This window comes from Mizuhopecten yessoensis, unplaced genomic scaffold, assembly GCF_002113885.1.
Source record: "Mizuhopecten yessoensis strain PY_sf001 unplaced genomic scaffold, ASM211388v2 scaffold7461, whole genome shotgun sequence".
In the NCBI taxonomy this organism is placed as follows: Eukaryota; Metazoa; Mollusca; class Bivalvia; order Pectinida; family Pectinidae; genus Mizuhopecten; species Mizuhopecten yessoensis.
In genome coordinates this window covers 308,109-370,305 of record NW_018407059.1, presented here as the reverse complement: position 1 = coordinate 370,305, position 62,197 = coordinate 308,109, and the positions used below count along the sequence as shown (strand labels likewise).

At 35.6% G+C, this 62,197-nt stretch overlaps 1 protein-coding gene across 1 annotated transcript; it reads right to left on the bottom strand.

The window, feature by feature from the left end:
* Positions 1–11,137: 11,137 nt before the first annotated feature.
* LOC110453568 lies at positions 11,138–20,825 on the bottom strand. Its single transcript, XM_021502545.1, has 15 exons — positions 20,790–20,825; positions 20,488–20,561; positions 19,986–20,120; positions 19,387–19,566; positions 18,757–18,953; positions 18,236–18,598; positions 17,899–18,031; positions 17,539–17,741; positions 17,074–17,137; positions 15,378–16,129; positions 14,722–14,812; positions 13,873–14,054; positions 13,029–13,226; positions 12,000–12,190; positions 11,138–11,519 (listed from the first exon to the last, which is right to left on the bottom strand). The coding sequence occupies exons 1-15, from the start codon at positions 20,823–20,825 to the stop codon at positions 11,241–11,243; spliced, it is 3,078 nt and encodes a 1,025-aa protein (XP_021358220.1). The 3' UTR covers positions 11,138–11,240.
* Positions 20,826–62,197: the final 41,372 nt, after the last annotated feature.

The following is a 62,197-nucleotide window of genomic DNA, read 5'->3' as shown; positions in this document are numbered from 1 at the left end:
GAAAGCTAATAATATCATGTGTTAGATCTATATCTAATTGTAAATAAACGAAAGATGTGTATTGTTGGTACAGGAAAAATCACGGAATTAATTTATGTCCAGTGTTTAATAATGCTACATTAGATAGGAATAAATTACAATATTAATTATTAATTACGAGCTGAGCGTGGTGAAATTTCTTTTTCTGAAGGTATAATACTAAACTGTTCCAAGCACTGCCGAGTGTAAAAAGCAAGAATTTATCGGACATTATTTCCTTTGTCAAACAGATTGAGTAAAGCGTAGAATAGTTTACTGAGTTTGCGGTATTATTCCAGGTTATATTTTATAACGTAGAGTATCTGTATTTTGTGATGGCCGAGCGGAGCGAGTTTTAGCAAATTCTGTAAACAATGGTCAAAATGTAGTATTTATAATGAAAATGTTGATGCCTTTGTCATGTGCATGTAGTTTAGACGAGCATTTTAGCACTCAATATTGATTTATTTTGTCGTAAATGTGACGTATGATTTAACTGTTTGTCTTATATTTTGAATTTGTATGCATACATATGTACAAGGGCAACACCTAATGAAAAGGATATACATGCTAGGCTTTTATGCTAACATTGATTATAATTCACCTGATAAAGTGATCCTAAGGAGGGTGCTTCATTGTCTATGACATTTTTGAAATGTATGTGTTTGAATTGGTATATAAAATCACTCCTTGTGATCATGTGCACATGAAACCAAAGGTGAAAATACAGATTTATCTATCATGAAATGGACTCTTCTTTTGAAACTACACTTGAACTATACAAGGTGTTTCGCTTACTTTGTCAGTTCGTGATACATGAAGCACAAGAAAATCTAACAATTTTACAGAGAAAAACGGGATGCAATGTTATAATTTTAATTTTGAAATTACAAGTATCATAGATCTTTACATTTCAATGAATAATGTGATATCCGCTATAGCCATTCAAGTCAAGTTTCTTATTTTAATCGGAGTGGCTATTGACACTCGGGCTAGATAAGCAAACAAAAACCGGTATGCTGGGTGGCGGATTCCGGAAAGTTTTCATATGGCGATAGTACATGTAATTGTGCGTAGAAGGTTGTGCATATCCGGATAGGACTAGGAACGATAGATGTAAGCTTTGGTCCTCAATAAAACTAAGTGAATGGATTATTGACTTATTTTAGGAATGTGTATCAGTATAACGTACGAGAACTTGTTTTGTTGCTTATTATGACAAATTATAATTCGTTGTTGCTAAGGTGTTCCGAATGGCCGAACGAGAGGATGCATGGTTGTTAGGATACCGGAATGTTTGAAAACGGAATTTCTATTGTATTGTCGGGTTGTCATTAAATCATATAAATTTAAGCTAAGAAACCATTTGATATATTTCAGTATTTGTTTTGAAATTCGCAGTATCGTAAAGTAAACATCACACGGAAATCTACGTTGGAGTAACTTAATGTTGTTGTCATGGTCGACTTTTCCGAGATATCGTTGTGCATTTGATTGGTTTTATAAGAAGCAATGTTGCAGCAAAATGTTGAAAGTTACAGCTGCATGAAGGTAACCGATGTGTGTGTTTTTTTAAGTGTACACTTTCAAATCTTATGTATGGCAGGTGGTTATTTAATTTCTTGTGTATATGAACAAGCATTTGGTTGCCTTACTGATCCTGGCATGAGTGACATATATATAAATATACATAATATCAGGACTTAGATCCGTGCTGATATACTACAACTAGGGAGTTAGCGGACCCAGTTGTATGAGCCAGTGTTAACATGTAGGGGTTTATTATTAAAAGTCCTCTGTTTAGGGCGCTAAAAGTAACAGGGCCAATATTGGAGGGGTTTCGGGTAGGGGTTAAAAGTAGGGGTAAACAGATAGAGGCGAACAGGTAAATGTGTAGGAAGTCAATCGTTATGATCAAATGTTAAGGTGTAGGGAATTAAAGGTTGAAAGGCCTATGGGTAGGTAGATGAGGAGTATTTATCTGTTTAGGGTTTACTGACCTTGCAACATCCAAGGTCCAAATATGACTGGTGCCTAGGGAGACACCGCCACAAAGAGATAGTAGGGTGCAGGGTGCCTTACATAAGTCCCCGTTTACAATAATATTCAGTGGGATATTGCAAGTACACCTGTACAATTTAAAATATTCTTGGTTTCTTAAATTCACCCTAAACATGTACATAGGACAAGGAAGAAACCATTCCAACTCTGCAGGATAGGAGGCCAGGGTAGGGAGGGCACATAACTCGCCTCTTACCATCATGCAGTGGTATACAGTAGGACTTTTCGTCCTCTGAACATGCACAGTTTGGGTTAAGAACACAATTAGGTGGCTAACTAGTTGAGGGGGTGTGGGGCGTGTCGGGGGGNGGATTAACAACTTATCAGTAAAAACATTTATGAGTAATTAAAGGGACGACATCTATCGAAGTAGGATTAATAATGGGTACAAAGGTTCATATATTAGGTGGCGGCTAATGGGAATGTGGCTATTAGTTAGAGGATTCATGTTTAGGAGACAATATGATACAAATAAATGGATAGGGCCTATATTTAAGGGGCGAACAGGGTAGCTGATGGGAATGGCGGTAATTGGTAGGAGAACAACTAAAGTGGAAGGGCCTAATGGGTAGGCGCGAGGAATGGGTGAATGGGTCTTAATGTCTGTTTTCCTTCTGATGAACCTAAAACCCTTGATCTTGCCATGAAGAGAACTCTGTTTCAATCTTGTCAGATGTCAGCTGATTGAGTGCACCCTCTTCTCCGGGAGAAATAGTAATTAATTGCATCATACATAAGATCTGTAGCGGACTGGGAATACAAAATATGTTTCAAATCGTATCTTATTTACGTGAACTTTGCAAACGTATTCGTTATGGTTTGAAATGTTTCTTCCTTGAAATGGGTTTACAAAATAAAGTTTTCGACGTTTTTGACGAATCCGGGTTCTCAATAAATATATTTGCGGTCTGATATTTAGGGTCGGACAGGGGTGCTTCACTTTACCATAATGGTGAAATAATGGGTTTTAGTTTTTATTCTATTTGACCTTTTTAAACCAAATCTCAGTTTGATGTCCTGAATATGAAAATCACAAAAAATATGTCTGAGGTAGAGATTTTAGGGTGGGGAAGGGGTGCTTCAATTTACCATTATGGTGAAATGAAGGGTTTAAGCATTTTTCTTTAATTTTACTGTTCAAATATGTTTTAGATTACATCAGTTTGATGTCCTGAAAATGAAAATCACAAAATTATGTATAATTTATTCATCCATTTCATACATTGAAAACATGAACATATATATGTGTCGTATTGTTTTTTCTCCAAAAAAATGCAGAGAAAAAGCAAGGTATTATTCAATTGGTAAATAATTGAAAAGATAATACAAAAAAGGTTGTAATCCCCTTGACATACAAATACACAGATACTGATACACGTACCTGTACAAGGATTTTTCTACAAGGGGCTATAACGCTGTTAAAACAGGGGCCCAATGGGCCTGCATCGCTCACCTGGTATTAATCTCACAATTGTAATCTTAAAAGTGGACTAAAATAAAGCTACAGGCAAAATATCAGTGTCTTGACTTCAGAAGAACATGTTAAACGCTTAAAACACATTGGACCCCTGTGACATTGAAAGTCAAACATGGACATTTAAAGTTGAACAAACATCATAGCCCTTCCTACCAGAATGTAACTTGCCGAATATCACCACCTTATAGCTATTTTTTTTTTATCGAGAAGATGACTTTTAAATATTTATGCACTATGGACAAGATTTGACCATGCAGTGTGTCAAGGTCGATTCAGAAGAAGTCGTTTGAAGATTTCAACATATCTGACCCCTGTTACCTTGAATATGGGCAAAAGTCATTAATTTGAACAAACTTTTTAGCCCTTTATACCAACATTCTACTGGCCAAATATCATCATCCTGGACCTTTTGGAAGTCGAAAGAAGTCGATAAAAGGTTTTTAAGACAATAGACCCTTGACCTTGTATATGAATGAACGTAATTTATTTGAACATACTTGGTAGCCCTTTATACAAGCATTCTACTGGCCAAATATCAACACCCTAGACATTTTGGTTATTACGAAGAAATCGTTTAAAAGTTTCAACATATTTGACTCCTGTGACCTTGCATATAGGTGAAGGTCATTCATTTGAACAAACTTGGTAGTCCTTCATCCCAGCATGATATTGGCCAAATATCGTTATCCTGTGCCTTCTGGTCATTCAGGAGAAGTTATTAAAGATTTCAACATATTTGACCCCTGTGACCTTGAATATAGGGGATGGTCATTCATTTGAACAAACTTAGCAGTGCTTTATCCCAGCATGATATTGGCCAAATATCATCATCCTGGGCCTTCTGTTTATTCAGAAGAAGTTATTAAATATTTGTACATATTTGACCCCTGTGACCTTGAATATAGGCGAAGGTCATTCATTTGAACAAACTTAGCAGTGCTTTATCCCAGCATGCTACTGGCCAAATATCATCATTCTGGGCCTTCTGGTTATTCAGAAGAAGTTATTTAAGATTTCAACATTTTTGACCCCTGTGACCTTGAATATAGGCGAAGGTCATTCATTTGAACAAACTTGGTAGTGCTTCATCCCAGCATGATATTGGCCAAATATCGTTATCCTGGGCCTTCTGGTCATTCAGAAGAAGTTGTTTAAATATTTCAACATTTTTGACTCCTGTGACCTTGAATATAGGCGAAGGTCATTCATTTGAACAAACTTGGTAGTGCTTAATCCCAGCATGATATTGGCCAAATAGCATTAGCCTGGGCCTCTTGGTTATTCAGTAGAAGTTGTTTAAGTACAAAGTTGACGACGGACGGACGATGGACGACAAACGACGGACGACGGACGGACGACGGACGGACGACGGACGCCACACCATGACATAAAAGGTTGGAATGTAAAAATTCTACTTCCTAGATGCACAATGTCAGGGGTAGTTAACATATCTGTGAACTTTTGTTGTAATCGACCCAGTAGCTTAGGAGAAGCTGTATGGACAAGGCGTTTTCGACAAAGGGCCTTAACGCCATAAAGGGTCAAAACAAAAAGAAAATATCTGGGTGCACATCATCAGTCGGTAGTTATCATATCTGGACTTTTTCATTTGTATTGGCCCAGAGGTTTGGGAAGAGTTGCCAGGACAAGGGTTTTTCAACAAAGGGCAACAACTCCATAAAAAGCGTGCTGAATGTCTAAAAACAATTATCATGTTCCATTTGGACATACACTGAATTACCCAGTGTGACAATGCAGACAAAATCTGGTCAGTTAACAGGTATAGAATATATGGCATGATGAGCATAGAGTGTTTAACCTTTAGGAAGGTTCCAAACACATTCACAATTCGGCAAGGATCAGTCGTTCTCTTACAAAATCTATATATATGTTAACATGGCATTGTATCATCACCAACGGATTTCTCCTTGCCAAAACTGCAGCTGCATTCTGAAATAATTCAAGAGTATCATATTATAGACCATATCACTTTACTATAATGTATACCTGTCAGTCCTATATCACACTATACTATACCTGTCAGTCCAGTATTACGCTATTTCTCATCACTATACTGTACCTGTCAGTCCTGTATCACACAATATATATCTCATCATTATTTTATTAATGGCAGTCCTGTATCGCACTAGACCTCATATGCATCATTATACTTTATTGTTAGTCATGTAGCAAGAATACTAGACCTCATCACTATATTATTCCTGTCAGTCCTGTATCACACTATAGATCGTCATCATTATATTATTAATGTCAGTCATGTATCGCACTAGACCTCATATGCATCATCATACTTTAATTGTCAGTCCTGTAGCATATACATGTATACTATACCTCATCACTATATTATACCTGTCAGTCCTGTAGCATATAAACTAGACCTCATCATTATAGTATACCGGTCAGTCCAGTTATATGATATATATACGGTAAAGGGTTAATTTCACCATTAATGTAACTAAAAATAAGACGTGATAATTACCAATGTATATTATTTTTCAAGATATCGCAGCATGACTGTCCTGACCATCTTTATGATTGTATTTTACCATATTTTAATAATGATATTAATCCTCGCCTTAGACATCATAGACACTTTATTGTTCCCTTGTGCAGAACCAACTTGTATAAAAATAGTTTTTTTTCCTAGAATGATGTCTCTATGGAACAGGCCAGACTGTATTTTTCCAAAACTCACTTCATTGAGCCAGTTAAAACTGGAATTACTTAAGGAAAGCACCCATCTAACTGTACATATATTTTTAAATACTGTGGCTCCAGGAAGTTGAATATAACTTTATGTCAACTACGGAATAAAGTCAGCCAATTAAAATCAGATGTATATAATGATCATCTAACAGATAACCCTAAGTGTGACTGTGGTTATATTATTGAAGATGCAAATCACTTTTTCCTCAATTGCCCCAAATATATAGATGAAAGACAAGTTTTATTCAATGCGTTATCTAGTTATAACGAAATTGATAACATCATCTTAAATACTGTTACTTTCACTAAGGGTGATATGAACCTTAGCAGTGAATCAAATAAATGTATTCTATCATGTGTTCTGGAGTTTATTGAAAAATCTGGAAGATTTTAACTTAAACTACAGTGTATACTAAAAATTATCTTACAATGTGTTTGTATTTGCTATCTTATAACAATAACTCTGGTGTTATTGGGAAGGATGGCACTGCGTATAGTGACAGTGTCTTTGAAATGCCTCCAACCAAACACTAGGCTATTAATAATTGAAGTTAATAGACTATAGTAATTGAAATGTTAAAATCTATGATATTCTATATGCATGCATGAAATGTGTGTATTTTCTCTGGAAAGGACTTTTATGGGCAATGCCTGTGCCTAATCCAATTGTGTTTTTTTAATACAATAAAATTGATTTGAAATGAAATTACTTAGTTAAGGAAAAAGATCACATGCCTAAATGTGAAAAAAGTGAATCTGAACGTGGATTCGAGGTTGCACTGTTCACTCCTTCTGGTCAAAAGTAAACTGTGTTACACATTCGCCTACACTTAATATGGAAATACAATCTGTTGCAACTCAAGAAACATTTTTGAGAAACTTGATCAACCATATTTTTCATTATTTTGAGCACTTTCCCAAGCAGCCAAATGAGGACCACTTTCCCGTCATACGATTTATTTTTGCATATTACATCACGGAATAAAACAAATGTATTCAAAAGTTTGTCCTCGAATAGGAAAGTGATGAAATATTATTCTAAGTCTAGGAAACCCCATCACTTTCATAGATATAGTGAATATGGCTATATTTACAGTATTATATTAACAATACCTAATATATCAGCAGTGAAAAAAATCATAAACAGTTGTTTTGTTATTTACTCTATGAATTTTCGCTACTAGAAATTATTTACTCGTTGAATTCTTTTCCCGTATTCATAAATGCCGACTTTGGGGAAATATGAGCAGTTCTCCGCCATAGCTCTTAATTAAGTACGTATTTTAGTTTTCATTGTTTTTGGTGGCTTGCAAATGAAATGTAACGTATACAAGTATTGATGTATATGACTGTAAATTCTTACTTTTTATTTATTGTTATATCTGTATTCTATATCATATATGTCTGATTAACAGACAATTCAGTGCGTGTTTATCATCTTATTTTTTCAGTTTCATACCCATCAAAATTTATTAAAACTTAAAGATTATATATCCAAAAAAATACCTTACATTATATCTCATACACAGAAAAGCGAAATTAGCAACCTGAAATGTGATAAACAGACAATTATGTGTTTATTTATTATCTTATTTTGTCAGTTTCATACACCCAAACGTTTATCAAAACTTACAAAATATATATCCAAAAAATACCTTACATACAGAAAAGCTTCAAGTGAGACAGGTAACTTTCACACATGTAAGTTACCTGTGGGGTAAGTATGAAACAGACTATAAATGGTTTGCCATTGCCTTCATATATCAACACTTTTCTTTGTTCTCTAAAATGTGTGGGAAATGAGAACACCCCATTGGAAGTAAATGTACACAAGTAAACTGTTATATATTAATCATATGATCGCTATACTCCTCTGTTCCTTTCATTGGAAAGTAGATAAACGTTATCGTGAATAAAGTAAGCCATCCGTCATCTTTTTTGTCAGATATAGATATTCGCGGAAATCGGTCAAGTATCCTCGACAGATATCATCCCTTCCTCGACGTTCACATTCGAACAACCACAATCAGCAGCATGATAATGATATGTTAAGGATACGTAACCCGATACATGTATTTAAAGTGAAGACGACTATTACAACGTCTGTTGACAATACACGTTCCATTAGGATTAGAAAAGCATTGTGATATACATGTACCGCGTTTAATATCAGTTCAGAAATAATCAGCATATATGCGTGAATCATGGTAGGATATATAACAAGGATGAGAAAATATTAGAAAAAAATAATTGACTCAGGCCGCTGTGACACAATTTGTTAGTACATATAGAGTAGACGTTAAACACAACCTCTTTGTACGTTATCAAGTGTTGAAATACGGATACGAAAGTAAATACGTGAACCCTCACTCGGCAAAGAAACCCTTTCATATGATTCTTTCAGGTTAGTTATGTTTTTCCTAACGTTTTCTAATCCTCCTTATACATTCCATCATAATACACCCATAAACGTTGATCATTTCTTAAATAATGCTTGCATGATGGTTACATTTGTATTAGCCAATGAAAAGTGTCGTTACATCGAAGACGTAGAAAATAGTAAATTGTGTATATAACTCATAAAACATATGTAAGAAGTTTAACCGTTTGACCTTTTGGAAGGTTTAATTCATTCATGATTCTAGAGTATTCAATGTAAATGTATAGATCCTTTTCTTTATTTAGAGCCATGGCGTAATTTTCTGCGCATTAACATTTTTCTACGTATGTACGTAATTTTCATATACGTTGATCATTTCTTAACTAATGCATGCATGCTCATGGTCGATCGTCCAATGATACATAGTTACATTTGTATTAGCCAATGAAAAGAGTCGTTACATCGAAGACGTACAAAATAATAAATTGTGTACATAATTCACCTTAAGGATTTTAACTGTTTGATCTTGTGGAAAGTTTGATTCATTCATGATTCTTGAGTATCCAATGCAAATGTATAGATCCCTTTCATTATTTAGAGCCATGACGTAATATTCGGCGCATTAAGATTATTTTTACGTATGTACGTAATTTTCAACAGATATTTGTGATAAATACGTGCACTTTTTGGGTATTATAAAATTATGTCATTTTATTGGAACAAACTGTTGTAGCTTTGTTTTATACATTTTCGTCCTAAATATAAGTTTCGTTTAAGATGCCAATAAAGTGATATACATCTATGTGAATCGTAAGTGTTATTATAGTAGTAAATATAAAAGATGCGCCGAATTTTACTTCGTTAAGCCTCCTAGTCTTAAAATTCACTGAAGTCCTTGAAGGAAATTATGAAAGATTTAAAGCCGGTTCAGAGATAACAACAATGATCGTTAACTCAGTTCTATTATTATAAAATGTGTTGATGAAGTATATAAATATATACTAGAATGTCAAATATGGTGATGAATGTTATAGTATCTTAGATTTGGAGTTTACAAGTAAGTACAGTAAATTCAGTGCATTCTTATGAATATACATTTACATATAACTAGTTCTAGAAGGATACACCTTAGATGAGAATGCATCAACGTTTTCTTCTATACACAACCAATGTACTTTGAAACGTGATGCAAAGTTTTAAGACTGACTGCTCAAGCTATGGTATAGCATGAGTGAGCGATTTCTATTGTTTACCTGTATAACGATGTGGCGAAATTATTAACTGTACTTGTCGCTCCACCACGGGATATTTTGCCTATCCATAGAGAGTGTATGAGGATGTAGTCCACTCTCTCATTAGGTCTGTCCCCACCTCCATCCACACCCCAATCCGTCGTCTCTGTTCATGTTTTGAGTTTTCCTTATTTTTATTGATTGCTAGTTTTATTTGCTTAGTTGTTGTATGTTATTGACATCTTTATCTCGATGAAATGCATCATTCTTTGATTTTGTGACGATTCGAAAGGTTTTAATTGGAAATTCGTCCCTGTGCCCTCGAAAGGAGCCCCTTACATTACGTTGGAATACAAACAAAATGTTACACTTTCCAAGGAATATGAAAAACAAGGTGCTGATCAATTCAGATAATAAATAAAACTTAACAAATGAAGAAATGAAAGACACATAACAAAAACAGTAAGTGACGTGGTAGGTACATGTACAATTTTGTACTTGATGCCTCTGAAATGAATCATCCAGAGCCGTTTCCTATACGTCACTGATTCCACAATTCACAGGTATATTTTATCCTTTGTGTGTATAAATAGTTTTCACAATAACCAGGCAGAATAATGACAAGACTCATCCTGAATGCTTTTTAGATGTTTTATTGCCAATATTAGAGTGTACAAAACGTTCGTGCTTGTCAGTATGAATGATATATTAGCAATGTCACATTTGAGTTAAACCAACGCTTTGGCTTGGCGAATTGCGCGTAAAGACGAACTTGACGAGGGCTTTAACCATCCATGCAAGAAGGGAATACCGAATTTATTAATCTATCATTATTTTTGGTGTGGGAGGGAGGAGGGTCAGTTCTTTTACAATGTTATCTGCAGTCGAACTATTATGCCTACTAAAAGGACGTCACGCAAGAACTTGTACCAAATGAAATGGCAATAATGCAGTCAGCACACCACGTGACAACTCATGTCTTACGAAGATCAATGAAGACTTGCAATAAAATCATATCGTTATACATAGTCTACTCAACATTTCAATCAAAGTTTTTACATGAAGTCCAAATTGTCATTCCCTCCCTCGTTTCTTTTCGTTTCTGCCACTGATACATCGCTTTTTTATAAATTTATTAAGTGCACAAACAAGAAGGAAGCAAGTAACGGATTATTTTAAAAACATGATACACATTGTACACTACAGCTGTACAGAGAGAAAAGAAACACAACTGGACACTTTTAAACAGTACGAGGGGGATAGCACAACACTGATAGTTATGGTTATATGCAATTCTTATTCAGAATAAAAGGTATATGTTGAGTAACGTTTTATCAACGTTCTATTACAGGCTAATATTCGAAGCCCATTCCAGTTCCCAGTTCCGCATTTGTGCTTTCCGTTTGTTTCGATGCTTACTGAGTTCTATACTGCGGCGTGTTCGAACTTCCGGTATTGGAGATATGGTGTAAGGGGCGATGACTTGTCGACTGAGAGAGGGACAGACGGAATTACTCCATTTTTCAATTTTCTTTTGCATTCTAAGTCTGGTGAAGTCACGCAATGACTCGTTTATTATCTCAACGGAGAGTTCTGTCACATTCTTGTTGTACACCATTAAAATCTGAAAGAACACATTTACATATATATGTTTTTGTTGGTTTATGAACTGATTACATCAGCATGTACAATTTGGAAACGTATGTCCATACTATATCAAATTTAATCAACATGGATGAAAAATTGCATGTATTAATATTAAGCGAAGATTTAAAACAATCTATTTTTTATGAACTTATCGATGGTACATGTAGTTTCCCCTGACCAAATTCAAAGACGTAATATATACTATTTGTTTCTTTTCTGAAATCCAAGGCCGCTAATTTGTTATAGCTATTTACTGCAAAACTTTTATTTTATCGTGCTGTGATTGTTGTATCTAAATATATACATACTGTGTTTCGACAGAATCCAGATAGGATTTAACGCAAATAAGAACCAATACAATCATCTGCATTTAGTGAGCTGCGATGTCGGGTAGATATTATGACGAACGGGACTAACTTGTCATTAAACATTATAATATGATGTTTATCTTGATTACCTTTAAAACCTGATCCAAAGCAGACAGGTCGTCTTTGGTTTCTATATAAACCCGGACATGACCTCTGACCCGGTACGCCATTTCTTGTTCTAACATATCGAGTAGAGGTGATGGGTTATCTCCTGGTCCAAACAGCATCTCTTCGATTGTTTTATCCTCAAATGGTCGGTATTTCTTGTTCACCGTTGTAACTAAAAGAATGCATTTCCATTCAATGACATATACACGACCACTTAATTATGAGAACAAGATACATGTATGCACATTGCTTCTAGTTTATGTACAATAATGTGCATATCGCGTATGCTGGCTGTGCGCTATTCAGGCTTGCACGCAGTTTTTCCAATCTTATTCGTACATAAATAGAATATTTGGATTGCAAAATATACAAATCAAGTGGAAAAATGGTCTAAGTAAACAGTTAAATGTGCAATACCGCAGGATGTAGACATGTCCCATCATACTACCTTTAACTGGGACGTAATTAATTTTGATAAAGTTTCTTCACACCTGTCCTTGCGTAACTAAATACTGTGAAAAATAAGCTCGTTATCATGTAAAGACGGATATATTTATTACTCGTTATTTAATATTGTGTATACACGTGGGTATCGTTGATGCATAGAAACATATCGATGCTTACTTGTCCTCACGAGGTACTACGTTACATATCCAATTACAATGCAACTCAATAGTCGCAGGAAACATAAACAAAACTATGTTATCGCATCACATAATACACACAAAGACATTTAAAAGGCCGATAATCTGTATCTCAATTCGTGTGTTACGTGACCTTTGAAAATACTGCACATGCAAGTACAACCTGTTTGAACAACCAAGAGGTTTAACGCACTGAGTAGTAATGCATTCTTAAATCTAAGATAAGAGATAGTTCTCTCGTACAGACAAGTACATTTTGAACCAATTAATGTTTGAGATAAGCGAGACGTTAACAAAAAACTGCACAATACAGTTTTAAAAGATCGACTAACAGGCTAATTGAATAGAAAAGAAACAACTACGCACTGAAGTGTGAGAAGAGTGGAAGATTTTCAATGCAAACGCTGTCGTCATGGCATGCCAATGATTGAATCTTCGAGTCGTGATTTTCCGTATTGAAGAATGCCGAGGTATCTGTCATATCAGGGAAGGGAGAGGCCGTGGCATCAGTAATCATCTTCAGGAGACCAAAGCAGGCGTGGAGCTTTCTGTTCCAGACATCACCTAGCATGAATAGCAAAAACAACAAGTGCAATATATTGCAAAAACAGCTAAATAATGCTACATTTCTATAAGTTTCGTTATATTTCAGTAACAACGGAAAACATTTTGCGATCTTTATGGATACAATTATAAAGCTTTGTCTGTTCCTTTAATTTACCTGCCTTTATTTGTTTCATGTTCCATTACATAAGTGTGCATCAGCTTAGGAATTTAAGAGAAAACTACTGCCTAACTGGCAAGCTAGCTTTTCAAGCGATGCGGTATAGCATGGGGACCCGATCACAAGTTCAGCAACGTCGAGCGTGGTCAGTACTGGATCAATATTGGTGACCGCCCGCACGTTACATTTGGTGGCAGTATAGTGACTCTGTGTGATCATTTAAGGCCAGCTCCGGGAGGTAGGGAAAGATGCATTGGTACAAAGGGAGGATCCATGGAATTCCACAGGCCAAATCTACGGGCGAGACTTCTCAAAGGGGGTAAGTGATGCGGTATAATCCTGGGATCCGCCCGCACGTTACAATGGTTTTAACAAGAAGCAAATATGACAAAGAAATTATTATTCATGACACACAAAAGAAATTAATAGAAAAAACAAATAGTTAAAAGGTACGTGTTACGAACTACTAAGTATTCATAGCTGTACCTTTGCCGATACATCCCCCACAGTTGTTGACCAAGCAGGCGTTGGTTTGTCCGGCTAGTTTAGGTTTGGAGAGTGCTTGCGCACCCGACCAGAGATGTGACACGAGGCTGGCGGACAAGTCCTCTCTATGCTTTTTAGTGTCATCACAAAAGTTGGCATAATAACCACCTGGGGTACAGTCACTGGCACCAAACATATCAGAATGATTTACGTAACATAATGTATGTATTTAATTCAAAAACGCATTTTACTTTCACTTGTTTTAAAGAATCATGATTACAGCAATGTTTAATTCTCAAAGAGGTTTAAAGTTACTTAATTTGTCTGAAAGGGAACAACATTACATATGTCTGTTACATCACACTTTTTAACAAATCAGAAACTTAGATAATTCTGTATGTTGCTTTAAATATGGGTCTACTTTAACGCGATCGTAAACACAAATAAAACTGTTAAATGTCTTGATGAACCACAACACCGTTGTAACACAGTTTGATCATTTGTTTAAAGTGAGTTCTTGTTCAAAGTGCGTTGTAACGCGAGGCTAAGGATATACCCTTCCTGTCGTGCATATCATGTTCTAGGAGACGACTAAAGTGCGAGATATGTACTTTTCACGCATGCACCTACCCTTAAAATATAAATAAAAGATTATACATATGTTACACATCTCCAAACAAACACCTACTAATTTACACCCTACTTAATATACCCTTACCTACACTTACCTATTATATCCTACAGATATCCATATTTATATTGATACATATTTTAATATATCGTAGAACGTTTATTCTTGGACCATATTGTGTTAATGAACATTTAAACTTAACGTGTATAACACCATACCTGTCCCCGTATTTGATGTAGAACGCTTCAGTTCCTAATGGTTGGCGACTGCACTTTGTGCCAGTATTTTTACTTTGGACTAGAACTCCACCTGTAAAAAATCAGTATATCCACATTTTCTATGAGCAGTCCTTAGGTTATTCTTCCAATGTTGTTAAAATCCAACAACACCAATAATCTGTTCACATGATTATCAAACTGTACGGGTAATGGAGGGGAAACCAAAGATAGATGTTAAATTTATAATACGAAGGGAATTACCTTGCAAAACTGAGTTACAAAAGAAAGTGCGATTTTGTTCCTGCAAATTGGCAATTCCGACAGTTTAAAAAGCATTTGAATTCAAATGATTTTGAAACGAATTAGATAACAAAGTTTGATAAAATAAGATTGTCCTTGTTGTGTTGAAGGATTGAAAAGCAGGTTTTTTTTTAACTTTTATAATTGTTTGCAACAGAGTACCATTCAAACATTGTTTTTCAAGATGCGTGGTGTGAACAGAACGTTGTTGCATACCATCATTATAATTATATGCAATATACGTATTCATTTCATTTCTTAAACAAATCAACATTAAAAAACACTTTATAAACATATATGATTTAAAGTCGTGTTATGTTTAATTGAAGGTTCACATATCATAATGCTCATCTTACCTTTCTGATGAACCTCTACCAAACGTTTCACGCTGTTATGTAAAGGGTCATTGCCCGCGTTCCAGAAGTTGACGGAGATATCGCCTTCCTTCTCCCTCACATCGACATACAGAAACGTAGCATGGCAGCCGATACTCAATGTCATCTGCTTAAGAGTTAGTGCAGGGACACATGTCTTGATCAGCGAGGAGGCAATGGTAGTTAGGTCATGGCTAGTTTTGTCACCGATGCTATAACCCTTTATCTGTACAGCTTGGCCTCGGGTGTAAAATATTTTCTCCTCGTCATGTCTTCCCTCGATGTTTTCGTCGTTCATTGAACGAGTTTTGTAGCTCGTTAAAATCTGTAGTCTACTGCCTAAATCACTAGTGACCTCTTCCAGGCATTCCAATAGTCGCAGGTCCACACGAAAATAACGTTTATCAAATGGCTTAAAATCGGAAACGATGTAATTGTCAGATATGTGTAACTTGTCATTGATGCCATCAACTATACCGGAAATAGTTTCGGCAGACTCTGATTTCACGAATATAGGTTTGTAATCCTCGACATCGGATGAAGGAGGATTGACATGTAACATGCTGAGTCGAGGGTAGACCTCCAGGGTGGCCCAGTAACCCGCCTGATCTCGTACAAACACGTCCACAGTTAAAGTTCCGGAAAGGGCAATGAAGTCAAACCCCGCAGAAATAGCTAGGTTGGCAAGGGATTTCTGAGTTAGGGTTGCTGTCGCAGTCTTTAGTCGCAACGCTCTGTAAATAGTAAATATGTTTGTGAAGTGGGATACAGTCATCCTTAACATTTTGCGGTTAAGATATTATACAGGAAATTGCGATTTTATATCATCCACACACTGGAATCAATGGAAGTTTATTTTCAAAACGAGATTCAGGAACAATGCCACTTTGTTTCGATGATCTTGGTTAAGAATATCAGGGTTTCAATAGTATATATAGTCACCATATCTCTCACTGGTGATTTGCCTGGTAAAGGTGACAAGCAAGAGTGTAGTAACATCGTAAACATCATCAAACTGTACCAGAATAAGATTTACTGGTTGTGCTCAATGATACTATTTATCATACACATAATTACAGTTACATTTGTCAAGTACTTCATCTATATTTGAAGCTAAACAAAATCAACAATATCGTTAAACCCTTCATGTTTTATGATAGAAACACTCAAAGTAACAACTGACTTTCAATATGAGAACATATCAATATGTCATCGACTTCTGAGGTTTCCGTATCATTTCTAATTTCATAATAAGTTACTTTTCTCTGTAGTAACATACCACCATTCTTCACTTAGTGTGTTTCAATGTTACACAATTTGCTTATAAATAGTTTAATCTGAACCTTAAAAGGCTTATATGTGCCCTTGTCAACACTTATCTACTAAACCAGGCGTTTCTTTCTGAGATAATTGATCTACGCTGTGTGTAATTTAAAGGTCATCCTTTCTCTTTAACCTGTACTCGGCTGTAATGTCTTATCCTACAGGAAGATTGTGAAAACATTTCACTCATCTCGGTTTTATCTAATTTGTATGTGTTTGCAATGAGATCGGTATTTACCAGGCGACTGGATGGGATACGATCACGACTGCATACGTTTATATCCCTAAGTATAAACACTGTTTTTATTTGACTAAAAAATTACCTTGGAAACAAATTATAGAGATTGTTCCTTACCTGCCGACGTTCCCATATTTCATGACATCGGCATCGTCTTGTTCCTGTGGTACTACCACAGCCACTGATCATACAAAAATAAAACAAACCAGAAGCACTATATAAAATAGCTCTGGTTGATATAACAACTGCATACAATTACATCTTAAAAAACATCAAAATGTTAACAGAAAAACTGTTTGTTTTACCTGTTTAAAGGTATTTCTAATATATTCCACGGTACACATTATATATTCATGATATTTCTTTCGCGGACGACGTTATGAGGAAACACCACAGAGGAAAAGGGATAAGACATCCATCACATGCTTGTTAATTTTGAGGACAGCAAATACAGATTAAGAGGAACGTTTCAATCACGCTTTTTTGCTATGAGCAAGACAAGTGTTCGATATAATGAAATATCATCTATGACAGTTATATTGTCTTTAAGTTGAAACATGTGGCAAATAAGGTGTAACATACGTTGACCTGTACTGAGAATAGAAAGTCGTCGAAGCCTTAAAGCCATTCTAGGGGTCATTGTCCGGGTCAGGCACCAATCCCAGGGATCGTCCCTTACATCGTACGTCTTGCAGTCCCTACATCGTCTAGTGGTCGTGCCACAGGCCGAGTTCGCTGGACCCTCGGGGGGAAAGCTAACGTTAGCCAGTGGATACTGCATCATTCTAACACATTTAAAAATAAACTATATTTCATTCTGGATTATAATCGAAGTCAATTATTGAATTAGGTGTCAATCATTTTGAATATAAGTGATTTATCTAAACTATCCATCGCACCTTATTAAAAAAGAAAAGAAAATGATGGTCAAAAACTTTGTACCTTTTCATTTGTGCGTTATTATCCACAGCGAATTTCTCATCAACAGGACCAAGTATATCAATGACAGCTTTATCCTTGGGGTACATGGAATAGGTATTAAAGTGAGATGAAGGCGTTTGCTTGGATCTCAAAACTGCAACACAAGGGTACTCACATGTAAATCAGAGTGTAAATATTTGTTTGCTAGAAGGAACTATCATAATTTGAATAATTTCAATAGAGGCATGCTTGCCCAATAATTAGGTACAGTTTCCAAAAAATTCAAGAAAGGTATTCATATTTTTATATTCGGTTTACATTGTGATGTGTACTTGTGTGGTGTGATGGACCGTCGTACCTAAATTGCTTAATTTGTCCAAAAAACGTTGCTTTTCGGTATCTTCTAGTTCCTCTCTAGATGCCTCTCTCCGCCGTCTCCTTTCTGGTGTCACAGGTTTCTTCAAACACGTATCAATGCTGTTCTTATCTGTTTCTGACGTAACCGCGTAAAATGCGAATCCGGCACACGAAGTTAGTTCAAGTAGACGGTTAACAATATCTGGGTGATCCTCAAGCGAGGTGCTTCCATCAGATGAATTTGCTGGAACACTCACTCCTACTTTTGCAGCACGACCTTCATAGTGTAATGAGCTATCACCGTATTTACCATTCGGATACTGAGACGTCGGTTCGCTCCAGCCTTCTAGTAGCACTAGGCTACCTAAAATATTAATGTTATGAATTAAGTATTTGTCAGTATAGCAACATCTCAGATCGACTATGGGCATGAGAAACGCCTTCGTGCAATTAAAATGATTAGTAAATGAGGTGATCAACTCGACATGTTATAATCGCTATCTGATTTGAGATTTAACTCACGATCGGCCCATTCTGATTTGACGAACTTAGCCAATCTAGTGACAGTTGCTGCCATTTGTGCCGTTAGAAGTCGATTTGCGCATGTCGAGTTTCCTTCGTCATCACATCGTGAACATGGCGTTCCGGGCTGACCACACCATTCGGAGTCAGAGTCCTTGTCAGGAAATGTAATTAGGCTTCCAAATAGTTCTTTTAGTCTGCAATAAGACAAATGCATCATGCAACTACATCAGAATTATAACAATCAGCACCTTATTTGTGGTGACGTCATCAAAATGCTAGTAATGACGTAAATATCCAACCTCAGATAATAGTTCATTATTTATTAACAAATCGAAACCACTTCGTTTGCAACAAAAATCGGCACATACACATTTCGTAATAACTTGGTGGGCCACAGTTACTCGAATGTTCCTAAATTTAACATAACAATATTTTTTTTCTTTTTGAATAAATTAACATTAACAAAAAGCTTTTTGTTTTAAATCAAGTAATGCTTTTTATGAATTTCGGAAATTTTTCGTGAACTTGAGCCCTAGATGCAATCGATGAAACGATGACTAAACACGATGTTCATACTTTATTAATGATCGCATAAGAAAGAAATTGAATATTTGTCTGTTTCCTCACCTGCTAAAATCACTGCTGTGCCTGTCAATAGGCGTTTCCAGCTCACCGCATACAGTCTCCATAGCCGATCCACTGTGGTCGCTTACAACAGGATCTGCACAGTTTGCTCTACATTTCTGTACTATCTCCTCTTTGCATATCGACGTATTAGCTTTCTGATCACTTTCCAAAAGGACATCCCTTCAAACAAATGATCATTTTTAACAAATGTTTACTGGAACAATAAAATCACGATTGCAATAAATTTAAAATATACATATAAGTTTGTATTCCAATTATGAAACAAGTTATATAACTTTTATAAATCAGTATTGTTATTCCGGATGTTAGTGTGCAGGTGGTCTTAGTGTGGGAGGAAAGTGGAGTATCTGGTCTGTTTCATCCAACAGTTAGACCTCCTATGGGATTTTTTTTGGTACTTGTTTCATAATTGTTGTTAAATGAAAAAGTTTATATTTAAAATAATTTTAATTAACATGTTCCCAAAAAAAATATTGGTTCATTTTCATCAATAGGGTGATTTTTTATTTACTCTTTTTTCAAACGTTAAAGAAAGATTAATAAAAGGTAGACATAGTTCGAACTTGGATTCGCTGTACCAAATATGTATGTCGAACGCGTCCACGTCAAGCCTGTTTTCGGTGTGGCGCCATGAGCCTGTCATCTCAGACACACTAGTTGTACAGTAGGTTGTGTCTTCCACACTGGCGTCAGTCTTGATGTGTTGATTCAACCTGAAAGGAAATAAAACTTATCATACTCAAACACACTGTCTAAATATTTCAAATGCAAATCGATACATTACTGTCTTATCTTCCACTTATGTCGGGATGATACTTTGGTGAAATAACATTTTTATCTAAGGGTGAAATTTGGGTATTTATTCTATTTAAAAACTCAAAAAGTGTATGAATTGTACCAGATATACAATGAATATTTAGAATGGTCATTCCGTACTGCATTTTATTTCAATATATTCACTGTCAGATTTTCCAATAATGTCCGGAATAATTCATCTAGGAATACAATTTGGGTGATTATTTTATTTAAAAAACACATAACCTAGATATACAATAAATATTGAAAATGACCCTTCCTTACTGTATTTCATACGGGGCACCAAATTCCATTGTAATATCACGGAGAGACCATCCGATAAACGGTGTCAGGTGAATCTTCAAAAACACAAAACATTTTAACAATTGTTTATATCATTTAAACTCTAATGACAAAATATGTTACACGTATACGTAAATATGCGTACAAATCAAGAAGGCCACAATATCTAGAAAAAGCTTTGCTGTGGTAAACCAACCGTGAAATTTTAATTGCAGATTTAGGAAAGGATGAAATATTACTTCTGAAAAACGGAATGTTAAAAAATGAAATTTCCAAAAAATTACATATACGGTTGCTGTCTTATGTGGTTCTTGTTGCATTTGTAATATATTGAGTTTAGTGATTAAATTACTGTAGTTATCAAGCTGTAAACGAAGAAAAGGAAAAACGAAAAGAATTCCGCTAATTCTAGGGGAGAGGTGAAATACGGTAGTTCTCGAAATTCCTGCTATTGAAAAACAAAACAACATCAGTATATATTTAAGGTGAAATAAATGCCCATGAAAATAATCCCATCATTATTTTCACATGTACACGTATACACTTCTAAGTGGAAAATATGGTATATCTAGTTATCTCTACATACAATTCATAAAAGATAAAAAATATAAACGGACTGGAATCGGTGTACAATCATTCCATTTTAAAGTAGTATCGAGAAATCAACATATTTGAAATATGGTTTTGAGTAATACTGCTAATGCACTAGAATGGAAAAAGCTATCCCAATGAAACAAAGAAAATTTTGTTCCTTGCATGTTGCATATAGATCATTCATTTTTTCTTCTCAAAATGTCTAACCTTGTGTGTAACTGTCGCGCGAAAGCTGAACCTCTCTTTAGTTTCCAGTAGTGAAGTTGATCCTAGTGTGGTCCAGTCTGGAAATGACATGGCGCCCGTGGATTGGCCATCTTGTTGAATTTCATCCGCTAGATTATATTGTAAAGTACAAATGTAACATTACGAAAACAAAATCCTTCTTATTTTCAATACATAAAATCTCTGTTCATTTTTAACAAATTATTTGTCAGAAAACAAAAATCAATACAAATTCAATTAACTTACAGTATAGAAACGTTCCTTTAGTTGTAATATTGTGGTCGATCCGGAACGGTTTTAATGTCGTCACATTCACATCAAGGAAAGCCTCGGTATGGGCCTTAACGATCAATTCGACTGCCGGGAGTCGTACAAATGTGGCTATGGGAACCATCAAGTAGATTGTTGGTTCCGTCTCCCAGAGTTTACCGTCAAAGCTTAATGTCATATTAGTTTCACCGGACGCATGTAAGCCGTACTGGCCGCTAAAGTCTCCCTCAACCTAACAGTCCATTCGGATACAAACATAACCAATGTGATTAAACTATACAAGGAAAAATAATAGATGATGATGATGATGATGATGATGATGATGATGATAATGATGATGCTACGTTACATGTAGATTTTTCTGATATCCTATCAACTCGGCATTCATAGTATATATTGAAGTTTATGTTACATACGTAAGTATTAGTATTTCCAAAAAGACATCTATATACTTATTATGAAATAAGAAATATATATACTTATTACCAAATAAGAAATATATATCCTTATCAAATAAGAAATCCATGAACTTATGAGTAGCTATAAGGTAGCCACTAGTATTCCCATTTGCGATGACATGTTAATTTCACATGTGACATGTCATAAGGGAACATAAATCAATTTCAGTATATATTAGGTGATTTCAAAACAATTCGGCGACTGTTACCTCGGTTTTGAACACTTTGATGACAGGTTTGTTATTCACTTTTTCAATTTTAACTCGCCTGTAATAAGAAAAACAAAATGTTTAACGTAGTATCATTTTGTGTTTAATACAATATTATTTGAAAACTACATGTATGTCATTAGCAAAACAAGCTTTTCATTTAAGTTTGACATATGATATTTCATATATTTATGTTTTAACATTGTACATAGGATATATCAGATTCAATGAAAAATAACAATATCTATCATTATTTAGCATACCCGTCTTGAGCTACCCAAACGTGTTGCAAAATCATACCGTTATGATTTGGAAAAAGAAAAAAATATATACAAACGCTGTCACGAGGATAAAATATAATTTGATTACGAAACTTCGAATATATGACTACATCACCAACACATTTGATTTTCCTAATAATTGTTATATTTACCATCAATATTGTATACGCAGCGTCATAACTATCTGTTAATTCACAACCAAGAAGAACATCAACACAGTCTATTAAAACAAACGTACAATGTATACTTAAGTTTTGTCGTGCCTCCGCAGTTAACGCATGTGAATTTGAAATCACTGTCGCTTGATGTGCGTAAATCCTCACTACCACTTCCAAATGCGTCGAGAATGGGTTGAGCTATATTGGAGGACTTGCTCAGATGTATTGTGTTGTTGTGTTTATTGAATGGAATCTCTGTAGTCACCGTGCTGTTCCAGTCATTGTCGGTGAGTAAAGTTTTCAGGACATTTGACATATGCCGTTTCTCACGTGATTTCCCGACTGCTGGCGAGGCTTCAGTGTTCACAAATATATGTATTTCAGCCTCCTCAATCAGTTCAATCGCCCTTAAAATTTGTTATATTAACAATGATATGAATTGACATTTCATACGTATTTGTTAAGAATCAAAATTAGTTGATATCACCAATAAGTAATGTAAAAATACCTATTATGAAACATGTCTTTAGCGATGGAATGAACCGTATGATCCAATATGAGCGTGTGTTGGAAATTTCACAGGTAAAATATTGCGGAATTGGAAAATAAATGTTGCTGCGTAAGTTTTCAATCCATTACATTAACGTAAATGTACTACTTTCACCTACATATGAATATTTATTTCAAAGAACAATAAAAAAGTGAATATTAAACTTTTTTCTTTTTTCTTTTTATATGTTGAACAATAATCAAGACTAGTTTTTATAAAGGTTTCATATGACAGTCAATTATGAACATGATTCAATGTTACTTTTCAAAGTACAAAATGCTATCTTACTCTGCTCGTATTACTTGAAGCTCCAGAAGTCGTTGGAAACGTTGTATATATTCTACCTTAGCAAAAATACCATTGACATCATAATTTGGCAGGACACTTCCGGTCGAACACGACGGCGTGAAACTTCCAATGACAAGGTCTCCAGCCATCCAGGATATACTGATATTTTCAGACTCAGCCAAAGCAACCGAAATTCTATGGTCTGAGCATTTTATCCTCTAAATGATTAAAAAAGACAGTGATAAACATACCAAAGATATGGAAAACAAACTTTTATTGAGAAATTATATCACCAAACCGTTACATTTAACAGACAGTTGATTGCTTTGAAAAAAGCAGCGTCATATAGGTACATATTACCAGTTAACAAACTCGAATCACCTGTGTACGACAACCTTAGACAGAACGCAAATAATTGTATGGCATATCCATAAACATAAAGAGACACGAAATACAAATCAAACTAATGCGTAATATAACACAATTAAACAAATGGGTATATTACATAATCAAACAAATGGCTATATTACATAATCAAACTAGTACATAAATCACAATATTGGTTAATTTGAAAATAGCAGTACCATAAATCTTATCAGTAACACTAAATGACGAAAGAAAAAGAGTTTTATGTCAAAGTTAGAATAAGAGATTAATTACCAGAAATATCAGGTAATGGCTCATGAATCAACACAACCTTTGTGATTGATAGTACACCATCTTGTTACTTGCAATAGTTTCAAGAAACCCGAAGTAAGCGTTCAAATTACTTGCGTTATGTTTGCCTTCCTGGAGTCATTATCATATTATTTGTTTTCAAAATCTTACAATGTAGTAGTCGGTTTATCATCTTACTAGTTACCGTAAAGACACAATATCAAGATGGTTAACGATTTCACGTGTGTTATGAAATCGAAATGACTTGGTAAATTCCCTAAGAGCATGTGCAGTCTTATTTGTAAAAAAAGTGCAGATTATGACATATCTACATGTAAAACATGCCCATATAGCTTGCCAACCAAGTTTTTCGAAGATCTATACAGGTTTGGTTTGGGATAATAAAGTGCTTAATGCTATGGAGTGCAATATATCGTAGGGCATCTTTGTTTTCTTTATTATTTCCAATGTGTAATCAAACGTAGGGAAGAACAACCTATCTTTTGGGAGAAAGAACATCTTCCGCTTCAAAACATTTATATGGTATGCAGATGTAGGAATGGGATATTGATATTCTACCTTCAGGTGCAGAATTTGGTGTCAGAACCTTGTCAAAGTCTCGGTTCTCACTCACATTTTACAGCCTCGTATACCATAGTTATATATCATACACCTACAAACGACAGCCTCTGTTAGGATCTTAAAAGTTTTGCTATTTTTACTCTTGTTAAAACACAGAAAGAAAACAAAAAACGTTTACATGGTCGAGAATACATTATTCAAAATAAAGAAGTCTCATTCGAATAATAAAGATTGAACTACATTAACATCTACATAGATCCAGCAATTACAATAGATTTACCTTAACAGTTTGCCGGTCATCCAGGTCAATAAAAGTCCGTATTCTGCCTGCTGAATCAATGGAGACGACGTCCTCTGAGTCAGTCAGATACGTAAACTGTTCCCGAAAGTGTTCACTATGTACAGGCAGTATCAAACAACTACCCGCCAGCGCAATCAAAAAGTGCATGAGACCCATTTCATAAGAAATATTTTCCCATGTGTTGATCATGCACGTTATCAGTATACATATGTGCCCCAGCGAATGAATTCGCAATATAACTACGTTTTTAAATGAATTCCTGTAGCAAATAAACAATCTGTTATGATCTACCTCCTTTTGATTGACGGCCGGTGTTTAACGTTCGTCAATTTGATTGTGTACAAAGCCTACGCCGAGTGTTTCATATAGCACAGTGTAGTGTGCACATCATCACGGAAGTATATGGTTACGTTTTTCAGGGTATACTCAAACAGTTTGCAATTCGCCGAGAAAGGACACGCCCATAGTGATGTTTCGTTTATCAATAAAGATAATGCACGACAACCTTTTGGGAGACTCCGCCCAAAATAGACTGTACATATGCCACGACACTGTTATAAACTGTGGAGGTTTAGGCGAGTCATCATAGTCTACCTGTGAAGCAGGTGGAATACTCCTTACAATGTTACGGCTAACGGGTTCTCTACGCCCAGGGAGCCTAGCCCTGGTGGTGTGCTGTCTCATCCAGTCGGGCATGTCATATTACTTTGAGAAAGGTTTCGATCATTTCTATACATACTCATCAAGGTCTGACCTTTTTGGCATGCACAACTTTACGACAATAATGAAGGTAAGACTATCTTTTTCATTGTGTTACAAGTAATTTGGGATATTATTAACCAAACATCCGTGACCATATTTTTAAATATTGATTCCTTTTAATTTCTTACAAGATTTAAATCAACATAAAATAAACGAATCAGATGCAAGAATTTGATATTTCTTTTGCAATTAAATAAATCTAGTCATCTGATAATTTGACTGAAAACACATGTACGATAACTTATCTGTGAATTCCGGTGTTTTTTTTTTACCTTTTCTAGCTTTTCGCAATAAATTTAATTCAAAACATGTATTCATAGTTGCTATTACGCCTGATTATGCACACACGGGAACTATCAATTGACATTATTCTATAGTTGTGTTGCTCTATCTTCTAGTTAATCGGGTATTTAATGTTCAGAAATTTCAAGCTTACCGATGCTTATAGATGTAAAAACCGTATTTTGAATATGATTGTATTTAAATTGGATGTCCATTTGTATGCATATTGGTCGATTATGCAAACATGTATCGTTTGATGTCGCTTATGTAACTGCATGAAGTTTTCGTTCTGTTAAATCATTATTTTGAATATGTTTGACAAAAAAGGGAATCTTTTGTTATGTATGTATATCTGATCACATTATATAATATTGCCCCACAACGTGCTCTAATAATACCTGTTTTTGAATACTTTTTGAAAGATAACTTAATTGATTTTAATCAGTTCCGCATTCGACCCGTGAACCATTCGACTGAAAACGTACACTCTTTGATGCTGGATAGTTTTGTTCAGCACTCAGAAGACGGTTATAGTAAGTTAAATTTTATAATATTCACACTCTTTCAATTGAAAAAGATAGTTTGTATCATCTTTTTGTATTTGTTTTATGGGCAAAGTCTGAACAAATTGTTCTCATTGTGTATACTGCATGTTTAGTAAATTCAAGTTAGCTATAATTATGCACACTGCACAAACAAAAAACCCAAATGAAATCTCCTCACCTTTGGATAATTATGGATATAGAAAAGTTGACATCGCAGGCTATTGAGCTGAATTTACTAATGCACATAATATGATTGTTAACCTAAACAAGTCCTTCAACTTAACATTCGGATTTATCGACGGTGGTTTGTCTTTGAGAAATAATAAATGTATTGATCAAATCGATCGTACATGCATAACCTTTATGAGCTAGTAATCATGGACACAACAGGCTCTTTTTCTCTAGCTGATTTCTTGACTATCTTGACTTACGACAAGACCATCATAAAATGCTTACTACTAAGCTGTTTAATAAACTGCTGGTTTCGATTTTCGATCGTGAACTTTCTTTTTTTTGGTAACAATCCTGCTTCCCCTACCCTCGTTGTTTACAAGTCGCAGTTGTTTGGGTATTCAACAACTTGCTCCGAATATCCTGACCTCTGTGATAGATGGTCAACTGCTGACGAACAAACATACAACACAAGGTTTCTAGAGATGTAGGTTGATGAAGACTATGGACAAGTTTCATGGTCGCCTTTAGTCACATACATTGTAGCGAAATATGCTTATCGGTTTATTATCACTGCACGAGTTCTTAAGGATGTACACCTCTGAGAAGTCAAAAAATTCCTGTATTAAACTTTTTTTCTTATATCGATGTTTGGAAAAAGGAGTTACATGACCATTTGCAGAACAAATTCATATAATTTCTTCCAAGTGTGTTATCAGATATGTATGAATGTTTGTAGAATTGATAAAAATATTATTTCCTTTTAAATTATGAAAGTAAAATTTCTTAATCTTATACTTTAAACTCAGAAAGCCGATTTTAGTTACCCAACCCCTATCCCCTATTTTTTAATGAAAAATTACTATTTTTTACCATTTTTTGCAGATTAAACGCTTGATACAAAAAGTTCCGCTATTAAACTTTTTTTAATATTTAATGAATTAAAAGGAAATGTATATCTCCACAAAAATGGAGGGTCCGTGTGCTTACTTTTTTGTCCCATTATCATTTGTGTTATTTTTTTACCTTTTTCGGGGTCAAAAATAAAAAGTGCTTCAGTTACACTAAATATGTAAAAAAAATATCAATAATGTATAACTTTCCAGTTTGTTGCATATTATGTTTATCATATTAAACATTATAAAGTTGTACAGCAAAATTGAACCTGCAAAAATTAAAAATGGCGACACAATGATAATTTTAGTGATCAATCTAGTGTAAAAAAAATTGTAATTTTGGCTGTTTTGAAGCGCAAGAAATGCACATTAATACACATTTTCAAAATGGCCGCCGAATTGGTATTTTTTTTTTAATTCTTGTAAAAGAAGTTCTTCAAACAACAGGCATCTAGTTTTTTTACCTATTTTTCAGATGCGTGTTTGCTAATAAACTTGATCATAATTTGTTAGAAAAACCTGTTACACCAGTTCAAAACGGGACTTGAACGTGATTGAAACCTCAGAAGACTACATCCTTAATGAGAGTACATGGCATTACTTTAATTTAACCTAGATTTACCTTGCGGGTATCGTCGAGGAAGCAGAAACCGCTTACCTTTCCAGTACACCTGGTTCTTTTCTCTTTGTATTTTTTTCAGAGATCTCCGTGTTAATCGTTCATTTATTAACACTTAACCAGGTTTTATTGATTTTTAGTTCGAATCATTGTTTTCTTTGACATTTTAATTCCACTGCCATCGTTGCTTTGATACAATCAGGAAAAAGGTCGATCTCTTGATTACATTTAAGGATCATAATTGAACATTGTAACTTGTTTTGAACATTTTTCTTTTAGAAAATGTCACACATTCAAAGCCTGGGTGGTTTTGAAATACGGTGTTTGTTAATAATCTAAATGTTTAAGCAAATATGTCATTTGACGGATACATTTGATAATTCGCCTAATGACCTTCTTGATTTGCGAACAGATGGGTTTTTACATGCAGACCGATTAAGAGCGATCAAGCAAACTATTGCTCAGAAATCCCGACAACGGCATGCTTGACTTGTCACAAACAATCCTATGTAACAAAAATGATGTTACATATTTATCATAGATCTGACATGGAAAACAGTAACTGATCTGAAATGTCCTTATGCACTACAAATCTGTACACCGAAACTGAATTATACCAGTGGTATGAGGCCAAGCTGTATTATCTTTACGTGTGCAGTCTCGTATAATTTAATATGTATAAACTTGTATTGATATTAAACATGAATAGTTGCAATAAGGTACGGTACTATTCGTTATTTATGTTTCATTGATCAATGTTATAATATGATCTCTAATTAATTCTGTAACGGAATAATACATTTCGATTAATAAATATTGTGTTATCATAGAACAGTTGCACATGTGATGTATCATTAAGATATACAAAGGACTTCCACGGCCTGTTTTCACAATAAAAGTCATTAGTTAACGGAAGTAAACAGCATGTAGTTTTATAACAACGGCATGGCATAGTCAACATACTGTTAAGAAATCTGAATTTACGTACCAAATACATCTTGTTTCAGTTGCTGAAAACCCTCAGCAATGGGATTTATCCAAAAGGTGAGTCTTAAGAATTTTATCCTATTTTATTGTTCGATATTCTCGTTCATGAATACAACAAGATGAACTTATTCTGATATTAAACATTTCATAGTATGACAGTTTATCTAAAGTAGGTCTGTTTGTATATGTACATATGTATTTAAGGATTAACTTGAAAATATTTTTCATGTTATGGAGATATAACACAAAAAGGAGTGTACTCTAAATGAACCGTGAAGTGGTTTATGAGGAGAGTACACTCCGGTTATTTGTTTTATAGCTCCATAACATAAACAGTATATTTAAGTCAATGCTTATAATTTAATCTACTATACATAATCCCTGTGGACATCCACTTTTATTGATGGACTCTTTTCTCTTAGAAATTATTACACCGCTGTATCAGACACGTTACAAACGGCGACGTCATTTTTTTTACGTTATGGGCTGATAGCATAGATTTCTAAGCCAATGAAAATGCTTGTTTCAAACAAGATTAAATTATATGAGATAAATACCGATCGCCACTGACCTGAGGGCTGCAATGATAGAGCATACCTCTTCTAAAGTCAGACACTTCGAGTTTAAGTCTCGGTCTGAAATATTGAATTACGAAGTCGGTGGTAACAATAAAAGTTAGTTGGTATTCATGCTGTCTAGAGCTTGTACGAGTAGGAGTCATGGGTTGAAACTCATATTCCGCCAGTTGTATGTTGTATTCGTTTCGTCAATCAACCATTACTGAATATAGATATGTGTAAAAATCGTTTGCAATTGATAGCTTATATAATATTTTCCGTTTTAACTCGTTCTCAGATTTTATTTCCGGTTTAATGGTGATGGCACCGTTGCCATGGTGCATTACGACCACGCTGATGACGAGGAAGTGATAGCTCTGAAGAAAGTACTAACAAGTACTCTGTCAGCTAAAGCTAACGTACGTCAAACGATATGTATATAAGCTTGTGTATATATGTATGCTTAACAATGAACACATTTATTCAATCTTATTTTAACAACTAATCTTTGATATTAACAATTATTGCAAAACCACAAGATTGAACTTTACATATTTTTTTTTTAATAATGAATATATTGACATCATTACATTTAACAAAAACAGTTTGATTACATTGATATCTTTACAAAACGCTGTTCCTATTTTCCATTACCAATACTGCTTGAAGAGTGATACGAATTACCAATCAAGATATAGTCGAATTATAGCAAGTTGAAGTTTCTCCTCAGATATTTGATAATTTACTAATGATTGAGTATAAATACGTTTTTAACGCCCACAGATTCACAAGACCCATCCACGCGTGTTTGTAAACCAGGAGGTTGACCATACCGGTGATCTGAACCACGAGTACAGCGTGTCACGTGGTTCTGACGGAATCGTGTTGAGCCGAATTCACAACAGCTCTGATAGTGTCCACAGATATCACAGTAAGGTGAGGAAAGAACTATTACTAACAAGTCGATCAGAGGAGAGATAACAGATAAGGCTACAAAATAGTGAATGTTGATATATGCTGAAATCTTACGAACCATATAAGAATTACAATAAGAAAAGGAAACGAATTCATGCTACTTTTCTTCATGTAACAGGAATGCTTGCGTTTAAAATAAATATGGCAACGTGACGTTTGTAATGTCGAAACATTGACGTCGTGTATGTACCAATGTCTTAATTATGAAAGAAAATGGTAAATTAACTACAAAGTGTTTTTTACCTTGACATAACACAATACTTACATATAATGTCGAGATTTAGTTTCTAATCAACAGAAGTAATCATTCAAAATACCTTAGAGGAATAAGGGCTATTGTTTGCCGGATTGCGTAGGATGGATGACATAGTAATTCATGGTACTTACATGTGTTTATCATGTTGTCTTTATAAAACTACTGGGACCAGTGCATAAAAAGACCAAATCCCAATAAAATGTTAATACAAGGGATACTGTTGTGCGACGTCAAAATCAGACGTCGCGATAGACAATGCACCTTTATATTTCTCACTAAAATGCCTCCTGATTGGCCATGAAGTAAGATAGTGTAACAAGTGTTTTCCCAAAATAGGAAAACTATCAAAAATATCAAAATTTCTTTTTTCCGTAAACCTTTTTATTTCACAAATTATAATGCAATGGTAACATCGGTAATATATTTCAGATTTCAAAATATTGCACTTATTGTTCTATGCTAGCGCTCTTGTTCTAATCTCGATATAATATTAGCACTGACGTATCTAATCAATCATATTTGGACATGTTTCTGTTATCAACACAGACCATGCACTACAATAGACTCGGAACAGTTAAGTATGTATTGGCAGATGACACCATCAGACTCCGCCAATCTGATCCCAAGAATATTAGGTAAGACTTTACTTAGAATGAAGCAGTTTTATAGTTCCTAGCCTATTAAGTTTTTTTAATCTCCAAGGTCAACCTTACCGCAGTGGCATATTGTGAGTAGGATAACCATCAAAGAGCAAAAAGAAGAACGTTGTCAATACAAAAACAGTAACAGGGGTGCAGATGTCCAACATAGATACTTGAAAACATTGTTAATCACTGCAGTTTTTCAACAACCACCTTCATTTCGCGTGCCTAATTAGCCACACTGATGGTACTTCAGACAAATTAGTCTAATTACAGGAGATTTTAAAATACTTTGTAGAAAAGGTAATTTCAACCAGATAACAAACAATATGTGCTGAAAGGAGAAAAGCAATTATTTATATTCTATGACAGCGATTTACACAACATTTGTCATCTCTTTTATATTTTAGTACAAATGCAGTCAATGCTGTCCCCATACAAGATTGGTCATCTGGTGGTAGGTATATTTACCTTCTTCATGTCGTATGTGATAGACAATTGTTTAATCATACTCGTTATTAAATGTCACATAAGAAGAGTAAATAATTACATAAAGACAGTTTCATAATTAACAAATATCAGATATCGCAATTAACATAACTTGCATCAAGATTGTTATCCAAAATGTATTTTCAGACTTTCCAAGAATTTCATCAAATGCAGTTTCCAAACTGAGGCTTACACATAAAAGGTAAGACATTTTCTTCAGTTTTGCATGCTATCGATTTATGATATTTCGACTTTGCTGTTTTAAAACGTGTATGGAGCTTTATAATATATCATTTTGTACTTAGCGGAAAATTAAAAAAAAAACGTGGCGGATTTAGAATGCTCAAATGGATTAGAATTTTTTTATTCATTCTAGCAAGAATGTTTCAGGTTTTTCTTGACGTCTGGAATTCTTTTTTAACCTCTGGAATTCTTTTCCTGGCGTCTGAAATTCTTTTCTGGACGTCTGAAGTTCCATTTGCTTTATTATGACGTTATATTATATCTGGAAGGCTTTGACTTTATTTCAATATCATTTGATAACCTAAGGATACATTTTACACTGATTTTTAAGTAAATGCATGTCATGTTTTCACTAAACAGCATAGTTGTTACGTAATAATTATACATACATTTTTTTGCATCGTGATACAGTAGCAACACATTGCTTATATCTTCAGGCATAAGTGTCTTTAAGGTTTTATAAGTCTGTGCAAGATTGTTTAATAATATCATTTCGCTGACAGGCCACATGCTGTGGAATTCGACAGTACTCCGAGCTTAGATCGATTGATCAAGGACAGCATTCGTATAAATACCGTAAGTACCGATCATTTAGTACATATATTAAAGGAAAGAGAGGAATAGAGCATTAGAGCCACGAAGAAAAAAAGCATTGTTTTTAATTCCTTACACAAAATTGCATAAACACCGACTTACTTACTCGAAGTGCAAGCTTACTAACACTAAATATAATTCTAGTCATTAATAGATTCAACTTCTCGAGACTAGTTTTATCTGAGGATTTATTTCATCATTGTTTAATACGTGTCTACATGTATATACAAATCAGATTCAATACAAATGTTTTCTATCTGAGACGTTTAATTTCAGATGTAGAAATATAACACTCGTGATCATTATTTCAGGAGCAGCTCATGTCGTCTCCGTTTCATGATGGAAGTCATTATCTTTCTTCTAAGATCACATCAATTATTTCTAATTAGTGCTGACATAAGAGTTTAGGAATTGATGTTGCAGCCTGACACTGCAGTATATCTTGGTTTGCCATTTAACTTAATACAGTTCTGGTTGTTGTCAGTTGTCATGACTTTGTGTTCTGATTTGTCTTTGCAAGTTGACATTTAACGGATTGAATATCAGTTGTCGGCGAGTAATATTTTTGTTTATATTAATTTGATTTCTTCTCTTGTATCTTTTCCATGGAACTTTGGCCGTATGGTATAACTGGTACTTTGTACTGTAGATTGAGGTAAGTTGATTTACAATTTTAGGTACTTACATAGCGTACTATCGTAACTGACGGTATTTTGATTCTACAAGTCATATTTTGTAGCGTTCATTACTCAGTAAACTCCAGTTTAATGATTAAACCATCAAATAGGACACAGTTGGACTTGTATCAATGACACTGATTTTGCAGAAACTCAATAGAACAACACTTCAACAAACTAATGAAGAAATGAAGTCGACCCTGGAGTGTATTCGATCTCATGCTAATAAACGTAAGTAAATATTTCAAATATGATCCCAATTCAACATTTATGCTATAATCATTTATCAAATATCCAATGCTCTACCATGGATCATATACCCTGCATTGTGTCTTCCGTCTAACTTCTCCATCAAAACCACACACCCTTTTGTATAGATATCTTACTACAAATTGTGTGAAGTACTTGAGGAGAAATATAATACATCTTATTTGTTCATATATGTCAAACATTGCGAGCCATATACATACATGTATCATGCTATTTGTCTAAATTTTTATTTTCTACTCGACAATGATTTATGATTTGTGTACATTTACCAATATGTATGTGTGAATTGCAAACACACCAGGAAGTTCGCATATACTGCTCCGTGTTGGAGTGCACAAAAATGAGGTCAATCTTTTCAATATTTCTATATCAATAGATGCTGCGAACAGAACGGCGTGCGTGCGTCAGCTTCGGTCAATGATCATGGGTCTACAGGAAGAAGACTACCAGGTGCTAGCTACGCGTGCCTTGGGCGTGGTCTGTGTTGTTAACGATACCACTTGTGCTGGCCAGAGATCTCTCTTTATGGATATTATAGGTAGAAAGGGAGACCCCTTTTCACAGAGATTGTTACTGAGTTATTTGTCGAATGAATATTCAAACGAGGAGGAGGCGTTTAGAATCTTGTTCCATTTTATCAACCTGGAAAACCCACTGCCTGTAAGTGAGAGCTAATGATTTTGTCAAATTCGATTAACGCCTGAATTCCAGTGGTGATCGTTGATATGTGACTGGTATATGCAAATATCTTATTTACTAAAAAAGTTTATTCTATTTTACAGGAGCTGCTGTTGAAGATAGAACACTTTTGTTTTGGAAAGGACAATGAGTTGCACGGTATTCATAATTTCCGATTGTTAAGTATTTCTTTTGATTGTTTCTTTAAAATAATGTTCTATCAAAATATGATATTTTAAAATATTTTTGAGCGCGAATAACTATGGAAAAACATACATGCAATGACAACAATGTTTCATAAATATTCCTGTGGTGTATAATATTGAAATGTTGGAGTTGTAGGGAACGAAATTCTGACAAAGACCCAGAGACGAGCGTGTTTAACGTTGGGGTCTCTAGCAAAAGTCGTAAAGGTAAAGAATCCACTTGAGGCAGACAGGATCGTTTCAAAGATGGAAGCTTGGCTTGGACTTCATAACGAAAGTAGGTTATATGATAAAAATAAACATTAAGAAAACATTTGATTTACACTGCTTAATACTGTTGTTTTTAAAATGGTGGTAACATTGAAACAAATCACAAACAAACTTTACCTTGTTTTCAGCTAAATCGAAACCGATCCTTCGTCAAAGAAAGAAACGCTCTGTAACAGAAATCGACCACCCGAGGCTGAACCACATCGTCACCAAATTGGTCTTTATTCATTCGCTGGGCAATTCAGGAATGAAACGGTCTTTAGATCATATACTCTCTTACCTGCAACCAAATACGGGAACCTCTGCCTGGAGACGTGCAGCCGTGCTCAGTCTGCGCCACTACACGTGTAACAAGGTATACTAATTAACACTTTACACATAATGATAGTATTTCGATATAATGTCACTCATTTCATTCACTACATATGTAGCTCCATTAGCGTCAACATTTGTTGATCTTTTTTCTACCATGTTAGTTAACTATAATGTTCTAATTAATGTTTATAGTTGTATTTTGCATTGGTTCTCTCATTGGTAAATAAAAGATGTCTTTTAAATGAGATTACTGGAATCGTTCACCCTCTTGCAGTTAGAAATGAGAATTTCCAAACAATGGAGGAATGTTTAATTTGCCAAACACACAGGCTCACCATCTCAAGGGGTGACACTGATTCTTACACCTCTGAACCTGTCATAAATATAACCAATGTTGACGTTGAAAGTTCAATGTATTGTTGACGTGACGCTAAAACATCAGTGACGTCATGTAATTATTAAGACAACTATTATATTTCAAACTCTTATTATTTTTTTATTTCAGAGTGCCAATGCCCTTCTTCATACATCTTTGTATGACGAACATGATTTGGTGAAAGAAATTTCATTGAAAGCCTTTTCTTACCGGCTTAGAGGACAGAGTTTTTCCCCTGAACATTATGATATGGTTTTAACGTACGTTATTTTACATGAAGCATTTCTAATATTTTTAAATTCTTCTTTGAATGTTAGCTGTACATAGGTCTGTTTCTTAAAAATTGCCGTGTTTATGTTGCGTTCAAGTTGTGTGCTGATCAATATTGTTTGTCAATAATGTGACTTAATTTGACATTTTCTTGAGATAAAGTTTCAGATGTAAAATACTCTTAAAAATCGTAATAAAATGTATAGACGGAATGCATTTGTTAGTCTTTGTGAATTTGTAAAATGTTCATTATTTGAACAGATCTTATATTGTTCTAAGCATGGTATATGTGCATTTGATATGAGAAAGTTTTATATTGCAGAAGAAACTATTCTTATCCTGCACTGATGAGACTCAAGCGAGGTCTCATTGACATCGACCGAAAGGGCGGGCTTCGTTTGGCTATAACACTACCTGGCATTCATTGGGAAAAGTCTATTGGAACTGCAGACATTGGTGCAGGCTTTGGCATCGAAATCAGGAACAGGATGGAACTAGAGCTAAGTAAGACAGAATCAGACCCACAAAATGATGTTTCTAATTTAAGCAATATTTTTACAAGATGTAAGCTATTTTAACATAAATACATCTGCTTTATTTACTTCCTAACAGAAACTCGTTAAAAATATTCTATTCTTGCCTTTATCTAGATTTTATTCATCATATACAACCGTGTGTTAATCCAAAAGGTTAACCGTTCCTGAAGACTAACTCCCTCGATAGAAACAGCACTGTTTTTGTTTATATGCACCTGCCAATTAGGCGTCAGGTCGGATGCGATTGAACTGATCTTCTTAAACCTTCCGGTTATTATATATCGTGAAACAACAGTTGAAAACGTCAATTATTATGACTCCTGGAAGGTTTAAATAATATGGTGTGTGTAGTGTTATTGTTTATTTGTTTTATTTGGTCTTCTTTATTTTATTGTTTAATGTATGAGTTCTGTTTTGGTAAGCAGTTTAAGAGTTGGATTTATAGATATAATATGTTTCCCCTTAATGAATTCCCCCACCGCCCCCGAATATACTTTAATCGTATGACTAGGGTAAACGAGGATATTTTTTGTTGTTTTAGAAGGCCTATTCAATTTAAAAGGAAATATGTTTTTTAGACACAGATGTGTTCTACGTCCAATGCGATTTATAATTTGTCCTTAAGTGTTGTTAACGTCACCATATTTTGTCATGATTAAAAACTGTGATGATATTGGTCTATATTACAGAGCCTCTCCAAGGCCACTTTCTCATCGATGTTTATGACACAGCATTTGTGGAAGCTCACTGTGGTCTCCTGAACATAAACATTGACATCTTTAGGGCCTTAGTCTGTTATCAAGGTCATATCGGATACGACCTCAACGTGCTAAAGGTACATATAATATGTAACAACAACAGTTACCACTGGTAGTTAAATGTTACCAAATTTATTTTAAGTTAAAAGGTTTACCACCGATGTATCACAGATGAAATAACAATTAATATGTGCCTCTTTCAAAACTTAGATATCTTCTATCATAATCCTATGATTTGATACATTTGTAATCATTAAAATTTCTTTTTCTACTTATAGGATTTTGGCATAAATAACGTCAAAGACTTGGTCAATATATTTGATACCATCATGAATAATACCGTAAACCCTATTAAACGAGCTGTTAACAACTTCAAGGATATGGTACAGATGTTTCGAGACGGTGGCATTTAAAAGATGTTTAATAGCCTCGTGTCGGCAGTGAAGAATCTACCACAGGTGATTAAGGCTGCTGCTGACAAGTTTGTAGCCCTTATGCTGAAGGTAGCTGACTTTGGAGGACTGCCCTGGCTAGACGACATCAAGAGACTCGTAGTTCGAGTTAAAACATTCATAGAGGACGTCCGGGACGACATAATGGGGTTTTACATCGTATGCAACACAAGTTTCTTATTTTATCTTAGTGCATAGAGATACGGATATAGTTTAAACTAAAAAGTATGTCTTTTAAAAAAAACAAAAATCCTAGCATTGATTTTGTTACCTCTAGATGTTCTAAATAAATCTTAAGAAGTAAAATAACGATACAAATTTGATGAACTGTATGCCAAAAAACGGATGGAAAATTCAGAATTTAGAGTTTTCTTTATCAGTGATTTGAACTATTTTCGTCATAGATTTGCATCAAAACCGAATATTTGGACGAAATGTATATTACTTTTAAAACTGGTATTACATTTCGCTATAAAACCTACGTGTTGCCAGACGGTCGTAGATGCAGTGACGGTGACCTTGCCATATATAGGAAAACAGCTGATGGATTCCATTTCAACTATCATTTCCGCTGTCAAATCTGTACTCTCCAACCCAACACAGGCTATGACTGGAATGAGCCAGGCACTTATGAAGTAAGACGTGTAAAAAGGAAAAACAATATTTTCTGAAGAAACCTGCTTCATAAGGTTTATAAAATCAATTTATTTTACACTATATACGCCTTCTGATTAATGAAAGTTTAGCATGTATCAGTGACGACTTTTCTTCCCTTCATTGATATATTTTTGGGTCTTCGATGATTAAACATGGCCTTACGGATATATTTACTAATTATATCATATATACATTTATATATTTATAAATTTGAAACCTATATGTTAAGTAAATTACATGGAGGAAATCCTTCAATTTGTTAAAGTTAAGTATAGGTAAAATTTTATGAAAATCAGCATATTGTATCGAATGGCACGAGGTGACACAATTGCATTGAATTTGCAGAGTTTTAATTAGATATTCATTTCCGAATGCTCAATTATGCTGTTTTCGTCTTTAAAAATTGAAGATACAAACTTAAAAGTTCTTTCATTGATATGTTTGTCTGGTAATTCTGTTAATCCATACATGTTTTCATTTATTTGTAGAATCAAAATGGCGATATCCATGTTTTTAGATGTAAAAACGCAGGTGTTGGACGCCTCCTTTTTCATGAAAGGTGATCTTATTTTACAATATGAAATATTATAGAATGTTATTTTAATAATTTAAACATTATTATATAAATCCAAACAATGGTTTAATAAATGTGTTTTTAGGTAAAACGCCTTACTGGATGACAATAGGTGAAGAAGTGACCGGTATAATTACGGAAGTGAAGGAGCTTATAGATCGGTTGTCCAGCCCTGGCTCTGACGGTATAGTGGGTTCTGCAGTGGATCACCTTTCCATGGCGGTGTCTGATGGTATACAACACATGGTAAGTAACAAGTTTTAGCCTTTTGCTCGTATATCTATATCTTGCATTTCTTACTCAGCTAAATATTACCACGATTATTTTCTATCTTGCTATTAGCAAACTTGTGAAAATCTTTGATACACTGTTATCATATAAGGCCTCGTCGTGGATTTGTGTATTATTTACAGGAGGAGCAGGCAGAACAAATTAAAACAGAACTCATTGAAGACTTTAAGGATGCCATGGGACCTCTCGGGACTCTATTTGAAATTGCAAAACCAGTTATAGACACTTTCCGTTCAGTTATGGACGTCGTTCAAGGAATCAAATCCACATATGAATTTCTACGAGACATGTAAGTATTACTAATTTTTGAATGCACATCAGTTAGGCAAACAGTGGTAAAGATATTGTTCTTTTGTGAACAATATATGTGAAGGCACGACAAATAACTGACATACAAAAAAGGTATAAGTAAAACAAAGCACAAGGTTATTATGAAGCCTTAAACACAGAAAGAATAAGAATGCTATCATCCTTCCAACAGTTATATCAGTATTGTAATATTCAAATAATGAATTACATCAAATTATGGCAAATGCAACTGGAGGGGGGGGGGGAATGTTACATTGTATGTTGATGCGAAATATCCACATTTTCGTAGAGGGCTCGTGTACCTTCACTGTGCGCCTCGCGTACCATTATTTGTTGTCTTGTGTAGGCGTTTGTACTACCTTTTTGTTTGTTTCCTCAGTTCAATGTTTTTATCTTTATTTTATTTTCATGTTTTATTTGACAGGATAATCAAAGTAAAATCGATGATACAGAAGATATTCGGTCCTAAGTTTAATATAAAATTTCCAACGCGGCGTCGCAATGAAAATGCAATATGTGGTCAAGGAGTGTGGCCTACCACGACTGCAGGAATGTACAAAACCACGGGAGTTGACGTCCGATTCAACAGAGGGTCAAGTGTTAGTAGATACTACCATTCTTGAATTATATTTTCTTATGACAGTATCTTCTGTACGTTTACGTTTTAACACCAATATGTCGGATTTGAATGATATATAGCTACCCTGTTTGGTAGGATGAATTAGTTTTTGAATTATTGTTTCGATATCGTATATAAACGAAAAACTTTTTTTATTCTTTTTTCTGAAACATATAGACAATGGTTGAATATTTAAATCTCTGTTTCTTTAATTTTTTATTTTAATTTTAATTTAAGGTTAGCTGTCCATTGAATGGAATGGTGTACAGGAAATCACAATCACAGCTTGTCGTAAAACCCTCTGACGCAGACTTTAACCGATTCGAGATAGTTATAGACAACGTCGAAGCTGACAGTTCTGTCTCCCCTTCGGGAAAATATTTTGAAGCAGGCGCAAAAATAGGGATATCAAAGAAATCCAAGTGCTTACCAAATTTTATTCATGTAGCCATGAGGCCAAGGTCTACATCCGTTGACCTACCTGACGAGGAATATAACTATGTAGATCCCTCTCCATATCTTGATAGACTCTTGCCAATCCCACAGTGGTTAGAAGAATGCAATGAAATGACCTTGACTATAATGAACAAAGTGATTGAAGTCGGAGCCTTGGATGAAGATGGTGCAGAGGAAAAAATTGAGAAAGTTCATAGCAATATTAAAGACGATGACATCAACCAGATGGACCCAAACAAAGAGCCGGAATACAAACCAGACCATGTTGACTCCGGCTCCTCACAAAACGTTGGAAGCAGTTTTCTGAGCGGAATGAAAGATTCTTTATCTTCTTTTTCGAATCTGAAAATCATGTTTTCTGGTGGTAGGTAAGTATTACGGACACCAGTATTTCCAAGCATACTTAAATAGTCGATACCAGTCCGAACACATATACTAATTTAATATGTTTACTTCACATGGTAGTAAATTTTTAAACTTTTTAAGTTTTATACATATATAACCAAGTATGATACAGTCACAACCGGGAAATACGTATAGTAATGGTAAAACCAACAATAAAAATATTTATTTTTTATAAATCAAACGATGTATTTAAATTTTCGATTCCAGTTTCAAAGTGCCAAACATCCTTGATATAGTGGATCTCAAACGATTCACTGTATCGAAAATAACTGATATTCTGAGTCCTGCATTGGCGACAGATTTTAAGAACATCGTACAAAAGCTCGCTGGAGCCGTGAATAAAATGCCTTCTCTCCCAGTCGGATCTTTCTCTATACCACAACTTCGGAATGTCCTCGGGGGCGCCGCAACAGGTCTAGGCAACAAATATTCTATGATTTCAAAGCTGTTCTCAATGGCAGAAAGTAGTAAGTATTTATTTATTGTGCAGACAATATTTCGTATTCCGAGCAATGTTGTTTTGAATAGTCTTAAGGAAGTCGTGCATTTGGTAAATTGCCATATAATTACGATGTATGCAATATTAGAGTATGCATTAAAAGTTTGTTCAATATACCTCATACTTATATACCTTTTGATGTAATCCATAGGTTGTCCAACATTTCGCGATGGTCTCAATAAAGGATTAGGACATGTATGCCAGGCTCACTCAGACTGTCTGGGTCTGTCGTGTGAACTGATACTTCCGTATGGTTCCGTAGTCAAGATGGTATCTATAGATATACGAGTGAGCCCTTGTGATGGAAAACTCCAGATTGCTATGTCTACAACCAACGCTAATTTCAATCTTGATGGTAAGATGTAAATAATATGGTTTCTACCTTGTTCGGCAGCTACAACAAATGATTAATCTAGCGAAGTTAAATGGAAGTTGACATACATTTAAACAATAGGTAATGTTATTAGAAGGTCCGTTTATCATCTTTTTCTTTTTTTGTCCTTTCATTTTTATGAATGTACATCATCATTGTAAACATCTGTAAAATAAATCCCTCTCTATTGAAGGCAGCTGTGGTACTATTGGTTATCTATTTAAACCAGTTTCATTGCAGATGTTCTTAATTGTAGGTCATGATTATCACATCCCGCTGTTTGCGTTTGGAGGTCTGAGTGCCGAACTTATCATCAATGGTGACATCATTGATAACACAGTTGTCCTTAGCATTGAGGCAACGCTTTGCCATGATGAATATCTCTCATGTATAGTGCGAATAAAGATCACAACCGACATTAAATTCCGACAAGTCGACGTCTGCGACGGTATGGTTACATTGTTTTATATTCCAGCATTTGTTTTTGAGTGCCGGTTACTTTGTCTATCTATAAACTTTAAAAAAATGAAACATACGGTTTAGCTTACTATAATCTGAAAGACATTTCATATATTTTCATAATGAACTTGTTGAGTTATATTACTTCATTATTTTTAACAAATGTATGTCCATATTTTTGCATTATAGGATCAATACCTGATAGAAGAATTGATGTTCCTACAACTCCATTTGAGAAAAGGACACTTGAAGAAATGATACTCGCGATATCACAAAATGATATCATGGAACTGGTTGATATGAAACTTATTGGAAAAATTCGTGACGCTGTTGTTTCTGAAGTAAGTTCAATTCTTTGATAACTTACTGTTCACGAGGTCATGACGGAGTTTTTATCGTTGCTTATATCCCAATAGATGTTCGGCAAATCACCTGCATGCTATTGGTGTAATAATGATATGGAATTGTGTTAGAGTAAACTGGTTAAATATTTTGAGTCATCGTAAAGATGTACATTAAATTTAAAATCCGAATAAAACTTTCCTTTTCTATATAATTGTATACGTCTGCAGTAAATATTTTCGCATGCTGAAAAACAATCATTTGATCGAAATCTCGTAAACGGAATAAATATTTAAACATTATCTTATTATACCTACAACATCGCAAGACTAGATTATATCTAGCAAAACATTAAAAAAATGATATTATTTCAAACAGCTTACCAATCTTCTTTTTTTTGTTATAGCTTTTCAATAACCGTAAAGGTCTACTGCAGCTCTTGGGGGAAGAATTTCAAGATAAACATGATTTCTGTATTGATGTGGACATTCCAATAGAACCGCTGGACATTGTTTTTTTCGATGTGTCAAGCACATTCATGGTTGGGCCAGTTCCATTGAGTCTAGGTATGTTATTTTAATGTTTTTGTTTTAATAATCTACTTTTTTTTGCATTAATAAACAAGTTTGATTTAAACATATTATACAACATATATATTAAGTATACAGTGATAATTATGCATAAATGTTTAATTCCATCATTTCATACATGATTGATTATATTGTTCTAAAATTAAGGTATGCATTTCCCTTGCCATTTTACATTGCCCTAAATCTGACACTTTCACAGGTTTCGGTGCCGGAGGATCCCTCGGTCTGGATGTTAGCTTAGGAGTCTGTTTTCTCAGCATGGTTGCAAGGGTAAGTCGATCATGTTATATATTTTCTCGATCATCTTCAATCAAATGTCTGCTGTAAGTAGTACGTTTGTGTGGTACCAATCCTAAGTTTTTGAGATAGCCAATTCATTGCATCACGAACAAAAAAGGAGAGGGGCGGTATAATCCATGGCAATCGATTTCGACTGGCATGAACTTGAAGCCCTCGATACAATATATCCTCCAGATGGAAGACATATTTATATCAGAAATATAAAGAACACATAATACAATCAGAATAATACAATGTTTTTTATCATAAACTAATTACTAAATGAATGTTTATTGATATATCTGTATGCATAAGTTTATTACTTTACATACTTCCTTGACAAGATAAAGCTTGAAACAGTATAATAATATAAATACTATTTTTCAGTTATAATGGATACTATAGCCAGTAAGCAATACTAATCAGAATTTAATGTGTTGCGTTTGTCTAGGTTACTGTTACGCCCGCAGCCGGGGGAAGTGTTTGGGGGACAGCAGCAATAAACTTGGGTTTCGCCAGGGGAGGAATCAAGCTTATCGGTTATCTATTGGAAACGAAATTCAATATCACAGGAAGTATAGGATTCAGTAAATTTCCATTGGATGTCACGTACGTTTTAACAATATCGAAATATTGTCATATATCATTCATTTTCTTAAACCAAAAGTAAATTGAACAGTTAAAACTTAACCGTATAAGAAATGAGACAAATTGTTGATATTAAATCGTAAACAGGACAATCATGTTTCACAAAATATAACATTTGTGTTTCAAATAGTCGGTCACTGTAAAAGTGTGTCCAAATGATTTGTAATCTGTTCCATTATTTATTGATAATACTACTCAACACATAGTATCAAAATGCGTTTAAGATGTGGTTGTCATTTTAATTTACAACAGAGCGAAGATGGACCTCATTCTTGTACCGTTAAAACTGGATCTTAGAGCCTTTGCCGAGTTGAATATTCTATATCAGATGGTGACTGTATTTGATGCCAGCATTTGGTCGTACACAACACCAACAATAACACGCAATATATTCACGACACCAATGATAGTAGCCGATTCTTCTCCCCCAGAATTCCCTCCCAACTCTGTGAGTTCTCGAAAAAAACGTGAAGGTCCCAAAGGATGCCTGCTGGAACAGGTTAAAAACAGAAGTCCCCTTGACGCTGCATTTAAACTAGAAGTATCTACGTTGGACGAAACAAGCCAAGTAAAACTATTTTATTCAATTGGTACACAACATGGTGGTACCAATGTCGTCGACTGGACTGAAATGGGTGGCGCGTCTCTTCTAGTCCCTACTAATGACTTGCCGAGTGGTGTACCACTTTACTGGACCGTGAAGGCTAGAAATTCCCAAGGTTTAGAAGCGTTTTCTTACTGTATGCTTCAGACATATGATACCTCTATTCCTGCTGGTAGAATCGACCCGTCCTATCAGTTTTCAAGCCATCCGAGCAAGATAAGTGGTACAGTGACTGTATTTGATGATAGTACACTGGAACGATCCCACGAAAAAGCCGTTGGTTTTAGTTCTGGTCAGTATGGCAACGAATTCGTAACTTGGGACTCTCTTGATATTGACAAGACAACTATCAGGGATGGAGTTGACAACGATCTGAAATATTTCAGCGTACCTCGAGATGGAAAATTGACAACGCTTAATTTCAAAACGGCTAACACGAGCACTGCGGTAGAATGTGCCAGACTTTGTTTGGAATATCCCATAAAGTGCGTTTCGTTTGACTATGAATACCATTCAGAAACATGTGACATGTACGAGGTTGTACAAGGGCCACGTGCTACACTAAGGTTGAGCGGGACATACAAGAACTTTGAACGACTAGGAGTCGGACATAGCTCGTACGTGCTCTATGACAAATTAGATTTGCACCACGCAACTGTGTATTACATTAACGCTAAAGTTACAAATACTCTGGGTTACACAGCTTACATCACATCCTTGGGTACAACTGTAGATTTCACGCCGCCATTTACAGGTCCATTAGGGAAAGCCGCCGAGGTCAAAATGCAGGCAAGTCGTTGTTCAGCTGCCGTTACACAAAGATGTATTGAGGTCACCTGGAAGGAAAATCACAAGTAGGTCAAATACTAGTCAGATGAATTCTGCGGTTTTTTTCCAAATTGTATATAAAGGCGTTATTAAAGTTTGTGATATTAATGCAATATACATGTATGTTGGTCTACAATCAGGTGTCTGGGGGGTATTCAGGTAACGTGCACTGCTTTGTTACCTGTGTTTTGATGAAACTACAAATGTAAAAAAGAGAAAACGACATTAGCAATAAAATGATAACCTTCGATTTCTTTTCTTTGTATTTAAGAGTAATCGTTGATGACAAGGAATCAAGAACAGTGTTTAATGGACATAAACCTCTTCAAGATGAAATATACACTATCAGCAATCATCTCGCTTCAGGTAAAATTTGATTTGTTTTTTCTCCAATGCAGTACTGATTTAATTCCTAAACGTATCATTTTTACTATCGCTGAGCTAAACACAGGGTTTTTTTTCCCCGTGGAAATTAAACTCTATAAATATTACAAACTTGTGCGACTTAAAAAACCGATAAATAGATTGATAACGTATTCTGATTTTTGCTTTAACAGTTAACTTTGATGGTTTTCATGATGATGAAAGTGGCATTTGGGGATATACATGGATGGTGGGAGAATCAGTATGTTCCCAGGATATTGTTAAAGAGTCCGATCCTCATCAACATTACTCTAGTGAGAAATATTGGACACACAGCGGTTATGAAAAGAACCTTCACCTCCAAGATGGTCCATATTTCGTCACAATCAGAGCTCTCAACAACGTTGTCTTCGGCGGTGCGCTTGTAACAACAGTTTGTCATAGCACTCCATTCACGGTTGATACGACTGCGCCGATATTTACCAAAGTCCTGGATATATTCTATGACGAAGATTTCGACCTTTTTGCGGTTTATTTCAACGCTTCCGACCCACTTTCGCATCTTGCATGGGTAGATTTTGGACTTGGGAAGACAAAACATGATGTCACAATTCGCGGGTATGAAGTACAGACATATGTCACAAGTGATGAACCATTTGTGGCTGTAGAACACCTCGGACTTGGTCATGGAATCCCCGCTTGGTTACGACTGAGAGCAGTCAACAATGGTAAATGGCGTTCATGAAACACTTCTGATAAGATTATTCTCACGAAGTGCATTACATGGTTTGTGGTATGAACATGCATTTTTTTATAGTTGCTTTCTATTTCAATATATGCATATATTATTTACAGCCTCGATCCAGCGACATAAAACACAAACTTTGCTATGTTTGTCAGCTTGTCCAAGCTTTGCTTAGGCGTATTACCCAGCTGTGTCAATAACTTAGGCATTTTGTCATATCTGTTTTGTTAAAAAGTAGATTTTGAAGATATTGTACTAATAGAACAAACAACCAAATACTTGTGTATTTTATGATGTGTAAGCATTTCAATAATATGTTTTGATGATATTTTCGTCATGTTTAGTTGGCCTTCATACGGCACGGCATGGAGACGAGCAGATCCTGATCGACCTGACACCGCCCAATGCTGGCGTGGTCTTTGATGGACACATACTTGATACAGACGTAGACTATCAGGCCGACACGTCCACGATGTGCGCCGAATGGATAGGGTTCTTCGACGAGGATTCCGGTATCAGGGAGTCAGTATTTCGTGTAGTTTACCCACTATATATATATTCCTGCACTGCAACATTTCGTAACATGTTATGTGTTTCATTTAATTTATCATATTTCGATACCACACAATTAATCCGAAGCAATAAACGGCTAAAATTAAAACTTTCATCAATTATTGTTATTTTCGTAATTAAATAGCATGATACCTATCAACATATTTTGTTTGTTGCATTATCATACAGCTATTTATGGGGCGTTGGAACTACACCGGGTGTGGATGACGTAGTGAAGTACCACAACCTGACCCACCATTACAAGCGTTCGTGTGTCGGTGATCTGACCCTTTTGCACAATACGACGTACTACTCAACAGTGAAAGCTTACAACGCGGCACTCAACTCCAAAGGTAGCAGCGGCACGTCAGACGGAGGTAGGTGATATTACACCTGTTTGTTTACACTCAATACAGAGTGCATATACTTAAGCATATATGTGTCGGCCGCTTTACAGTCTCGATGACCTGCACGTATTTTCACAGCTTAGTGAATGCTTATGGTTACAGGCGAAATTGATAATGTGTAAGCAGACTTGCACATATATCTACAATGTCATTTTGGTATATACGAAGCGAATTTAATTATATCTGTTGTAGACAAATTCAGTTTGAACAGCTTATTGCACAAAATTAACATCCTATCTTTCCGATTCATATGTCACAGAAAAAATGAAAATAAATCAAGCTTTATTTGCTCAAAATTTTCATTATAAGAATACAGAACTTCTGAATACTTCAAAAGTATTCTGACGCTCGGATGTAGATAAAAGTAATTTATTAGAAGCCGTTTGATCTCTTCCTGATATGTGAAACAGAACCATATATCGATGATCGATGTGTGTACAAAGTAGGACTGCGTATATTAGAAAAATAAAAAAAACAATGAATGGATGAAATAAAATTAGAAATATATGCATACAAAAACAAACCTCAATCAATTTTAAGCAAAAATTGTGTGTATTAGCATCGTCGGAAAGCGTCAGGATTTACGGTATAATTGCCTTATCATTAATATATATATATACATACCATGTATGTTTTGTTAAATGCAATTTTAAATAAAGTGTTACTGCAATATTAATAAGGAACTCGTAATGCATTTATAGAACATGTTTTGCGACCTCTTTACAGATATTTGTGTCAAAATATTAGTGTATTAATGCTCTCTGATTGTCTGCATTCCGTGTCGTTTGATTTTCAGTACTTATTGACAGTACCCCTCCTCTGCCTGGGGTAGTTTGGGACGGAGGCAAAGCGGGAGAGGATATTAATTTTTCATCAGAAACGGCTAAAAAATCATGTAACTGGAATAATTTCACTGATCCAGAGAGCCATATTTTAAAATATGGCATTGCGCTATACATAAATAGGGAACACATACAGACTTTTGAAGTAATTGACCATACTCAGTTTACGGAAAGATCCATTGCCATGAATCACAGGGATGAAGTAGAGTTTTTCGTGACTGCCGTGAATGGGGCGGGGCGTACAGTAAATGTGACGTCAGACGGATTTTTGGTTGACCACACGACACCCTTGATGGACTACATCTATGACACAAAAAGTGGAAAACGCTTTCAGAGTTTCAACGATCACTTAGATGTTTCGTGGTTATTTGAAGATGATGATTCCGGAATAAAGGAATATAAATATTTCATAAACAAACAACACCAGGGCGGTAAACACAAAGCATGGCCAACGAATGGCGCTTACGCAACAACAGATCCTTCATCTAACGACGGGCCGGTAAAACTGAAAATTGATCAATTGGCGTTGGTGAATGGTGCGAAATATTCAATCGTTGTGACAGCTATCAACAATGTTCTTTTATCGACCTCACACGAATCTGTTGGGGTAGTAGTTGACGAAACACCGCCTGTAGTGACAAAGGTAGGGATACACAGGTCTTATATATCTTTATATTTTGTGCCTGCTATCTTATTACTTATATGACATAAGCTTATGAAAAGTTCAACATAAAGTCCAGTATTAAGTAAATACGATGACTTTAGCACTTCAAAGATATGTCACTTTATGTCACCTTTATATTTTTTATTAACTTATCTTTTATCCCATTTTTCGATAATTCTAGGTACACATAGGACTCCCAAAAGAGGACGAGGAAGTGGATGAGTTGGAAAGAGTAGTACACGTCGATCCTAATATTTTAACAGCAAGTTGGGTTGGCCAGGATCCAGAAAGTGGAATTGTTAAAGTGCATTTAGGAATCGGGACAACACCCGGAGATTTATCAATCACTGGAAACTTCATAGAATATGAAGGAACTGAGAAGATATTAACAGTAAATGACTTGAAACTAGAAACATTTTCTGACTCAAATGAAGTGTATTATGTATCCGTTAAAATTATCAACGGTGCCGGACTGGAGTCAAACACAGTATCATCTAAACCAATTGTAATACTTAAGGCCAACGTCCCAGGCCAAATCTTTGATGGCAGAGAAGAATCCGTTGACGAGGATTATACTATAGACAGAGCTTCATTAGCCGTCACATTTGCTGGATTTGAAAGTGAAGCATGTGCTATTAGAAAGTATGAATGGGCGATCGGTTCTGATGCTTACAAGTCGGATGTGTTACCTTACACAGGGTATGGACTGATGGTACACAATTCGTCACATGGACAGGCTCAGATACATATGGACTTCACAGAGGGAGAAACTTACTACATCACTGTAAGGGCACAGCCGGGACACAACTGCCACGAAGAGTACATAGTGTCATCGTCCGACGGAATCAAACTCGATACATCAGTTCCAGAAATCCACTATATCGGACCAGCACCGGGCGACGTGCACTACATACACTATGGAGATGTCTACTACCAATCATACATCGATTCTATGGATCTTGTATGGAACGTTTCGGATGATTCTGCTGTCAGGATGATGTCTGTCTCTGCTGGAAGTCTTCCATTCCTAACAGATGTTAGTTCAACCCAAACAGTGGACACTATTGGTACATCAGCAGGTTTCTTGTCACCTGCTTCAGGTTTATCAACTTTTCTGACGCTGGAATTAGAAGACATGGCTGGAAATAGAAAAGTCATGGCCACTGATCCAGTTATTGCCGACATATCACCGCCTATGATTCGATCCCTTATATGCACCGAAGCTGTATCGTCAGGACGATCACTTGTAGCGTGTTCATGGGAATTTGTTACGGAGGAAGAGAGTGTGGTGAAATCATTGACGATAACAGTTTTTTCTCGAAACAACAAGCTAACAATGCAACGCGACATACCTCATGGCAGGCGAAAATTTTCCGTTGACGTGATTAACCTTTTGAACGCAACGAAAGAAATTTCAATTTATCTTACCATTTCTAATATACTCTCTCAAAACACGACTTATGTTCGATCGGTTATTGTGGACACTACCCCTCCTTCTTCTTTGAACGTGAAGGTGGTAACGAAGATGCATTTAAGGGAAAGTTTAGTTCACCAACGATGCCAAATCCCTCAGACATTTGTCGACGTGTTAGTGGAAAACGCTGTAGACGAAGAAACTGGTATTGAAAAGTGAGTAAAGGTTATTTATTAATATTGTTATAAACATTTTGTATTTCCTGAAATGCTCATTTAATTTTTAAACTAGTATAACAAATTATGTTCAAACATATGTATATAAACCGTTCTTAGTAGACAGATTGATTTTCTTTAGAGTGTATTATTTGTTCTTACATTCTGAAGATTGCAGTTGTGTATAGGTTCGTGATTTTATGGTACTAGAGAGAAGTAAGCACTGGTGGATATCGTCAGAAATATTGAATATGTTATCATATTGTCCTTTTGTATGACTATACCCTTCTTCATCCTTTCTTTGATGGAATGTCTTTTGTGACAGCAGAACTGTCACTGATAAAAACTAATTAAGAATTAATCAATCACTCTTTCTGTTATTCCAGTTTCTAACTGCGTCGTCAATATAACGATGAATTGTAGAGAAAAAAATCACCTATACTAATCCATGCGTATCATTAAGCTCGTCTACGAGACAACTAGTTAAACCAGTTGGTCAGCAGTATCTATGCAGATCAGGCTTGAGCAATTTGCTTATGAGAGACATCCATGTCGATTGTCAATACCCACCTGATCGTAACGTTGACTCAGGTACAGATGGTCGATTTTAGTCGTCTAGTACAAAAAGGGCATTGAGTATTAATTATAAAATTAGACTAGACATATCATTTATTAAATATGAGATACTGTGTAACGATTTAAGCAATTCTTATTCCATTAAACAGCAAAATGCATTCGTTAATTATATTTTCGATTTATGTCATCATATTTATATATATTTATCAGGTTGGAAGTTGCTATTGGTTCATTGCCCGGTCACAACGATATACATCACTACTTGGATGCGCCTTTGTCAGGTAAAATCTTCTTTGGAGATCTAGATCTCGGTCATGGAGATATGTTTTACGCTACAGCAAGGGTGAAAAACAACGCAGGCCTGTCCAAAATGTTTTACTCGGACAGTGTAACGGTTAGTGTAAGGCCAATATTGACCGTCGGTGATGGGAACCCAGAAGGAGACGAAGATTACCAAAGTAATCTCAACATAGTCAAAGGATTCTGGCATTTCTCCGATACATGCTCTATCGACATGGTGCAATGGCAAGTTGAAGATCTCTTAGGAAACGTTATAAAAGAGTTTGAATATGTTGATGAGAACGCACGTCTTTTCTTTAATGACGAATTTAGCTTGAAGAATGGATTTACTTACATAAACATAATAAAGGTTAGAGATGCGTTAAATAGAACTTTCACGTCTGCCTCTGACGGCATCACAGTACGTATTCAACCCCCTAACCCCGGTGATGTCCGCGACGGTTTGTATGAAGACAGCAATTATCAGCAAAGTGTTACAGAAATCTCCGCCAACTGGGACGACTTCGGTGATGAGACGGGGGATCCTACACAAACAATTAGTTACTACGAAGTTGCTATAGGTGATGACCACCGATTTCCAAAAACCCGATCGAATATTCAGTATTATTTTAATGTAGGTTTAAATCGATCGCACACGTTCCGTTATCTAAATTTGACTGCCCAGGATGTCACTTACTACGTTACGGTGAGAGGTATCAGTGTTGCTGGTAGTCAAGATGAAGCTTCCTCAAATGGTATTAAAGTAGGATTCAAAGACCAAATTGTCTCCGGGTTGATCGAAACGCCAGTTGTACAATCAGACACTTCGAAAATAATCGCATCATGGACGGAATTTCAGTCTGATATAGGGATAAAACAGTACCTTGTCGGTGTCTATAGCAGTTATTTTAGATTAAATTTCTCTATTAACGAAAATGAAACAACACCATGCGAAACCGTTCACAGCTCTTTCGAGTTATTGGACGAGGAGCCTATATCAGCATACGGACTTAATACTCTCGTCGTGCTGCAGAATCTTCACCTAAAACATGGTCACTCCTACTATGTCATTGTTGTAGCTGTCAACGAGGCCGATATGTGTCGTTCTGTGACATCATCAAAAATTTTAGTCGATACTACTCCACCAGACCTTACATCCACAGTTTTAAAAATTGGAAAGGTAACGGACGACGAAAAAGATGATATATTTGTCGATGAAAGTGGAAAACTTGATGTAACTTGGGAGAACTTCACGGAAAACGAGAGTAGCATTGCTTCTTTTGAAGTATCGTTATACAAGATGAGTGATTGTTCGTCGAAAACTGTTTCCCCGGAGCTCAAGATCGACTCTGTTTTGGTTACAGCCGACACTAAGACCACTATGTATCAGTTGGTGCTTTTACCAAAAGTATTTCATTTTATAGAAGTAACCGCTTTAAATACTGCTGGTCTTAAATCATCGATCATTAGCTCTAGATTCCGCTTAGACGAATCAGCTCCTTTCAAAGGAGATGTAAAAATAGCTCCAAACTGGTTCACTGCGGCTACATTTCAGTCTTCGAAAGAATTGATCACATCGTGGATTGCTATCGCGAGATCGATAGAGCAAAATGTTTGTCCGAATCAAAGAGTAATCTTCCCAAGCCAAACATCTGATGGTAGCTCTTGGGAAAAGATGACCGGATTGTATAGTCCAGAATTCGTTGAATTTGCTGAAAACAAAGCTATACTTACCATCGGCTATAACACAGCTCAAACCAACTTTCTTAGAAGCGGATTGCAAGGCACACCTTTTTCTATGATATCAGGGAATTATTCAGTTTCATTCAAGGCGGCAAGTGGCATGCACATCATTACGATTATTTCATTTTCGTCGGTATCTCAACTTTTCCCAACAAATTACACTCCGCCGTACAGAACAACTATTGATGAAGTGGCATTTAATATTACGATCACAGAAGACAATTTAGAAAATGAGACTAACTCTCCTTCCACACAACTTCCTGTTTTAACAACATCAACAACTTCAAGCATCACCCCAGCAGACAAAAATTTTGCAAATAACAACCAAGGGGAGCCTCCAAATCCTGAAAGGTTTGGTTTTGGGTTAAGTATCATGGGAACTCAACAAAATGGCAGCTATTTCTGGGACGCTATGTTTTGGGTTGTTGGTCAATTCAAAAAAATTGAAGAATGGATCTCACTAGATACCGATCCATCTGAATCGGAAGGAAATATAATATTTACTTTAGAAACACAATCTACACGTGGCGAAAAAAGACATAATATCAAATTAATTGTGAACGGTGTCATTAAAGCCATAGCAACCGGGATAGCATTCGGGGACAGTATAAAAACGTTTATTAACACTGTAAATGATAATTATTACGAACCTACGATAGAAAACATATTTGAACCATTCCGGTCTGAAGCAATTGTTGCAGGTGTTCAGATTCCGACTGATCAAGACCGACTCTGTTTGCACGGTTCTGGGTTCTTCGACTGGGAGAGTGGCATAAAGGAGGTTTGGGTAGGGATCAGTGACAACAGAAGCTCAACTGACAACGTTTCTCCCATGCGACTTTATCAGTCCTTATGTTTGCCATGTGAAAAGGAATGTTTAGAGGGCTGTCAAGAAACATGTCATTTTGACGAATTTGATTTAATGAAAATCGAAATTACCGGTCTCAATTTATTGCCGACAATAGTGTCCTCTAAAAACGCGTCTGAAAACGGCTATCAGATTGAAGAGTCTCATACATATTATGTTACCATTGAAGCTGTTAACTTTGCTGGGCAGAGTTCATTCTCAAGATCTAATGGGATCATGATAGATACCACTCCTGCTGTGTGTGAGTATGTCCTGTGTCTCGACCCTTACAACAGTTTGGAAGAGCCAACATTGTACATAGGGACAAACAATAGTGTGGCGGCGTACTGGTCGTGTTCTGATGCGGAAAGCGAAGTTTATTCTTACTCTATTGGCGTCGGCACCTCACAGAATACTTCTGATCTCTATAACATGACCATTGTCGGCTTGGCAACAAAAAGTCAAATTCATTTAGAGGATGGAAAGCTCTTTATTCACGGAGATACATATTATTTCAATGTTTGGGCATATAACGGGGCAGGATCACCTGGTAAGTTCTCGTGCAAGTTTACTGTGGAGTTGTTTCCTCCTGATGTTGAGAACGTTACAACAAAGTCATTATTTGAATACCACCCTACCGACGAAAATGTTGACCAGTTTGTAAATGTATCATTCACGGAGTTCGATGACAGTGTTGGAGTTGCCTGGGACAGCAAAGAGAAGATAGCTGACATTTATGGTGAGTTTACAGAACGTTGTTTAAAGGAATATGTTGATAATAAAAGTAAACGAAATCATTCACCCAACAAATCATTTCACATTTTACATTCCAAAGTATGAAATTGAATGACTTTGGCTTCACTGCTGCATATGGCTACTGAATTTTAACTCGGATGTATCAAAGGCCTTATTCTTTACAATTATCCAAACAGCTATGACATAGTATCCGTTTGTCCTTTTCTAGAGTGGGGCATCGGAACAGGCTTAAACAGATTTGACATCCTTCCGATGATTAGAGTAGGCGTGACAAAGGCAGGGCAAGCCGAAATAATCCAGGGCCACGTCTGGTTTAATGGTGAAGACATGAACTCAACGTTGTCGAGGTTTCATGACCGACCAAACGACACGACAGGCGGGTCCTTGTTCCTGATGGAGCCAGGCCGATGTCTTCATCACTCTCTCATAGCGGTAGGCAGATCGCACATACGAACTACGATTCCGGTTCAGCCCTCCTGTATAACAAGTATGTTTATATTGGGTTTTATTTTTTATTGTAAATTGATACAAGATGTTTCAACACACATGAATTGCTTACTTGACAGGTTTGCATCTAAGGTTAATAAAGGGTATTTCCTTTCCATCTAAATAAGATATTACAATATGATATAATGGCTTCAAATGTGTGATTTTAATTATTCGCTAGTTGAAAAGTCTATAATAATTGGACCTTTTTAAGCACATACGTTAGTCAGATTTGATGTTGGATTGCAAACGTCATGTGTGGTAGTGTTTATATAGAGGATCCGTCATAAGCTTCCCTTCAGATTAGATTTATGATACAAGTTTTGGATTGTTCATGTTTGCGAGCCTCTGGCGTATTATCATATAATACAAAGTAAACTGTATCATTGTGATCTGAAACGAATATTTTGCACTTGACCGCCTCTGAAACGATATAAATTGCTTCCACTTCATAATAACGTGACGTCATATTGATTGTTCCTATTCGGTTGTGACGTCATTTCCGAAGTGATATTACACACGTTACATAAACATAATGTATGTGATGGCTTTATGACACTGCATAACACGGTATTCATATGATAAATAACATTTATATGTTTAGATGTCTGAATACTCAGAGTTGGAATTGTTTTTGTTTATCGTCACAGGGCCTAATGACGTCAGACTTATGCTGAATGGAAGTAAGAACGCAACACTAATTATAGCGGGGAATGGGAGTATTAAGAGACTTTTACCACGATCGACATTGTCAACCGATAACAATGTAGCAATCGGAATAAAAGGTGGGTATGCTACTGAAGTCTGAGGTAAGTTTGTGATGCCGTTGATTCGAAGTGACATGTATGTCAAAATGTCAGATAATCCGCATAATATACTCACCAGATGTTGTTTGCAAGGATAACGAATACACTCCTCTATTTTCGTTTAAAACAAACCCTGTCTTTTCTATTTCATAGCACGGAGCGGTGGTATGATGATTGGTTCTCTTAGCAACGATGACTTCACAAAAAACTACGGCACTGATGCATCAGACGAGTTTTCTTCTTCGATAGTCGATCCAAAATCTACGATGATGGACACTTCAAGACTCCTTAGAAATAGGTACAGCCATACACCGGCACAATATAATCATTAACACGTATCTATGTTGGTGTTCTGGTTGAACAATCTCGAGCGTCTTTATATTATATTTTTTACCATGTTCTAGCAGTATCAATTCAAATATATGAGCGTTCTGTAATATGAAACAAGTTTCAGTTTTACTTAAGTCATATATACATTAATCAAAATGCCAACTTTCATCAGAATTTTGTTATAATGCGTACCACTTTGTGTCAGGTTTAAAATAAATTTATGTGATTCACAGTGCACAAAAGAATCGTCATATTGTCAGATTATGCTTGCTTAAAGGTGTATTTTAACTTTTTGATCAGCCATGCGGATTGAAAGTCATCCAAAAGTCTCGTCCTAATAAATGATACATTGTTAATATTTGTTCATTATATCCTCTTTTTTAATACGTATTAGATGTATTTTCAATGACCATACAACTAGAGTATTGAGTAAGAATTCCAGGTACGAGGAGATATCGTTTTAACGAGTGCCTGGTAGATACGCACAAACTACGGCTTTCATGTACAAATATTTCATATTTATTTATTGTACAATGACCACAGATTTCTGTGAGAATGAAATTAAAACTGTAATTTAAGTTTACTTCATGCTAATAATGTCAATACCAAGACGGTATTTATTTCATTAGGTTGCAGGGATATCAAGGTCGTTCTTTTTTCATATCACCGATGCCATTCATCGAACCATCATCCTTTGAGATAACGATAAGTATGAAGATCAATAAGATCGATTATGACAACGATACGGTACCCGCTTTGGCTCTCTGGAGTAATCAGGATAGAGGTATTTATCAATAGTGATTCAATTTCTCTATTTCAATCCATCTAACATTTCAATTGTTAATATGCTTTATTTAAAAAGTTCCTGTTTCGTAATAATATTATATTTTTGTTCATAAATTCAGAAAAATATATATTTAAAAAAAAACGCAAATTGTTTTCCATTGTAAAGAATGCTAGTAGTGTATTTCAATGAGTAGTTTTCCTAAATGGTAAGTAAATAAAATCTTACATGTGTTTTACCTTTACTTTTCGTTATTTGTGTCCCTATTTAGCGTGAGGATAACTCTGCATTGTCCGCTTTTTTAACAGGTAAAGGAAAATGGTTACATGTTCAAGAGGAGTGTGATCCAGACAGCATCAGCAAGATGGACAACCTTACATATCTTGTCACTAAGGTAATGAGTTTGTGTAATTCCCCATATTTCATAAATTCGTAATCTACATGATCCACTTTCTAGTTAGTTATATATTGGAAAAAAACACGTACGCAATCTATCGTGCTTGTTAAAATAATTTGAGTAATACTTCATCTCCAACATTTACACATCTTATCTTACCATTGACACTGTAACAGATACATTCTACGAACCGGCACACTAAACCTTATGTTCTTCCTGTTACATTTTAACCTTCTTTCAGGTGTGTCATCAAACTCTGGTGAATAAGGGTTCAGACAACACGAGACGGAAACGGGAAGTAGCCTCTGAGCCTGCAGTTCTTACCTCACCATACCAATTTGGACTTTTCAAGATGAGAAAATCATGTGTCAACACAGCGCCTACTATTATCACTGACGCAATACACATCATGGAGGATACTCCTGTCGTTCGTCATCAGGTGAGGTGGTCTGATGCAGAACGCGACGTGCTGACATTCTCTAGCAAGCAACCAACGGCGGGACAAGTCACTGTCACAGATGATGGTTTCCTGACGTTTATTCCGCCTCAAGAGTTCTCGGGGAAAATGCAAATCGTTATTGAAGCAGAAGAAACATCAGTCTGTGTTAATAAACATTCACTATCGAAGGTAATTACAATTCATGTTAGTAGTGTGGACGATGCACCTTTGGCAGGATTCCTATCGCACGATAATAACTTTACAATGGCTGATCATTTAGATGCAGAAATTGTTATTTTTCTGGAAGGAAACAACACTGAACATTTCGTTGGATCTCTTTTGATGGTAGATGCTGACATTGGAGACAACCTGAGATTAGTCAGTAGGACTATGATCCAAACAGACGCAATTCTTATCCTAGAAGAGTCTAGTAATGACTTAATACCAAACAATACATTTACGTCCATACAAAGCGGTACATACAAACGCATCGATTTTACTCTAAAAACGGATGCCAGTTTCTCCGGACACCTACATTATCAGCTGCTAGGGAGTGATCGGGGCGGCCAAATGACTGCTAGGCTAGACGTACATATGTTCGTGCTTATCTCACCGTGTAACTATGGCAGATGTGCACAAGCGGACTTATGGAACTTTCCATGCAATGATAATACCAGAGTCTTCAGCTTTGACACGTATACGTGTGAATGTAATGTTGGTTATCGAAGTCAGTGGTGCGATGAAGAAATAGACGAATGTGCAAGCGATCCGTGTCCTACTCTATTTGACTGTACAGACCATGTTGCGTTCCACACATGTGACATCAATCCCGGACATTTGTCTGCCATTATTCTGTCAATCGGAGTAGTCGTTGTTGGTACCTGTATCTTATTAGTCTACCGGTACAAAACGAAGAAGAGGTTCTCCATACGGGACAGTAGGTTAGTAATCAAATGTTACATAAAAGACCACATTTACATGTATAAATTAAGTCAAAAAAGTTTTAAATAGTCAAACTCTTTTCGCTTAGATACATAGTAATCCTTCCAATGTAGACAATATAAGGTTGTCAAATTGTCCAAACGAAACAAAATCCGAAAAACTGAACACCATATAGGAACAAAGTAGTACTATAATTCGATATAGAACAATAAATATTCAAAACCAAGTANCTGTTATACAGCATCATTGTTTTTCTACTCTCTTTCTTTCTATTAATGTTGTCTTGGAAGAGGGACGAAACGCTAAAACAAAATCACAACTAGATTTGTTCACTGAATAATTTTACCTTGAGCTATATACCAATTTTAAGTTATGCATATCTTACAAACATTCATTTGTAAAGATGCATCGAAGAATAATCAAAACAAGTACATCTAATATATATATCAACTAGCAAATTTGTTTCAGCTAATTCTTGATATAATGCTTTATTTTGTATTTGCCACTTTGTTTGCTGTTAACCTATTTGCTGTCTCTTTTTACTTTTTTCGAACCATTACTTCCAACACGTGGAAATATACCCGACCTTCGCACGTTAAAGTAGTTCCTCTTAATGTCCGGCAAAATAACGTGTTTTTTTTATCTGTGGGGGCGTAAAAATGTTGCTTTTTTTTCTAGATTTTCTAATTGTTATTTTTGTAGTATGTGGAATTTAGACGATGATAAGTGGACCCAGGGATCAGCAAGTCACCTTCAGCCCAGTATTGGATCAACCCGAGCCATCATATTTCGCGCAGATTTAGTGTCGGAACCTAGCACTGACACTCAAGGAGAGCCTCCATATGGCAACCTACTGTCAAATCCGGATCCTTTTCACTCGAAATCTAAGGAAATGTACCCACCAAAGACGGATATATCGCCCCTGAGTCTGAGCCTAGATAATCAAGTATTGAGACCAGGCATGCTGCGCAATCCGTTGGAACTTAAAAGGTACCAGTCTATGTTCAACAGTGGTACCAATACTGTTCAGCTGGCGGATAGTGAAATGACAGTGGTAGACGTATAGACTGTTCGTCATTAAACGACAGACAATTGGTCAATATAAAGTTCATTATTCTTTATGTATTCAGAGGACGAGTTTATTACCTGGTTATCACTTTCGTGGACTATTTTCAGTCGACTTTTATTCTTTAAATATTTACAATATCAGCAACCTGTTGGCTATATCAAGGTTTAGATTGCATTAGAATGCATGAATAATTGGAGACCTTCCTTATAAATCTATCAATTTAACTGCTGATGTAAATTCAATGTTTACAATATTGGTTGATCATTTTAACGTTTTATTTATTGCTTCTCATATTTAAGCTGGTAATCAAATCTAATGGAGAAACGGAGTTACAAATGCAAATTAATTTTACTAATTGCATGTCCCGCTTATCTAGTTTGAATTAGTGCTGCCTATTAAACTTTGAATTGCAATTACCGTGGTTTGTGATGTTTTGATTCAACTTCATGTATGTACGATTTATATACATTAATCAATAGATGTGGCGTGCTTTTTTATTATATTTAACAACAAAAACAACAAACATACTGTTTAAGTTTAAACAAACCCTTCTGATTGTAGTGTCGTAAATCCGAGTTGTTTACTTAATTATTGATAGACAAAACAATTTGCTATTTTTATAAAGGAAAACTCACTAAATTGGATAAGTCAATGTATTTCGTATTTGGCTACAGATAAGAAAACAGTCAAATACCCTCATACCTCAATTCAACTATACGAGTGTATTAATACCGGCGTTGTAAAAACAAATAAAGTGTATTCTTACAACCTTATTGTAACAAATTACAAGGAAGTAAATGTGATGTAGGAGGGTAAAGATGTTATAGAAAGTATAGTTGATCAAGAAGAGTAACGGTGGTATAGAAAGTAAAGGTGGTGTAGTAGGGTATAGATGGTCTAGAAAATATATATGATGTAGGAGGGTATAAGTAGTATAATCAGTATAGGTCGTATAGAAAGTATAAGTGGGGTAGGTGAGTATAGTTGGTATAGGATGTATAGCTGATGTAGGAGGGTATAGGGTATACCGGAAGTATAGATGATGTAGAAGGATATAGGTGGTAAATGAATTAAAAGTGATGTAGGAGGGTACAGGTGGTATAGGAAGTATAGGTGGTGAAGAAGGGTATAGATGGTGTAGGACGTATAGGTGATGAAGGTGTGTATATGTGGTAAAGGAAGTATAGGTGATGTAGGAGGTGATCAATGGTACAGGAAGTATAGTTGATGTATAAGGTTACATGTGGTATATGAATTATAGGTGGTTTAGGAAGAAAATGTGATATAAGAGGGTATAGGGGGTAAAGGTAGTAAAGGTGATGTAGGAGGGTTGATATAGTATAGGAAGTACAGGTGATGTAGGAGGGTATAGATGGTTTAGAAAAAGTATATGATGCAGGAGGGTATAGGTGGTATAGTAAGTATAAATGGTATAGGAAGTACAGGTGATGTAGGAGGGTATATATGGTTTAGAAAATGTATATGATGTAGTATGCGGTATAAGAAACAATTGTGATTTAGGAGGGAATAGGTCGTTAAGGACATATAAGTGATATAGAAGGGTATATGTGGTATAGTAAGTATAGGTGATGTAGAAGGGTAAATGTGGTATNCGATATAGAACAATAAATATTCAAAACCAAGTATCACCTCGAATAGCGAAAGCCAAATACACTGACCATATCATTGGCCATTAATACAGGGG

What these genes read in the sequence shown, in the direction of transcription:
- LOC110453568 (XM_021502545.1), bottom strand. Translation starts at nt 20,825, where the DNA reads ATGCAACAAGAACCACATAAGACAGCAACCGTATAT. An exon ending in GGTAGAGGTTCATCAGAAAG is followed by an intron (nt 14,813 to 15,377) that starts GTAAGATGAGCA and finishes GATTTTTTACAG; the next exon opens with GTGGAGTTCTAGTCCAAAGT. An exon ending in TCCACTCTTCTCACACTTCA is followed by an intron (nt 12,191 to 13,028) that starts GTGCGTAGTTGT and finishes GCATTCTTTTAG; the next exon opens with TTACAACGGTGAACAAGAAA.